The 72,089-nt window shown below is 42.4% G+C and overlaps 3 protein-coding genes across 3 annotated transcripts; 1 reads left to right on the plus strand and 2 right to left on the minus strand.

Moving 5' to 3' along the window:
- Positions 1 to 4,108: 4,108 nt before the first annotated feature.
- Positions 4,109 to 10,651, minus strand: LOC120054777 (dual specificity mitogen-activated protein kinase kinase 2). The gene is made up of 11 exons (XM_039002397.1): positions 10,033 to 10,651; positions 9,553 to 9,763; positions 9,174 to 9,320; positions 8,752 to 8,829; positions 8,009 to 8,060; positions 7,055 to 7,179; positions 6,630 to 6,849; positions 6,384 to 6,448; positions 6,206 to 6,267; positions 5,819 to 5,864; positions 4,109 to 5,434 (listed from the first exon to the last, which is right to left on the minus strand). Exons 1-11 carry the CDS (start codon positions 10,119 to 10,121, stop codon positions 5,324 to 5,326), a joined length of 1,206 nt encoding a protein of 401 aa, XP_038858325.1. The 5' UTR covers positions 10,122 to 10,651; the 3' UTR covers positions 4,109 to 5,323.
- Positions 10,652 to 10,941: 290 nt separating this feature from the next.
- On the minus strand, positions 10,942 to 41,090 carry LOC120054778 (E3 SUMO-protein ligase PIAS4-A). Its single transcript, XM_039002398.1, has 11 exons — positions 40,981 to 41,090; positions 33,921 to 34,299; positions 32,047 to 32,131; positions 31,900 to 31,941; positions 27,277 to 27,367; positions 27,031 to 27,159; positions 26,664 to 26,769; positions 26,487 to 26,560; positions 26,131 to 26,291; positions 16,949 to 17,094; positions 10,942 to 14,808 (listed from the first exon to the last, which is right to left on the minus strand). Exons 1-11 carry the CDS (start codon positions 41,005 to 41,007, stop codon positions 14,561 to 14,563), a joined length of 1,488 nt encoding a protein of 495 aa, XP_038858326.1. The 5' UTR covers positions 41,008 to 41,090; the 3' UTR covers positions 10,942 to 14,560.
- A 14,803-nt stretch (positions 41,091 to 55,893) lies between these two features.
- On the plus strand, positions 55,894 to 57,642 carry foxq2 (forkhead box Q2). The gene is made up of 3 exons (XM_039003116.1): positions 55,894 to 56,077; positions 56,117 to 56,328; positions 57,286 to 57,642. The coding sequence occupies exons 1-3, from the start codon at positions 55,894 to 55,896 to the stop codon at positions 57,640 to 57,642; spliced, it is 753 nt and encodes a 250-aa protein (XP_038859044.1).
- Positions 57,643 to 72,089: the final 14,447 nt, after the last annotated feature.

The raw sequence follows: 72,089 nt of genomic DNA on the forward strand, positions 1-72,089 counted from the left end.
TCAACATGCTCACCGCCAAATTGATGGGTGGTGTCTAAGGCCTACCCACAGCCACTGAAGTCCCCTACAATTCCCCTTGAGTCTATTGTGAGTAGCATGGAGTGTCCCAACTTAACCTCTTAGTGGAATTTACTCGGGCTGAAAGTACAGCCTTCTGCAATTGGCACTCAGGAGTGGCACGAGTAACATAATGACATCAACACTGACATTTGACAGAAAGAATAATGTTTCAAACTCTGCATCTGAAAGCTAACCAAACACTTCCCTGAGTCTGGGCGTCTGACAATAAAATACTCCCATCCCTCTCTCGCTGTACCCGCACGCTTCAAAACAAGTCCAACAAGTATGTGTTGCCAGGAATACACATCTGTGAATTAGAAAAATAAGTTACGCTCCTTTAACGTCTTTTGACAAACCACCAACGTACAGACAGATACCGTAGACTAAATGATGTTGTGACACAAATCACACAGTGCCATAGGGGCTACTTGAGGCAAGAGGGATGTAGAGAACGACAAAAAGGGTGTGGGCAGCCGTGGAGAAGAACTGAAAGTTAATAAACGAATAAAGGAGTTCCCGAGGGCAGAGGGTAAAGTTTCCAGTTGCTCAAGATTCCATGTGCTATGATTGTGTTATGGCAGCTCGTTTACTACACCTTACTAACGAGGTGAAATTGTCCACAAGAGGTGTCACATTTTCTTCTATCCAGTCACAGTCGAGCATTGGGGGTAAGGATATATAAAGGATCTGCAGTTGGCTCATTTATTCCTAGTTTCATATATTAATAACAATAACTAACATTACACACAATAACAACAATTCAGATGATTAGATTAACAACTGTACTAATTTTAAATCAAACCAGTAAGTAAAGGGTTAAAAGGGCACAGTGTGTATAGCCAAAACTTTAAGACAACAGTTTCTCTAAACATGATGTGCTCAACCTGCTCTGAGCAGTGCCCCATTTGCCATCTATTTTTTTTATGCAAGTGGGTCAGGAACTCTGAACTCTACCAAGCCCCATCTCCCTCGCTCTCTTACACACGCAGGTCCTGGTATTTATTCCCTAAGCTCTCCCCTCTTTCACTCTCCTCAGTGTCAGGAGAGAGTGCAGTTTGAGCTCTTACCAGCTGGGCAGAAGCGTGTCCCTTCCCCAGGCCCTATCCGGCTCTCCTGCCTGCTCTCCTGTCTTCGTGTCTGAGCAGGGCCCTGCCTGGTGCCTCAGTACTGGAGCTTTGCAGACAGGAAACTTCCGAGTGGCCCTAGTCATACAGGCAAGCCCTTGCCTGATCCCAAACAAGCAGACACCTACCACCCCCCTCTATTTTCAGCCCACTGCTCCGCTCTGGCATCTCTTCCCCTTCGGTGATTGGCTTGACAGCTGCTCACTCACCACACCTCCTTGCTGGGATAGGCTGGTAGGTGTTCCCTTTCCTGTATGGCCAAGGGCAAGGCACTCTGGGATGTGGAGTCCTTAAATGCTATTTGACCTGCTTCACAGCCCCTGCTGCGAACTACGAGTCCCAGCTTTCCGTCCCTCACCACCCCCACTTCTCCAAGCCTGTTCCAACGTAAGCACTCAGGGCAGAATTATACACTTCAGTATGTTGCTAGCAGAATGCCAGGTATTAAAAGTACAGACCAGCCATCAAACAGGGTTGTGCTGCACACGAAAAAGGGTCTCGACCAAAACTGTCTAAGCCACAGCCAAACACTGGGGTAGCATTCTGTGACAACCCCTCTGTCTATGTTTTAAACCCACTTCAAGACTCCTGACCTAAATTAAGACATTCTTATTCTGATAAATTCCAAACCAGTAGGAAAGAATGAACAATGCAAGTGGGTCAGGAACTTTTCCCTCCAAGCATGATTTCTTAGTGAATGACACCATCCCAAAAAGTAATTCGCTTGTCATCGTACCTTGTCCTATAAAATTAGTTTTGGTTCCTCCTTCCTCTTCTTCAGAACCCACCCCCCCGAACGCCCCCATCCTCCTCCCCTAAGTTCTTCCACCTGCCCGTAAAGTTAATGCCTCAAACACGGCAAATAAAACAATCATAGCAAGCACAAAAGGTAAAAGCAGGAATCAGAGAAGTAGTTTAGCAGGAATAAAAACAGAACCCATTTCACCCCCCCGCCAAGTATATCTCTGTCCCCTTCCCTCATTCTCCTCTCCTCCTATGCTTGCTCCCTCTTGTCGACAGGCCCTGGGTGGACAGTGGGGGGTATGCGGGGGTGCCTTTAGCTCACCTGCGATGGCCGTGATGGTGCTTGTTGTGGGTTAGCTCAGCCCTCCTCCTCTCTGGAGCTCTCTCTCTCTCTCTAACTGTCGTGCTGCTCAAAGCCCCATATGCGCTAACCAAGCAGCAGCAGATCAACTCAATTCCCTTCCTGGTTTCTGGAGGGCAAAGAGGTCCCTCCCTTTCTCTTGCTCTCCCTCCCTCTCTCTTAAAGAAACAGCATTCCCCTCGATGTTTCTCTTCCTCTCCTCTCTGGGGGAGCAAAGTAAAAGAGATATTCACCTGCGATCAAGAGTGGACATTCATCATATCGATCACATAAAAAATGACAAATGAGTACTTGACTTCATCCTCTTGCTTTTGAAAGTATATGTTGATACAGTTGTAAACAGCATTCAGATTAATTGGTTATGATCTGATTATAGTTGTTACTCGTCTTTTCTCTTCTCTCCTACTGTATCTCTCTCTCGTGCCTTGAGATGAGTCGCACCCACCCATCCCATAGCCTGAGGTCCTAGTGTCCCACCCCAAAAACAAGCCTTGGCACATTCCAGGACACAGGGGCTGCCAGCAACCCCCTCGACACCCATACCTTCATCTCTCCCCCTTCTCACGTTGTTCAGCAACACCTTTACCACATGCCTCACCTCTTCATTCACACCAAGCCCACTTTTACCAATGTTTCTTCAGCGGCGTGTAAGACACCAGTCAAAATCAATCAGCTTTATAACGCTTATAAGACCTCATTTTGACTGATTTCTAACACGCCTACGCACTTTACATTTTCTACACTGTACACCTGGACCGCCACGCTGCAGTGGACTGGGGTGGAGATCTTCCATACTCTAAACGATCTTTAACAGGCCTACAAACAGAGTAGGAATGCATGTATCATATATGTAGTGAAACGGCTTACCTTGGTGTAATGTGATGAAACAGCTAGCCATGAAAGGTGTCTCTTCGGTCTGACTGGAAGCTGATGCACCCCACTGTGTGGCATGGCTTGGCACTGTGGGGAGAACTAGGCTAGGCATGCTCTGACAGCATGGGGAGAGGCAGTAACACACACCCAGCCTAGAGGGCAGTGTTAGCACTTCAGTAGGTACCAGAGGTAGTTCACGATCAGAAAAAACAGATACTATAAAAACATTTTAACTGCAGGATCATTTCGGTTGATCAGGATCTATGCTATACATGTTCCACACTTTTTAGAAAAAAATTTCACGGCAAAAAAAACATTGTTTCAATAAACAAATAAATACAATTCTACTTTGCTTAAAAAGACAGCTAAAATACATAATTATTTCAGATTTGTATGAAAACTAACAAACCATCAAACTGGTTAATTTTAACTTCTGGTAGCTCTCCAGAGGATGTCAGCCATGTTTATTACAAGTCTCAGTCCAATATAAACTAGTTCTCCCTCCACCAGACACCCACCAACTACTCTGCTTTTGTAATTTGTGGCTGAGCCATGGTTTTGATTTAATTCAGGCCCAAGGCGAGAGAAACTTCAGTCAAACTATACTGAAGAACAATGCTGAGATAAATATCCTAGAAGAGGTTGGTTTTAATAGAAGTATCCAAAGCAGTTATCTGGGTGAAAGCTATTGTAATAGTACGTAGATCGACTTGGGAAATATGTAGACATGCCGCATAGATCTGCCTTAGAGGATGTGTAGCATGTTTTAACCTGAGTAAAGTACATCCTCTGGCACTTGTTACCTCCAGTCTTTCTTCGGTAAGCCTCAGGTAGGGTCCTCGGAGTGCTTGCTACACGTCTCTTCTAAAGGAACGCTCCTGCAAGAGGGCAACGCCATTCAGTTCTCCCAATAACTAACCACAAAATCCTCCAACATAAAAACAAATTGCCATATACATTCAAAGTTTTATTTTTACATTAACCGTATCCAACACATTTTCTTAAAATAAAATGACATCTCTTCCACTTCCCCCTAAACGAGTCAAAAACATGTTTTTCTTAAGACTGCTAAATAGTACGTGCGTACTGTTTATATAGCTTTATACACATACAGGCGACAATGCATCCACTTTGTTACCAACAAATGCAAGTCTGTTGAGAATGATCAAATCAGCCAGAAGCAGAGAATACATACAGTACATGGGCTCTTATAGTCGACAGGCTAATACATGTTACAACCACCGCCTGCTCAAAGCCAGTCACCACGCTGGGGCTTCACAAAGAAAACGCTTGAGTGTAGGTTACACTTACTCACGCAAAGCAAAACAGTGGAGCAGAACCGAAAAACACTCTGGGGAATAAATTGAGTAGACTGGCAAAAATCGGAACCGTTCAGAGCATCTGTAGTCACGGTTTGAGCGATTCTAACTTGACACTTGAGTTTCAGGCAGTTGATACAAATACAAGTAAAAAAAAATAATAAAAAAAAATGACCTCTGGTGTCTGGAAAATATATGGTAAATCATTCCATTTTGTAAAATGAGCACATTTGATGTTCATTTTACAGTGTTTAATGACCATTAAAATCAAATCAAAATGTCAACATTGAAAGTACTCCTCTCTCAAAAATGTACTGGTCATGAATGTACAAAACTAAGTACTTTGCTCAGGCATGATATCCAAAACATTAGTAGTCACGATGAGAACCTTCTTTGGTTTGCAGTCCTCCTGTACCTTCAAAGCACTTAACTTGATTTCTGTCATGGACACTTTCATTGTCAAAGATAGCTCCTCTACAGCCTACACCAATATGCTGTTGCACAAACCATGAACATAATACAGAACTTATCAATACAAGTGGTAAGTTGATATCAATGGCAATTCATGAAATGATAAACTGGCAGTCCTTCCATACTTTGTACCTTATCTTTAATATGATAGGAGAAAATAGCATGTGTGTGACTCTACCATGACACTGGTATGGGAAACCTGTGGTCATACAATGAGTAAATGGGCCCTGTTGATGATAAGTATACTTAAGAGCCGAAACCTCTTAAGAGCAAGACGAAAGGGGAGCCAAAGTGTGTGTGTGTGTGTGTGTGAGAGAGAGACAGTGAGGCACTGGGGATCCTCGTGTGGGAAGCAGCTGGCGTTGGGTTTCTCATTCAGTGCCACGGGTGGGGGTGCTGGGTTGGTTGAGGCCCATTGTTTTACACATCCAGCCAGCAAAGTCCACCTCCTCCACCTCAGCACGCTTGATAAACGTGTGGTTCTAAACAATAACAAACAGTAAACGCAAGTTAGTAAACGCATCAATATTAGTCCATGGCTGATATTGAAAGGGCATGTACAGTAGGGAACATAGCCAATTTGCAAACTACAAAATCTGTTTACAAACCTCAATAATAATAAATATAGTATAATACGTCATCTAGGAGGCGCTTTGATTCAAAGCGACTTAGTCATTTATGGATGCATACGGGTGGTCCCGCGAATATAACCAAATTATCCTGACGTTGCAAGCGCTGTGCTCTACCAACTGAGCTAGAGGAAGATGAGCTACAGAGGACCAATGAACAATCAGAGCTGAACTGTCCAACTACATAGATGCACTTCAAATAACAGTCAACAGCGATAACAGTTAATAGCTACTCACCATCAGCATCTTCAGGTCAGCTCGCTCTGCTGGATTCTTGATCAGACTATTAACACAAACAGAAACATTTGATAATCTCCATGACTCCAGAGAAATCATTAGACCCCCCCCCCCCCCCCCCCAAAGAAGAATAGAAAGGAAAGCCTTGATTAAGCTGCACAAGAAATTTCATTCTGCTGACGTGGCCATCATTCTCAAGGGATGAGAAAATTACCTTTAAAATGTACGTTTGCTCCACATTGCTCTACGCTGTGCCTATTGCCTACAATAATTGACAAGACGTGTGTTGAGTCCACACACAGCCAAAAAACAGAAAAGTCATGGTAAAACAACAAAAGGTGCTGAGGTAATGGGCACTATTCTTATATGATGAATGCTTGGGCTCACCATTTTGTCACAAACTCGTTGAAATCGTTGGTGAAGACACCAAGTGGCAGCCTGGGAGGAGGCTGGGAATGAGTAAAAAGGTGTGTAAGACAAATGTTATTTCAAAATCCCCAGAGCACACAGACAATGAGAATTGGTAATAAGGAGAATAATATGTGGAGTCAGCAGTTCATCTGACCTCATTGACAATGTAGTCCAGCAACTCAAATATCGCCATGGCTGGTCGACTGTCCATCCCATGTCCTGAGGAAGAGGAGAATATGGAGAGATATTTAGATATCATAAATAAAATACTTAAATTTTTTATTCTTTTTGATTCCAGTTACTTTTTTATTGAGAAGCAAAGGGAAATCTGTTTGAAAAGCACTAATATCGTCTATATTGTATTATGTGTGAGGAGGAGGGGATTCAGGTCAGTTCTCACCGCTGACTGGTCGCCCTCCTGGTGGTCTGGGGAGGCGGTTGGAGATGGTGTGTGGCTCCCCCTCGGCTCCGTCCTGTACGGGCCGGCCAAAGATGGCCTCCAGCTCCTTGGCATCAGGCGGGGGGATGGGGTAGCGGCCGATGGCCAGCTCCACCAGGGACAGGCCCATGCTCCACACGTCCGACTGCACAGAGTAGTGTGTGCCCTGCAGTCTCTCCGGCTGTTGAGGAACACACACGTACGTCACACCAAGGCAGAGCTGGCCAAGTGGGCGGGCGTCTCTGTGCACTGCACCCTCCAGGTGTCTGAGGGGAGGGGGCAGGGCTGGCAGAGCCTGCCTCCGTGCCACACGGCCCTCTACTGGGCACGGCCTCAGCTCTTGGCAGGGCATCCTGGGCAGGGAGGGAGAAGGAGAGCTGACTCACCGACATGTAGGAGCGCGTTCCCACGAAGGAGTTGGCCATGGAGTCGATGAGTTGGCCACTCACGCCGAAGTCACACAGCTTGATCTCCCCGCGCGAGTTCACCAGGATGTTGGAGGGCTTGACGTCTGCGTGGCAGAGCAGGGAGGACAGGTGAGGTCCCAGAGAGAGAGAGGGCTGAGGTCCCAGAGAGAAAGAAGGCCGAGGTCCCAGACCCAGCAGCACCAGCTGCCCCTTCCCCACGTCCCTGTCCAAGCCCCTCTACCATGCCAGACACCTCAACACTGACACATTTCACAAAGCTACTCTGTGGTAGCTAGAGCTGAACACTAATTACAGTTGAGACCATACAAACAAGCCAAATCCTCCTCAATCCCCCTAGTCACAAAGTCTGGAAAATTGAAACTGAATAATGGGGTTGTAGACCTGACATCCATCCTCTGTGGTGACCCCCTCCCACTTCAGAGGAGACACAGGGGCGAGTATGAGAGAGGGAGACAGGGGCGAGAATGAGAGGGAGAGACGGAGGGGGCTGCAGGGCGCGGCTGCCATGTAATCACATCTGAGAGCCTGTAATTACCGCCTGGGCTCCCGGACAGCTCTGCCTCAGCCCTGCCACAACACACCACAGCCCAAAACACTGTACCATGGACCTCAGCTCCAGAACAACACTATACCACGACACACCAGAGCCCACCCATCGGCTCCACATACAACCACCACACACCAGGGCCATCAATTCGAAACACTGTAAACCATCACCCTCAGCTCCAGAACACTATTATACACCAAACGTTAAACATTACATCCCCTCAACTCAAGATACACCCAAACACACTATTTTACTATGTCCAAATAAAACACTACATCCATGGTCTTAAATCATATCGTTTATGTGCACAAAAACACAGTACAATCTATATGGAAAACAATAGTCCATATGGGGAGCTGTCTTACCTCTGTGCATGATCTGGTGCTTCTCCCGCAGATAGGCAAGTCCTCGGAGTACCTTTAAGAGTGATATGCAAACATTTTATTTAACACAACATACTTTGACAGCGTATCATCCACACTTCCTGGACCTGAAATCCTACACAAAGACCAGCTCTGAGATGTTTTACCCTGCCTGGGTCCATAGTTACATCCATACAAGATATCACACCAAAACACGCACTGACGCCCACAGTGTTAATGGTGAGAACAGTGAGAAGGCCTTGCATGTTGAGCTTCCTGTGACTCATGATTATCACAATGACAGGAGAAAAAGCAGTCCATTGAGAAACAAAAAAAAACTCCTTAACCACAAGGGAAAGGAACAGAGTGCACTTGATCACAGTTGTGACAAACTGCCAAGTTGCGTTTAGATCAACAATATCAAATCAAATATTATTTGTCACACGCACCAAATACTACAGGTGTAGGTAGACCTTACAGTGAAATGCTTACTTACAAGCCATTAACCAACAATACAAGCCCTTAACCAACAATACAGCTAAGAAAATACCTAAAAAAGTGAGATAAGTAACAAATAATTAAAGAGCATTTTATATTATATAATATATATATATATTTTTTTTAACTCATCTAGTCATAATAAACTTACCTTGGGTATTTATGAAAAAAATACCAAATGAATGCAAACACCAACAATTAAGCACAAACAATTAATTGAAATCTTAATTAAGTTGAGTAACACTTACTGCTATGCTGACTTTGCCCAAGATCTCCTCAGGGATTCTCCTGGCTTCCTTCAGCACCTGATCCAGAGAGCCTCCATCCTGTACCCAACAGGCAACGGTTTAATGTCTGTACATTGTACGCATTTTGTAATGCACAATTGCTCCAGGTGCATGACATGACTAATATATCATAACCACTGCAACATTTTAACTTGTTAAAACAAAGTTACAACTGGTTTGTTAGTGTTACGCCACAGGTCCTTTAATAAGCACCATTGCAGTCTCAAAACAACAAACAAATATTCCTACTCCCGGCCAAAACTCAAATTCACACATCAGCTTTTTTGCCACTGACCCCCAATGTCTTCCGATATTCCAGCACAATGCTAGTCCTACGACTGATCCACCCCCTCAACTCAAACCGGTCTCTATCAGAAGCTCACCATGTGCTCCATGCAGATACTGATCTCTCCGTCGCTGTAGAAGGCCCCATAGAAGCCCACGATGTAGGGAGAGTTGCACTCATGCAGCACCTGCAGCTCTCTGATGATCTGGTTCCTGATGGCAGGCTTAATCTCCAGGTGGATGAGCTGAGGGGGAGGGGATCAGATGATAACAACATAAGAATAATCAAGTGCTCATCTAGAATAACAGTTTGAGCCATAAACCAGAATTAAAACAGACTTGTTTGTGTGGACCTGGTTTCCTTCAACGGCTATATGTCTCAGCCTAGAAGCCTGGCACCTAAGGATAGTAGTGTAGCGTGGATCTACAACTGAGTTAAGGGAGAAATATCAAAAATTGATACAAGGGTAGACTCACCTTTCGGGCCATGACCAGTCTGGAGGGTTTGTGGCGGACCTTGTTGACCACTCCACCGTTGCCAGCGCCCAGCTCACATATGGGGTGGAAATCATCATCTTTCAGCTCGCCCACTTGGGCTTTCTGGGTGAGGAAAGCCTCCAGACGTTTCCTCTGCTGTTCGTCCAAATCTAGCTCTCCTAGCTTCTTTTGTAAGGCCTCCAGATTGGCTCTGAGAAGTGGAGATGCATTGAGGGAGCTTGCCATAGATCAATATTAAACAAACATACTTTCAATCCTGGTCCTGGGGACATATGGGTGCACATGGATACGACTAATCACTGAGCCCATGATTGGTTTGAATCAGGCGAGTTAGGCTAGTGTTATATAGGTAAGTGTTCGACTGGAACAAAATTGTGCATCTAGTCCCCAGAACCATAATTTACCGGATATCAGTACAGTACACAATAGACATGCTCTCGGCCCTCCCGAGTTACTCACTCGGACGCAGCATCGATGGTTGTGGAGATGGACTGCCCCTCTCCAATGGGCGTGATATTTAGGGGAACGGGTCTTCTCTTCGGAGCCATATCGAAATATTTTACAGTGCCCTGGACGACTTTCCGAAGCAAATCAGTACAATGAACTGATAATTCAAAGTTGTTCTAAAACAGCAACAGGGGTAAATGTTGCTGGCTGTTAGTGGCTTAGCCAGTTACTTACTTTGCGAGCATGACAGATAGATGTTTGTAAGGACAAATCACACGTCACCATCAGGTCAGGTGCATTTGACTATTTTAGATATCTAACGAGCAAGGTATATATATTTTTTAAACTAGCTATAATAGTACACTAGATTTGTACACATTACTGTTCCTTTCGCTTCTTGTCCAGCTAGCACCACCTCCCCTACGGAAATCGTGTACTGCGTTCCTCAAATCAGAGCGGCCCTCGCCACAAGGACAACGGCTGTGGTTGACAGGACTGACTGGTCACTGACCGAGGATTGTTAGCGTTCGAAGGTTAAAGGGATACACTTCCCCTGTATGGAGCCGGGGTGGGAAGCTTGGTTGCAGGCTGCGGAGACGGAATTCGGTGTTTCAGTACAGGAAGCAGCAACATGGGGAATCTTCCAAAAATCGCGAGTCTGAGCCATCATGCCATGGCAATTGAACTATCGCGGGATTTTAAAACAGCCATGTTTAATGGTAGCGACCTCCATTGGCACATTGTAGAAATTACTATCAAGCAGATTTCTACAACTAGGTCTAGCTACTCAACTACTACGTAAATTACTCTCCTAAATTTACAAACATCACTTTAAGAGGTTTGACTTGATTAATGTTTAATTTTAGTATTTAAACTTGAAGGAAATCTACCCATGGGGAAAAACTGGCAAAAGTAATTTGATCATGATTTCTGTTTTGAATAACTTTATTTTTCCAGAAGGAACTTGTTACTTTTCAAGCTAACATGACTTAGCAGACAATTCGATAAAAAAAGAAAAAAAAAGGTTTAATTAATTCCACAAGTCAATAACAGGTGTTAGAATATGATTTTGAATTGTACAGTTCTTTTTGAAAAGGAGACAAATGTGTCCCTGAGGCCCCAGCATCAGGTAAAGGATGTCACACCAATCTACACCTCAACTATCTGGTTGTCACTAGTTCCCACAGCCAAAGTCAAATGGCTATACAGTAAAAACTCATGAAAACAAACATTTGCTTTTTGGTCTTAAGGTTAGGCATAAGGTTAAAGTCAGATTTTAATAAGTTAAATTGTAGAAATAGGCGATGATTAGCCATAATTGACTTTGTGGCTGTGGTAACTAGTGACGACCCAACCACCTCTTACCCCTAAAGTGGCATCAGTTCCAATACTGGTATTTGTGATTTTATTGTGTCTGACTTTTGTAACAACTGGAGGCGATTCGAAGCTTAATAAAATATTTTAATTGTATTGTCTTTTAATATGAAGATATAAAAGACAAACAAAACATTTACATAATGGATTGCAAGCCCTGCCCATGCTACCTTAAGCATTGTTATAATAAGGAATGCCACCATCAAGACCTGATCCACCATTTGCTTAAAACCCACTCTGGACCCTAACCCAGGTTTCACCATCTGGCTCAGTTCCTCAGAAACAACCTGTACTTCAACTCTCTCTCGCAATATGAAAAAGCTTGAGGAAATCTATCTGCGCAGTGATGTTCTACACTTATAAATTAAAACAACGTGATTCAAATCTGTGGAGTAATTTGTTGGATAGATTGGCTTAGTTGAAGATGAAATTCTGCTAGACGTAATAAGATGTTGCTTAAAATACATGAATCATACAACTATGGTCATATTCAGGGACACCGCTACAGTTTGGGGTTCTTTGACAGAAAGTGCCATCAAACAATGCGGGTTACCTATAATTGTTTCAGAACTCACCTAAATCGGTATAACATCCGCAAGCTAGAAATGTCATGAGTACTGCAGAAAAGTGGAAGACAAGATCCCATACGTTTCCCCAGTCAATACCATCTCATTATTAGATTAGGTATACTACTACATCTTCCACAAAATGGCTTACTCATACAGTACTGAGTGTCTATGCAAGTCTGAATTCAGGATGATCACAAAATGTCAATATGCTTACGCTATAGTCAAATGCATGTATTACCAATACCATTTGAGAGATTCTAGGAATTTACAACAGACTCTGTTCTATAAAATCCTGAAAGTAGACAAATGCCATAAACAGCACAAATTTAAAAAATGGGGACTATCGCTGGGGTGAGGAATCTAATGACCAGGAACGAAAATATTAAAACGTTTGTAAGTCTCAGCAACCGTTGTAACCCAAAAGATGAACAATGTTTACTACAATTTAAACTGTGCCTGTGGAAAAAGCTAATCTGAAGCAGTCATTACTGATGTCTTGTTTAAACTACCTGTAGAGAAGACATTCATCTAGGGCCTATGCAATAATAAAGGCTAATTTGAGTGTAATATCGTTGAACTGGGAAGAGGCAGAATGTGTTATTGGTTAGAACTCAGTTTACTCAGATGGAAAGGGACATGTCTAACGATGGCAGTGAGCCTGGATCATTCAGTTTGCCACGTATTCATTCACAAAAAAAGTTCCAGCTTCGTAAGTATTCTGCTACCCCTTACTGGGAACTTGTGCACAGTACAAAGCCATATATAAAATGGCTCTGGTACAGCACTCGATTGCCACATATGTACAATTTAATACACACTGCCTTTCAAATAAAACAAAGTTGTGACGCAATCAATTATCAATAAATACTATACTTTAGACAAAGACAATTAAGTCAAAAGGATGTTGACACTCACAAATTGATATCATTCCACATCTGGAGATACATCCCTCCTTAAGTCCCCCACTCTGTAAAATAAAAAAAAACAGTAAATAATGACAAATCGTCTTAATGTATTTTCTTACTGGGACTTCCTGTGTAGACCAGGTCAAATAGCCAAACAACTGTGGGCTCCAGCCTCCACCAATCTAAACTCAAAACAAAAAAAGGCACCCAAATCTGACCTTGCAAATAATTGACACAAATCTGCTTTGGCACAATTGCCTCAACATGGTTTTGACCAGTTTTGTGTAGATACTAATATTTGTGACATTCTTTAGTCAAGTGCCTTGTTCAATAAAAAAAATTATCAACAAATTTAAGAAACTGAAAGAAAAACAAATCTGGTTCAAAACACTGAAGCGCTCATGATTTAAGGGGAAGAAGGTTGAATGCAGCAGTGTTTAGTCTCAGACTATCCAACTGTTAAACTGACAATAAATGGGCAGGTGAAAATAATCCATGCTGTATTAGTTTCCTTGATCAATCTGAACAACACTGGCAACACAGAACATTGGGCAGAATCTGAAAAGATTATGTTCCAAAACCTCAAATGATAACTGCTGGTCTCTGCTTACGCGCCACTATGACAATTGCTTGTCATACTGTGTAGCTATTCAGACACCAACTGAAATCATATATTTCAATGCAGTGGGGAGTACTTACAAGAACTTCTCAAAGATACAGCACCCCTGGGTCATATTCAGCACAAAACAAAAACACTCAAACGGAGTGAAACAGGGAAGTACTCGTTTTCCATTACAAACCATAAAATAAAAAGAAACATGTTGCTATTGTGCCCTAATGAACACGACCCTGCTTCCCATAACCTATTCCCTATTTGGGCCGTACAAGTTGTATAAAATGTTTAATGGATTTCTTTATTCTTTTAAGTGACGCGAGCGAAAAAAAAAAAAAAAAAAAGTAGACCCTCTTGTTAAAATACTATAGCCACCATAGTTCAGGTGCTACTCTCTCTGGTCAAGCAAGTTCGCTATGTATGACTGAGGTAGGTTGTCATCATCTAAGGACAAAATTAAATGGGGGAAGTATCAAACCAATAATTTTTAGGGATTTTCTGACTTAAACAATTTGAAATACTAAGAGCCCATTTTCTTTGTCTTCATTGTCTGAATGAATTAGAAAGAAAGTTGGGGTGTTCAATTTCATCATATTCCAGAAAAATCTAGTCTGTGGCTCAAGTCACAAATTCTTCATATAGGTTATCTTGACCTCTTACTACTGAACAACGATGATGCTCCATATCTCCTATTGCCTCCGATCACAAAAAGTGGCGAAACACCAAATGCTTGTGGCTTTGAGAGCCTTAAATTCAAGTCAAATACAAAGTACAAGGAGATGGAGGGGGAATAGTTTGAGAGGAGGTTACCATTTTAAATTGTCTCTAAGGAGGCAGGATACAGAATGCTGGGAGGGGTGAGCCACAAGTGTTAGGGAGTTGTTGTTTCCAGTGGTGTATAGATGAAGCCTAACCACTCCAGAGGTTGACAGTGCATGTATGAGAGTGTGCCTGTGTGTGGATAAACGCCAGAGAAGTGGGGGCAGGTGGGCGGGCAGGGGATGCAGTAGGGACTAATGATTTCCTGTCCTCCAATCAAGCCCAACCCTCTCTCTCAGTTTGTGGGGTCAGTCCGCCAGTCAGTAGGCAGTGACCAGGTCCTTGTCATAGTCGTATCGGCCCCTCTTGGGGGCGGGGCTGTCCTGGCTGTCCTCAGTGTCGTCGCTGTCTCCTCTAGCCCCTCCCCCCTCCTCCTCCTCCTCAGAGTCCAGAGTCAGATCTACCACCACTCCTCCGCCCGTTCCCCCCGCCGTGGACCCTGCTCCTGACTTCCCTGTCTGGCTGGTGCTGCTGTGGGCTGGAGAGTGGCCGTTCGCCTCAGGAACACCTGGGAGGGGGATGGTGGGGACAAGTGAACACTATTACAAACCAATGCTATAAAAAAATATATCTAAAATAAATGACCTACAAAGCATGGCGTCTAAATTACAGAGCATTATTAAAGTATTCAGAAACCCTTGACTTTTTCCACTTAAAAGTTACACCCTTATTCTAAATAGTCCCCCCCCCCCATCAATCTACACACAATATCCATAATGACGAAGCAAAAACAGGTTTAGAAATTGAAATATCAAAAATAAAAACGGAAATATCCTTCAGGTGCCTTTTGGCAAATTCCAAGCGGGCTGTCATGTGCCTCTGAGGAGTGACTTCCGTCTGGCCACTCTACCATAAATGCCTGATTGGTAGAGTGCTGCAGAGATGGGAGAACCTTCCATAAGGACAACAATCTCCACAGAGGAATTCTAGGTCGACCATTGGGTTCTTGGTCACCTCCCTGACCAAGGCCCTTCTCCCCGATTGCTCAGTTTGGCCGGGCGGCCAGCTCTAGGAAGAGTCTTGGTGGTTCCAAACTTCTTCCATCTAAGAATGATGGAGTCCACTGTATTCTTGGGGACCTTCAATACTGCAGAATTGTTTTGGTACCCTTCCCCAGATCTGTGCCTCGACACAATCCTGTCTCGGCGCTCTACGGACAATTCCTTCAACCTCATGGCTTGGTTTTTGCTCTGACATGCACTGTCAACTGTGGGACCTTATATAGACAGGTGTGTGCCTTTCCAAATCATGTCCAATCAATTGAATTTACCACAGGTGGACTCCAATCAAGTTGTAGAAACATCAAGGATGATCAATGGAAACAGGATGGACCTGAGCTCAAGTTTGAGTCTCATAGCAAAGGGTCTGAATGCTTATGTAAATAGGGTATTTTTTATTTCTTATACATTTGCACTTTGTCATTATAGGGTATTGTGTGTAGTTTGCTGAAGATTATTATGTTTATTTAATCCATTTTAGAATAAGGCTGTAACAAAATGTGGGAAAAGTCAAGGGGTCTGAATACTTTCCGAAAGCACTAAGTATTAAAATCAGTCTGCAAGAGCTAAAATGGAAATATTTGACATTAGGGCTGGGCAGAATACCATATTTTACTATATACACCGGTATTGATGCACGGACCGGTTTGGGTTCTTACTTTACCTTCTATAACGGTATTTCAATGTTTGGTTTGTTAAATGTGATACGCCACCAGTTTTTATAGTTTACTCCATTTCCTACTTGAGTCGTTTCTCACCCTACTCCTGCTGCACGTACACACCAAGCCCTTCCCAGCCACTCGAGACACGTTTTTGCTCGACCACAGTCACGAGCACTTGCTGCATGGTCAGATGTTGGTGACAACGATACGGCATTACACTTCGCTTCTTAAAATATAAATCCACAAGCGTTCTATAATTACAAACTGATAATGTATCGTACTGTCTGCAAATAGCTAGTTTGTCTTTTCTTCGTCTTTTCAGTGTCAGAGCAAACGTAGCTAACTAAAACAAACGGATAGCAGTGCTGGTGTAGGCCTAGATCAGCATTTTTGTGCAACAGTATCTAGCTACATGAAGTAAGAGAAACCATGTAAAGTAACATCTAAATTAGGGTCTCCTGGGAAACACTGAGCCTAACTTGGTTACTACCCTGTCAAAATAATTCCTCCCTGGCTTTATCATTTCATTTGTTGTCATTTCAAACACTGTATTCAAAGTACTGCCCACTATAACATTAGAATAATTATTTTATGGCCATGATTCCAACAGTTCACTCAAGTGTTTTGATCTAAATTGCAAAGTCAAATCGCAATATTAGGGCTTGATTTTTTTGCCAATATCATGCAGCCCTACGTGGCACAGTGTGGAAATGATAACAAATGAGTGCAGGCAATGTAGAAATTGATGAAAATGCAGACATTGTTGGCGGTTGAAGTTAAATTGAACAGTATAAAACAAATCAGAATGGAGAAAGACCCATTGAAATCACTTAGAATGTATGTGTTGCCCCCCTAGGGTCATGGACTACTCAAATAATATTTAGAACTTTTATAATTCAAAAACAAAATGCAGACATACCTTTTTTTCCTACAAATATTGTGATGATATTTTGCCCATACCACCCAGCCCCATTTGACATGCACTTACATATATCCACTACAGGGTAGTCAGGAGTGTTGCTCCGTTCCCTCTCCCTCTCCTTCTCATCTCGAATGGGTCTCCATGAACCGTCAGTCAGATATTCAATCTCCTCAATATCCTCATGGGTCTCCTTTAAGATTTCAGATGCCAGCCTGGACACACGGAGACAAAGAGTCAGTCAAATAAGTACATATCATATCAGGACACACAAGCAGGGATTGGATGTGTCCCATAACACACAACTCTCAAATATTAGATATACATTTTAAGGAAGTTTGTGAAAATAAGCTATATATAGTTTCTATTTGTACTGGACATTGACTCAACAAATCAAAAGCAACAGTATCAAAAGAGATGCTCTATTGATTGTTTCCTCGTGGCAGAGTCTGCACAGGGCTGACTGTTCAATGCCCCATATATTGAGCATTACTTTGTGGCGAGAAATGTATATAATAGTTTAAATTGAAAAGAACGGATTGATGAGTCAAATACATTTTAAAAATCTGATAAACCCGATGCCATGGTATTGGGACATCAAATCGGTTCCTAACTATCTTGAATTTGATGCAGTATAGTTGTCAAACCTGTCGACTTTAAGTGGTACTGATACATTTTGCGATTTATACTAGTCATTTTTAGCCATGCAAGTTTTTTGATTGGCGGCAGACAAACATTCATTCTTTTCTCTTTTGAGTAAATGCCTCTTCCATGTTTGTGGCAGAGCTGATTATACTTTTGTATTAAGTATACATCTCCATACCTGAGGCGTACAGCAACTCCCCAGCCCACAGCAGCACCAGCTAGAAGGGGAAGTCAGCAGGGTCCACGGCATGGGGGACGGGATTGATTGTGTCTAAATGATGCATGTCTATGGTGTATGTATTATGTAGGAACGTGAGCTGAGCCATAAGGGAGCCTAGGCATTTACCACCCTACTACCAGATTAGGGGGGGGGGGGGGGGGGAATGTAGCATATGTTTTTGTCCTCCCACTTTGGTTCTAGAATTTTTGCAGATTGTGTTTTAGCTACTAATGTATCAATATTTATCATTCCCAAAAATGACCTATGACCTAGCCAATGAAGACATAGCACAACTTTGGATTTCACCCCCCAATATCAAATGTTTTTTACAGTTTGGAAGTTTACAGAAAACTTCTCTTCTCTTGCTTCAGTAATTTGCAGTGCGCCTTGCAAAAGTGATTGCTGTCTTCAATATGAAATTATCAACTTTACCCTGTATATATAAAAATGACCATATAAACAGATTCTCTATAAACTATCAAACCTATTGCTGAACCTGAACCATCAAAATAAAATATATTGTAAGCCCTGTTTAGCAGCTATAGGCAGATGAGTTGTGTCTCCAGTATCTTACCGGAATAAAAGTAAAACACATTTTCAACAGCGGATAGATAACATTAACCTAGCAAATTACACAGGTTGTTACTCAACTAATAAAGCCTAATATCATGCAAGCCATTTTAGCATTTGAATGCTGAAGGTACCGCGCAGATGTGCTAGATCAGGAACAGGCTACCTACCGCACGTTGGTCAGTGTGCAAAGCTGGGCACAGTGCTCAGTTTGACTAGGCCTGGGGTTGTTCGGCATGCAAAATGACTTAAAGATCAATGACTGTCTACACAGTTGAATGGAGTTTGACACTGAATGAGCGAGGACGCATCAGTTGTCACAAAAGAGGAAGTATTTTCAGAAAGTAGAAATAATATGACATGAGCAAATCATTTTTTTGTGAACCGGCGATTCATAACGTTTGAATAGATCAGATTATTTTATTTGTTTTATTGGTTTGGGTCCGCGGATCGATGCACTTGTATCTTAACTTTCTCTAAATATAAAAACCCCCGTTTAGGTGACCTGCATGGTTCTGGTACTAGTTCCGTTGTGACACCGTAGATCGAAATGGCTTTCATTGAGCGGTAGCTCTGATTCTCACGGACACAGGAGTATATCTCATCCGCCTATGTGAAGTAGGATGTAAAATTTAATACCACTTGAAGCTGGGATGTCCCTCTTACCATTTAATTTGCTCTTCTGACTGTCCAACTCCTTGCTGAACCCTACGTCACATCGTAGCACAGCAGGAGAGTGGTTTCATCCCTCTAGCACATTCGATTTATAGCCAACTTTATCAAATGTAGAATTAATCGATTTTAAACAAAAACACTGTCATAGACGGACAAGATCAATATGAGATGAAAGGAGAGTTCCTAACGAGTTCAGGTACCCAAGCTAGAGCTATGTGTGACGTTCACAGCGATAGGGCCAGACATTTTGATCATGGGAGACCTTTAGAAAAGATATACCTTCTAACACTAAACATACAAATATAAATAAGTATGTTACAGTTATAAGGAAGGTGAACTCTTATAATTAGGTCGTTTTATAAATTTGATTATATTTAGAAAGCACAAGTCGTTTCAAGCCTTAATCAGTTGTTAAAAATGAAATATTTGATGTATTTCCTATTCATCACATTTGTACTGTGTACTTGAGCTTGTCCTCAAATGACTACACTACACTATTTTTACCAGAAAGGTGAGATTTTAACCTTTCTTGGAGTATGCAGCATTACTAGTTATAGTTTATGGCCTTCTAAATAATTACCTTTGGGTATTACGTAGATTACATTTAACCAGTTAAATGTTTGAAATCGGGGACCAATGCGCATTGGTGATATTACATTAAAAAAATATATATAATTTTAACCAGCGTTGTAAACATTGTAATTAGGATAAAACTTCAATTTAAATACATTGACTTAAGTGTTTTCCATTAGCGCCGGCTAATCAGTGGGTTACATTTTCTACTTCATATTAATTAGGCTACATTTCATTTAAAAGTTTAATTCGCTAATCCGTCGAGCCCTTCCGCTGGAATGAATGATATGCATCTTCTAGCCATCTATTGATAGGATAGGCGCCTGTCAGTCACATAGCTAACGATGACAAAGAAACGCAGCAGAGAGGAAGAGGCGAAGCGAGAGATTTCACTCTCGCCAAAATCTTTCCAAAATAAGCCCAATGTGTTTCTATTAGCTTTATTTTGGACCTAAACTTGTCGCCTGCCTTCGGGACAACGACTCCCATTGCTTGGGCAGAGAAATGAGTATCTCGTCATTATATACAGAGCTCTGGTTGCCAAAGTGAGTGACTCATTTTGTCAGTCAGTGTAGCCTACCAAATTGCATCGGTGAGTGTCGTTCATTTGGCAATCTAATTTGCATAGGCTACTGGTAGGCCTAGGCTTTAGTGGTGATTAGCTGCCGATAAATTATGAAAACATTTGACGAAGATGGTGAATCACTGCAGGAACAGAGCCTCATTCTGGTTCAAATATGATAATTAGCACACTCACGGAATCCAGGCATTAAAACGGAATTCGAGAATATATATATATATTATTTTTTTAGCAGGGATTCAACTAAATGTAGTATTAAATTACATTTGCCCAAGTTTATCATAATACATGAACAGAATGCATTGCACTCAAAGTATTTGAGACTCCTTGACTTCTTCCACATTTTGTTACAGCCTCATTCTAAAATGGATTAAATTGTTTTTCCCCCTTATCAATCTACACACAATACCCCATAATGACAAAGCAAAAAACTTTTGTTGTTGAAATGTTTCAACATAACATTTACATAAATATTCAGACCCTTTATTCAGTATTTTGTTGAAGCACCTTTGGAAGCGATTACAGCCTGGAGTCTTCTTGGGTATGCAACTACAAGCTTGGCACACCTGTATTTGGGGAGTTTCTCCCATTCTTCTATGCAGATCCTCTCAAGAGCTGTCAGGTTGGATGGTGAGCGTTGCTGCACAGCTATTTTCAGGTCTCTCCAGAGATGTTGGATAGGGTTCAAGTCCGGGCTCTGGCTGGGCCATTCAAGGACATTCAGAGACTTGTCCCGAAGCCACTCCTGAACTGTCTCGGCTGTGTGCTTAGGGTCGTTGTCCTGTTGGAAGGTGAACCTTCCCCCCAGTCTAAGGTTCTGAGCACTTGAGTATGTTCATTGAGGATCTCGCTATACTTTGTGCCGTTCATCTTTCCCTCGATCCTGACTAGTCTCTCAGTCCCTGCCGCTGACACACATCCCCACAGCATGATGCTGCCACCACCATGCTTCACCATAGGGATGGTGCCAGGTTTCATCCAGATGTGACGCTTGGCATTCAGGCCAAAGAGTTCAATCTTGGTTTCATCAGACCAGAGAATCTTGTTTCTCATGGTCTGATCAAATCTTATTTGTCACATGCTCTGAATACAAAGGGTGTAGACCTTACCGTGAAATGCTTACTTACAAGCCCTTAACCAACAATGCAGTTTTTGTACATGTAGGTAGGGGTAAAGTGATAAACAGTGAGTAGCAGCAGTGTAAAAACAATGTAAATAGTCCGGTGGCCATTTGATTAATTGTTCAGCATTATGGCTTGGGGGTAGAAGCTGTTAAGGATCGCTTGCCGTGTAGTAGCAGAGTGAACAGTCTATGACTTGGGTGACTCGTGTCTGACAATTTTTGGGCCTTCCTCTGACACCGCCTAGTATATAGGTCCTGGATTGCAGGAAGCTTGGCCCCATTGATGTACTGGGCTGTTCGCACTACCCCCTGCAACTGGTTAGGATACTCTCGATGGTGTAGCTGTAGAACTTTGAGGATCTGGGGAGGTGTTGCCATGCCCTCTTCACTACGGTCTTGGTGTGTTTGGACCATGATAGTGTGTTGGTGATGTGGACACCAAGGAACTTGAAGCTCTCAACCCGCTCAACTACTGCCCGGTCGATGTGAATGGGGCATGTTCAGTCCTCTTTAAAAAGGTCTTGCTTACGAGAAGGTAATCACAGTCGTCTAGAACAGCTGGTGCTCTCATGCATGCTTAACTTCTCTAGGGTAGGGGGCAGCATTCGGAATTTTGGATGAAAAGCATGCCCAAATTAAACTGCCTACTTCTCGGGCACAGAACATATGATATGCATATAACTGGTTGATTTGGATAGAAAACACTCTAAAGTTTCCAAAACTGTTAAAATAGTGTCTGAGTATAACGGCAGGCGAAAACCTGAGAAAAATCCAGTCGGGAAGTAGTTTTTTTTTTGGTTTTGTAGTTTTCTATTCAATGCCATTACAGTATATATTGACTTAGGACTCAAATTGCAGTTCTTATGCCTTCCACTAGATTTCAACAGTCTTTAGAAATTTTTTCAGGCTTGTATTCTGAAAAATTAGGAAGTAAGAGCAGTCTGAATGAGTGGACCCTAAAGTGTCACAGAGCTTTTTCATGCGCCCGACCTTTTATATTGACGACGTTATAGTCCGGTTTAAATATTATTGATTATTTAGGCTAAAAACAACCTGAGGATTGAATATAAACATCGTTTGACATTTTTCAATTAACTTTACAGATACAATTTTGATTTTTTTGTCTGCGTTTGAGCCTGTGGATTACTGAAGAAAACGCGAACACAACTGAGGTTTTTGGATATAAAGAGACTTTATCGAACAAAAGGAACATTTATTGAGTAAATGAATGTCTGCTGAGTGCAACCATATGAAGATCATCAAAGGTAAAAGATTAATTTTATCTCTATTTCTGACTTGTGTAACTCTTCTACTTGGCTGGTTACTGTTTGTAATGATTTGTCTGCTGGGCTAGGTTCTCAAATAATCGCAAGGTATGCTTTCGCCGTAAAGCATTTTTAAAATCTGACATCGTGGTTGGATTCACAAGAAGTTAATCTTTAAACCTATGTAAAATATGTTTTGTTTTCTGAATTTTTATAATGAGTATTTCTGTATTTGAATTTAGCGCCCAGCAGTTTCACTGGCTGTTGAAGAGGTGGGACGCTAACGTCTCACGTACCCAAGAGATGTTAAGTGTTGCATGCCTCGAAGTGAGCATAAAAAAGGCATTTAGAGTGGTAGGCTGGCGTCACTGGGCAGCTCGCGGCTGGGTTTCCCTTTGTAGTCCGTAATGGTTTGCAAGCCCTGCCACATCCGTCGAGTGTCAGAGCCAGTGTAGTAGGATTCAAATCTTAGTCCTGTATTGACGCTGTGCCTGTTTGATGGTTATTTTGAGGGCATAGCAGGATTTCTTATAAGTTTCCGGATTAGTATCCCGCTCCTTGAAAGCGACAGCTCTAGCCTTTAGCTGGGTGCGAATGTTGCCTGCAATCTATGGCTTCTGGTTAGGATATGTACGCACTGTCACTATGGGTACGACGTTGTCGATGCACTTATTGATGAAGCCAGTGACTGAGGTGGTATACTCCTCTATGCCATTAGATGAATCACAGAACATATTCCATTCTGTGCTAGCAAAACAGTCCTGTAGCGTAGCAGCCGCGTCATCTGACCACTTCCATATTGAGCGAGTCACTGCTACTTCCTCCTTTTGCTTGTAAGCAGGAATCAGGAGAATATAATTATGGTCAAATTTGCCAAATGGAGGGTGAGATTTGTATGCATCTCGGTGTGTGGAGTAAAGGTGGCCTAGAGTTTTTTTTCTTCTTCCCCCCTCTGGTTCCACATGACATGCTGGTAGAAATTAGGTTAAACAGATTTAAGTTTGCCCCCATTACAGTTCCCAGCCACTAGGAGCACCGCTTCTGGATGAGCATTTTCTTGTTTGCTTATAGCCTTATAAAGCCCATTGAGTGCAGTCTTAGTGCCAGCATTGCTTTGTGGTGGTAAATAGACTGCTAAGAATAATATAAACTCTTGGTAGATAGTCTGGTCTACAGCTTATCATGAGGTACTCTAACTCAGGCAAGCAATACCTCGAGAATTCTTTAATATTAGATGACATCGCACACCAGCGGTTATTGACAAACAGACATCCCTACCCCTCGTCTTACCAGACTTAGCTGTTCTGTCCTGCCGATGCACGGAAAACCCAGCCAACTGTATATTATCTGTGTCGTCGTTCAGCCACGACTCAGTGAAACATAAGATTACAGTTAATGTCCAGTTGGTAGGATAATCTCTAACGAAGATCAGCCAGTTTATTTACCAGTGATTGCATGTTGGCCAATAGAACGAATGGTAGAGGCCACTCGCCGACAAATTCTCACAAGGCACCCCGATCTCCTCCCCCTGTATTTCTGTCTTTTCTTGACGCGAATTACGGATTTGGGCCTGGTCTCGAGGAAGCAGTATATCCTTCATATCAGCTGCATCAGACAATTAAATAAATGAATATTTGCCAAGTTCGAGGTGAGTAATTGCTGTTCTGATATCCAGAAGCTCTTTTCGGTCATAAGAGATGGTAGAAGCAACATTACATACAAAATAAGTTACAATGCGAATAAAAACTAAATTGCATAGTCGGTTAGGAGCCCGTAAAACTGCAGCCATCACCTCCGGCGCCATTATCAGAGTGAGCCGGAGCCATTATCTGATAGTCCTTTAGTTGCCTTTTGGCAAACTCCAAGCGGGCTGTCATGTGTATTTTACTGAGGACTGGTTTCCTTCTGGCCACTCTACCATAAAGGCCTGATTAGTGGAGTGCTGCAGAGATGGTTGTCCTTCTTGAAGGTTCTATCTCCACAGAGGAACTCTGGAGCTCTGTTTGAGTGACCATCAGGTTCTTGGTCACCACCCTGACCAAGGCCCTTCTCCCCCAATTGCTCAGTTGGGCCGGGCGACATCAAACATCAAGGATGATCAATGGAAACAGGATGCACCGGAGTTCAATTTCGAGTCTCAAAGCAAAGGGTCTGAATGCTTACAGTACCAGTCAAAAGTTGACACACCTACTCATTCAAGGGTTTTTCTTTATTTTGACTATTTTCTACATTGTAGAATAGTGAAGAAAAACTACGAACACACACATGGAATCATGTAGTAACCAAAAAAAGTGTTTAAAACAAAATATATTTTTATATTTGAGATTCTTCAAAGTAGCCACCCTTTGCCTTGACAGCTTTGTACACTCTTGGCCTTTTCTCAACCAGCTTCACCTGGAATTCTTTTCCAACAGTCTTGAAGGAGTTCCCACATATGCCGAGTACTTGATGGCTGTTTTTCCTTCACTCTGCAGTCCAACTCATCCCAAACCATCTCAATTGGGTTGAGGTCAGGTGATTGCCGGTCCTCATCATAGAGCTTGATGATTTTTGCGACTGCACTTGAAGAAACGTTCAAAGTTCTTGAAATGTTCCGGATTGACTGACCTTCATTTCTTAAAGAAAAGATGGACTGTCGTTTCTCTTTGCTTATTTGAGCTGTTCTTACTATAATATGGACTTGGTATTTAACCAACTAGGGCTATCTTCTATATACCACCCCTACCATGTCAAAACACAACTGAATGGCTCTAACGCATTAAGGAAATAAATTCAACAAATTAACTTTTAACAAGGCACACCTGTTATTTGAAATACATTCTAGGTGACTGCGTTATGAAGTTGGTTGAGAGAATGCAAAGCTGTCATAAAGGCAAAGGGTGGCTACTATCTCAAATATAAAATATATTTTGATTTGTTTAACACTTTTTTGGTTACTACATGACTCCATGTGTTATTTTATAGTTGATGTTTTCACTATTATTCTACAATGTAGAAAATAGTAAAAATAAAGAAAAACCATTGAATGTATAGGTGTGTCCAAACTTTTTAGTGGTATTGTATGTAAATAAGGTATGTTATTTTATTTTTAATACATTTGCAAACATTTCTGAAAACCTGTTTCCGCTTTGTCATTATGGGGTATTGTGTGTAGATTGAAAAAATGTAATTCATACAGTTTGTATCTTTTAGAGACTCCATCCGTAATATAGTACGCTTACCATAGTTGGGTTTTAGTCCAGAGAAACTGGAGAAATTATCTAGGTCCTCAATAAGGCTCTTCAAGGTTGGACTCAAGATAACTTAGCGTGCATTGATACTTTTGTCTCTAAATCATACATTTTTAGCCCCATAATATCCTTAATGAAAATGAATTGAGACCGACTTATTGAAACTGCAATAGCCTTATTGGGACAATAGCCTTATTGAAAATGTAGTCCAGTGTAGGTAGGCCATTGCAAGTTTTAGGAGTCAAAGAAATTGCTCCAAAAAATTCTAACCCATGCAAAGACCCGTAAAAGGAAGAGTGGTTCTCAAATTCCTGGAGTGAGTAGTAGTGGTGCTGTTGGTAAGTGACAAGTCTCAGCATGCCTTACTTACCCATCGATGGTGAGCAGCTCAAAGGGAGCCTGTTTGTCACACACAGGGCAGGTCCACGTGGGCTTCTTTTCATTCATTTGCAGGAAGTAGATGGCATCGAAACACTGCAAGTGGGCACAGGTGAGCACCCGACACGGCACTCCTATCCGCATCTTCACTAGCTGAGAGGAGGAAGAGGAAAGGGAGGTATGTTATTAGCATTAGGCTGTAGACAAATGGTGGGTGGTAGCCTGTTCCTCGTGTTGTGGTTTTCTTTGTTTTGGTCAGTAACAACTGAAAGGTTTGAGACTTGCTCTTTAATAAGAAATTAAAGCATGACTGGGTGGATATGGCTTGTGGTGAGTGCAGATCCTCACAGGACAGATGAGGGACACCCGTAGCCCTGTGGTGGCGATCTCGTTCTCTGGATCAAAGCGTAGCTTGTCCTGGACTGGACACAGCAGAAAGAAACTAGTTCAACGTCACACAGCACAGGTGTAAAAATTACTAAAATGCAATAAAGCATGAAAGACAAAAATGCTGAGGCCACTTACTGCGTTCACGACAGCGTTCTGCACTCTCCACTGAGCAGTGTTTAAGTTGGCTGAAGAGCTCTGCTGATGTGAAGACCCGCACTAAATACACTGCAACCGAGTAGCGCTGCACACAGGACAAGAGGACATGAGTGAGCACTGAACAGAATGAACACACTGGAAATAGCAGCAGATATGATCTGAAGCTGTCAACATTTAGACAGCTGCCAAAAACAACCAAACCATTTCAAATACTTGTCATGGAAATTAATCAAAACAGCTTGCAATTACATTGCGTACATCACAGAGTTTACTTTAGATGTGCAAAAGGTGTCGCCTCTTGGCAAGGTTCTAAAATAACAGTGTAAAGTTTCAACCAGAGACTGACCTTGCCGAAGTTGCCCCATGTGACAGTGGCCCGGTTGGTGGCAGTGGAGAGGTGTAACCAGGGTGTGATGTTGACTGGGCGACAGGGACGACGCGGTTCCACACCTGGCTTATTAGACGGGTAGTAACCCTGTACAGAACAAATATAGACATGTTTAGCAACAAAGATATAGGCATTTTCTTCTGATTTGTTGGTTGGTTGGTTTGTTTGCCTGAGGGCATGGGATTCCCCAGCTTGACTACTTACTGGTACATGACAGTAGGACTGGTTGACTTTGACAGCAATATTGGGAGGGTACTGATCTTCCTGGACACCGATGGAGTCTGTATAACAGATTCTGTAAAGGATCATAGCAACAGCACAGGAGGTTATCAATGGTTATCAGTGTTAGATGGCAACATATGTAATCCTCTTAAACACAGACATTCTCAATGAATGGTTGTGGTGGTCAGATTTGTCATTCAATACACACACAAAATGTACACTGTTTTGTTGGGACTTGATAAAGTACACAGTAGAGGAAACTTTCCAAATGTTGACAGAACAAACTACAATAGACGGGTGAATAATTTTTCTAATCTGTGAAATAGACCATGTGACAAATGCAGTAGAAATGCTTTGATGCACATCTTTTGATAGAATAACCATGTTGCAGTCAAGAAATGCTACACTATATATACACACAAAGGTATGTGGACACCCCTTCAAATGAGTGGATTTGGCAATTTCAGCCAAAATTGTTGCTGACAAGTGAATATGGCAGAGTAGCCACACAAGCCTAAGATCACTATGCACAATGCCAAGCATTGGCTGGAGTGGTCTAAAGCTCAACCACCATTGGTTTCTAGAGCAGTGGAAACGCGTTCTCTGGAGTGATGAATCACACTTCACCATCTGGCAGTCCGATGGACGAATCTGGGTTTGGTGGATGCCAGGAGAACGCTACCTGCCCCAATGCAACTGTAAAGTTTGGTGGAGTAATAATGGTCTGGGGCTGTTTTTCATGGTTCGGGCTAGGCCCCTTAGTTCCAGTGAAGGGAAATCTTAATGCTACAGCATACAATTACATTCTAGACGATTCGGCGTGTCCAACTTTGTGGCAATGCCCTCATGCACAAAGCGAGGTCCATACAGAAATGGCTTGTCAAGATCGGTGTGGAAGAACTTGACTGGCATGCACAGAGCCCTGACCTCAACCCCATTGAACACCTTTGGGATGAATTTGGAACGCCGATTGCGAGCCAGGCCTAATCGCCCAACCTCACTAATGCTCATGGCTGAATGGAACAAGTCCCCGCAGCAATTTTCCAACATCTAGTGGAAAGCCTTCCCAGAAGAGTGAAGGCTGTTATAGCAGCAAAGGGGGGAGCAACTCCATATTAATGCCCATGATTTTGGAATGAGATGTTGGAAAAGCATTCACAGTGCAGTGTATTAGGCTAAATATTTATAAAGCTATGATGAACTTCACAGAATGGTGAAAGTGCACGAGCTTGATGCTCTAGAGTGGCGCAGCAGTCTAAAACACTGCATCTCAGTGCTTGAGGCGTCACTAGAGGTGTACCGATAATGATTATTGGAGGACCAAAAAAGCAATTACAACAATACTGAATTACCTTAATATAATACATCAATAAAATCAATTTAGCCTCAAATAAATAATGAAACATGTTCAATTTGGTTTAAATAATGCAAAAACAAAGTGTTGGAGAAGAAAGTAAGTGCAATATGTGCCATGTAAAAAAGCTAACGTTTAAGTTCCTTGCTCAGAACATGAGAACATATGAAAAGCTGGTGGTTCCTTTTAACATGAGTCTTCAATATTCCCAGGTAAGAAGTTTTAGGTTGTAGTTATTATAGGAATTATAGGACTATTTCTCTATATACCATTTGTATTTCATATACCTTTGACTATTGGATGTTCTTATAGGCACTTTAGTATTGCCAGTGTAACAGTATAGCTTCCGTCCCTCTCCTCACCCCTACCTGGGCTCGAACCTGGAACACGTCGACAACAGCCACCCTCGAAGCATCGTTACCCATCGCTCCACAAAAGCCGCGGCCCTTGCAGAGCAAGGGGAACAACTACTCCAAGTCTCAGAGCGAGTGACGTCACCGATTGAAACGCTATTAGCGCGCACCCCGCTAACTAGCTAGCCATTTCACATCGGTTACACCAGCCTAATCTCGGGAGTTGATAGGCTTGAAGTCATAAACAGTTCAATGCTTGAAGCATTGCGAAGAGCTGCTGGCAAACTGTGACGGCCCTAATTCCCCATTAAATAGTCAGCATCAGCTGCGCAAAGGTGAAGTGTGATTGAGACATGAATGAGGATGTGTACTACCTTCAGTTCATGAAGCTTCGCTATTCCGTTTGTTTTGTTGCCTTACAGTGTGTTTTGTAGCCTTAAAGCGAGTTTACCCAGGATTGGATCCACTCTGTGCGTCTGTGGACTACAACTCTGTTGGTTTTCGTGGCCTTTTCTCCGCTGGAGATCTGTTGGCGGATTGTATGACTGACTACAACTTTTTGTACACGGTATTTCATTTGTTTGGGGTGAAGTATACTGTGATTTATGTAGTTGTGAGGATGTATTATTCTTTGATTAGTCTTTGATACGCTTTATAGTTATGTTGCAAAATAAGTGTTATTTTGAGTGTATGAATATACTGGGTTTACGCTACGGACAAACGTTGCGTGACTAAGGTCACTGAACTTATTTACCGGGCTGGACTCTTTTTATGCCCGAGGTACAGGACATTTCTAAATGAATATAAGTGCATTAATTGTTATATTGTTGTGTGTGTGTGTGATCATTTATGTTGTTAATACAACCACGCAAAAGAATACACTTGTTTGAAGTTCTTTCCAATGTTTTAAGGGGTTTATGAAAAGTATATTTCCATCCTGACTTTTACATAAGTCCTTTGTATTGGTGTGACTTGACGGACCAGATGGGACTCATTCCCTCCCAAACTAAAAGGAGAAACCAATGCTTTCTCTGGTAGGCACAACCTACCTGGCACCCCTATAAATAACCTCAAGTCAAAACCGTTACATAAAAAACGCACGAAAGTGCTGTTTGAATGAATACTTACGAGCCTGCTGCTGCCTACCATCGCTCATTCAGACTGCTCTATCAAATCATAGACTTAATTATAACATAATAACACACAGAAATACGAGCCTTTGGTTATTGATATGGTCGAATCCGGTAACTATCATTTTGAAAACAAAACGTTTATTCTTTCAGTGAAATACGGAACCGTTCCGTATTTTATCTAACGGGTGGCATCCCTAAGTCTAAATATTGCTGTTACATTGTACAACCTTCAATGTTATGTCATAATTATGTACAATTCTGGCAAATTAATTACGGTCTTTGTTAGGAATAAATGGACTTCACACATTTCGCAACGAGCCAGGCGGCCCAAACTGCTGCATATACCCTGACTGCTTGCACAGAACGACAGAAAAGTGACACAATTTCCCTAATTATAAGAAATTCATGTTAGCAGGCAATTTTAACTAAATATGCAGGTTTAAAAATATATACTTGTGTATTGATTTTAAAGAAAGGCATTGATGTTTATGGTTAGGTTTGGTGCAACGACAGTGCTAAATCATCACCCGTTTGGCGAAGTACGTTGTGATTCGATGAGAAATTAACAGGCACCGCATCGATTATATGCAACGCAGGACACGCTAGATAAACTAGTAATATCAACCATGTGTAGTTAACTAGTGATTATGTTAAGATTGATTGTTTTTTTATAAGATAAGTTTAATGCTAGCTAGCAACTTACCTTGGCTTCTTGCTGCCCTCGAGTAACAGGTAGTCAGCCTGCCATGCAGGCTCCTCGTGGAGTGCAATGTAAGGCAGGTGGTTAGAGCGTTGGACTAGTAACCAGAAGGTTGCAAAAACGAATCCCCAAGCTGACAAGGTAAAAATCTGTCAGTCTGCCCCTGAACAAGGCAGTTAACCCACCGTTCCTAGGCCTTCATTGAAAATAAGAATGTGTTCTTACCTGACTAGCCTAGTTAAATAAAGGTACACTATTTTTTAATTTTTTTAAATGCTCCTTTCCAATAAAGAGGGCCTTAAATGTTATGCTGTTGGCATGATGATTGACTGTTAATTGACAAATAAAAAAATTAAAACTCACTGTTCCATAATCTCATAATGAAGCCTACCCTCTGTGCTGTATCTGCAAGCTGTTGGCTAGAGCGCATGTGCCAAGACCAAAGTGGGCACACTTGCTGTGTATTGCAGACTTTTGTGCCAAAACCATCTAAAGTGTTAAAAATGGGATGGAAACACATCATACTTCTGTTTTTTATTCTCTAAATGAACTTACAGCGTAATTACGCACAGCTTTTAACCCAATTTTTTTGGGGGGGGGTTATAATTGTCCTGCTACACATTTGTATAAATGTGTAATGAAAATGTGTTCTTGCATATTCCAACTCCCACTGAGACACGCGTAGGGAATGGGATCATGCCACAGTCGCCATTGTCCACCGCCCCTGGAACAATTGGGGTTAAGTACATTGCTCAAGGGCACAGCAACAGATTTTTCACCTTGTGGGCTCTGGGATTCAAACCAGCGACCTTTCAGTGACTGGTCCAACGCTCTAATCTCAAGGCTACCAAGAAGACAATTTGATGGAAAACCCCTACTGCAGGTAAAATGTGCATATTTTTTGTTTGAATGTTAGAATATTCACCTGAATATCAGTGAACAAATTGATGGAAGCCTAGCTACTGATCTAGAAAAGGCTTCAACTGTATGTACCGGAAATTACCTATGCAATTGTGGGATTAGTGTGCTGTTATGTGTAGAACAGTTGAACTCTTGTAAACTCACCTAAGAACCACCTGGATTGCCTTCATTCCTGGTCGAAGCTCACTAAAACAACAAGGGAGGGAATGTTATGGTACCCCTCAGTGTCCATTCAAAGTCACAAGCAGTAGAATAAACACAGTTAACTTTGAATAAAAGTGTTATGCTCACGTTGCGTTTCTGACTTGGTCCGCTTGGCTCTGTGTTAATTCAAATATGCATTGACTGTCCTGCAGTTTCTCACTGTTCTGGGCAACTACAAGGACAGATGCAGAAGAAAAAACATACATACACATACCACAACTTCCCTATGCTTCGCAATGTCCAAAATGTCCTTAGCACTTAATTGTAATGTCATGTTTCTGTCATTAATATACAGTGTCATCAGAATGTATTCAGACCCCTTAACTTTCTCAACCTTTTGTTAGGTTACAGACATTTTCTCTCATCAATCTACACATAATACCGATAAGGACAAAGCAAATACAGTATTTTAGAAATGTTTGCCAATTTATAAAAAATGTCAAGTGTAAATATTACATTTACATAAGTATTCAGACCCTTTACTCAGTATTTTGTTGAAGCACCTTTGGCAACGATTACAGCCTCGAGACTTCTTGGTTATGACGCTACAAGCTTGGCACACCTGTATTTGGGGAGTTTCTCCCATTCTTCTCTGCAAATCCTCTCAAACTCTGTCAGGTTGGATGGAGAGTGTTGCTGCACAGCTATTTTCAGGTCTCTCCAGAGATGTTCGATCGGGTTCAAGTCCAGGCTCTGGCTGGGCCACTCAAGGACATTCAGAGACTTGTCACAAAGCCACTCCTGCGTTGACTTGGCTGTGTGCTTAAGGTCGTTGTCCTGTTTGCAAGGTGAACCTTCGCCCCAGTCTGAGGTCCTGAGTGCTCTGGAGCAGGTTCATTGAGGATCTCTGTACTTTGCTCTGTTCATCTTTCCCTCGATCCTGACTAGTCTCCCAGTCCCTGACAAACATCCCCACAGTATGATGCTGCCACCACCATGCTTCACCGTAGAGATGGTGGCAGGTTTCCTCTAGAAGTGACGCTTCACATTTAGGCCAAAGAGTTCAATCTTGGTTTCATCAGACCAGAGAATCTTGTTTCTCATGGTGTGAGAGTCTTCAGGTGCCTTCTGGCAAACTCCAAGTGGGCTGTCATATGTCTTTTACTGAGGAGTGTCCCCTGTCTGGCCACTACCATAAAGGCCTTATTAGTTGAGTGCTGCAGAGATGAGAGAAACTTCCATAAGGACAACCATCTCCACAGAGGAACTCTAGAGCTCTGTCAGAGTGACCATCGGGTTCTTGGTCACCTCCCTGACCAAGGCCCTTCTCCCCCGATTGCTCAGTTTGGCCGGGTGGCTAGCTCTAGGAAGAATCTGGTGGTTCCAAACTTCTTCCATTTAAGAATGATGGCCACTGTGTTCTCAGGGACCTTCAATACCTCAGAATTGTTTTGGTACCCTTCCCCAGATCTGTGCCTCAACACAATCCTGTTCGATTGGGTTCCTTCGACCTCATGTCTTGGTTTTTGCTCTGCTATGCACTGTCAACTGTGGGACATTATATAGCCAGGTGTGTGCCTTTCCAGATCATGTCCAATCAATTGAATTTACCACAGGTGGGCTCCAATCAAGTTGTAGAAACATCTCAAGGATGAACAATGGAAACAGGATGCACCTGAGCTCAATTGAGTCTCATAGCAGTGTCTGAATACATATGTAAATAAAAAAGGTATGTTTTTCATTTTTAATACATTTGCAACAACTTCTAAACCTGTTTTCACTTGTCATTATGGGGTATTGTGTGTAGATTGCTGGGGATTTTGTATGTATTTAACACATTTTAGAATAAGGCTGTAACATAACAAAATGTGGGAAAAGTCATGGGGTCTGAATACTTTCCAAAGGCGTGCCAGTTTTTTTTTTACTGACCATAAGAGCTGACCAGGAACTTTTTGGCCTCTTTTTACAAGAACTTGACTAGACCGAAAGCTCTCTACATCTCACTGACAAAAATCACTCACTTAGCTCTGTTGGCGGCAACAGAGTCTCCAGAGTTTGGTAGAAGGGCAGCGACACCAGCTTGACCTCAGCCGCAGGTGTGGAGGACAGCTTGGGGATGCCATTGAGGTAGTCTGCGCCCTGAGTGCCTGTGGGGGACGAGCTGAGGGAGGAGTAGGCCACCGGAACCCCCTCCGGGCGCCGAGCAGCCAGCCAACCCGACGCCTTGGGGAAGCGTGACTCGTACAGCTGCCGCACGTTCTTCAGCAGCTCTGGGCTGTACTCTGTCTGCACCAGCCTCAGCGCCCGTCCCACCAGGTCATGCTTTAGACCGCTCTTACTGCGGCCCATGGAGGCCAGCAGCGTCTGCAGGTCAGATACCCGGAAACTCTTCACCATGTTCTGAAGGGAAGACACAAAGGAGAGAGTGATAGGAAGAGGGGAAGTTTTGGATTACCATCTGGATTCCTTGAGCTAGGCAAGTGCCAATAACTTAAAAAGGTAGCCTACACTAGTTACTCAACCCTGCACGTTAAGAGGCTGCTGCCCTATATACATGAAATCACTGATCACTTTAATAATGTTTTACTCATTTCATATGTACAGTTGAAGTTGGAAGTTTACATACACGTTAGCCAAATACATTTAAACTCAGTTTCACAATTCCTGACATTTAATCATAGTAAATATTTCCTGATTTAGCCAACTGCAGTAAAAGGTTAAAGAAGGATTTTTAAGCCTTGAGACATGGATTGTGTATGTGGCCATTCAGAGGGTGAATGGGCAAGACAATATTTAAGTGCCTTTGAATGGGGTATGGTAGTAGATGTTAGGCGCTGGACTGGCTTAATGCAGGGGTTTACCGGGGCTGAAGCCCCTGGGCCCAGGAGGCAGCAAAAATATATATAAATAAAGGAACTATATCCAGTATATATGTACAGTATATATTACACACACACATATATATATATATATATATATATATATATAGATTTGAAGTCGGAAATTTACATAAACTGAGTTTAAATGCATTTGGGCCAGGTGTTTCACAATTCCTGACATTTAATCCTAGTACAAATTCCCTATCTTAGGTCAGTTAGGATCACCACCTTATTTTAAGAATGTGAAATGTCAGAATAATAGTGAGAATTATTTATTTTAGCTTTTATTTCTTTCATCACATTCCCAGTGGGTCAGAAGTTTACATACACTCAAATAGTATTTGGTAGCATTGCCTTTAAATTGTTTAACTTGGGTCAAACATTTTGGGTAGCCTTCCACAAGCTTCCCACAATAAGTTGGGTGAATTTTGGCCCATTCCTCCTGACAGAGCTGGTGTAACGAAGTCAGGTCTGTAGGCCTCCTGGCTCAAACAAGCTTTTTCAGTTCTGCCCACACATTTTCTATAGGATTGAGGTCAAGGCTTTGTGATGGCCACTCCAATACCTTGACTTTGTTGTCCTTAAGCCATTTTGCCACAACTTTGGAAGTATGCTTAGGGTTATTGTCTTGAGATGTTGCTTCAATATATCCACAATTTTCTTTCCTCATGATGCCATCTATTTTGTGAAGTGCACCAGGCCCTCCTGCAGCAAAGCACCCCCACAACATGATGCTGCCACCCCCATGCTTCAGGGTTGGGATGGTGTTCTTCGGCTTGCAAGCATCCCCCTTTTTCCCTCCAAACATAACGATGGTCATTATGGCCAAATAGTTCTATTTGTTTCAGACTAGAGGACATTTCTCCAAAACGTAAGATTTTTGTCCCCATGTGCAGTTGCAAACCGTAGGCTGGCTTTTTTTTTTTAATGGCGGTTTTTGAACAGTGGCTTCTTCCTTGCTGAGCGGCCTTTCAGGTTGTCGATATTGGACTCGTTTTACTGTGGATATAGATACTTTTGTACCCGTTTTCTCCAGCATCTTCACAAGGCCCTTTGCTGTTGTACTGGGATTGATTTGCATTTTTAGCACCAAAGTACGTTCATCCCTAGGAGACAACGCATCTCCTTCCTGAGCAGTATGACAGTTGCGTGGTCCCATGGTGTTGATACTTGCGTACTATTGTTTGTACAGATGAACGTGGTACCTTCAGGTGTTTGGAAATTGCTCCCAAGGATGAACCAGAATTGTGGAGGTCTCCAATTTTTTTCTAAGGTATTGGCTGATTTCTTTTGATTTTCCCATGATGTCAAGCAAAGAGGCACTGAGTTTGAAGGTAGGCATTGAAATACATCCACAGGTACACCTCCAATTGACTCAAATGATGTCAATTCGCCTATCAGAAGCTTCTAAAGCCATGACAATTTTCTGGAATTTTCCAAGCTGTTTAAAGGCACAGTCAACTTAGCGTATGTAAACTTGTGACCCACTGGAATTGTGATAGTGAATTATAAGTGAAATAATCTGTCTGTAAACACGAGCATTTCGCTATACCCGCAATAACATTAGCTAAATATGTGTATTTGACCAATAACATTTGATTTGAAGTGCTGTGCACAGACTTATCTATATAATTACCTGGTATAAAAGAACTTAAACACTCAGCATGTCAACTCAAATGATTTAAATTGGAATACACTACATGACCAAAAGTATGTAGACACCTGCTCGTCAAACATCTCATTCCAAAATCATGGGCATTAATATGGAGTTGGTCCCCCCCTTTGCTGCTATAAACAGCCTCCACTCTTCTGGGAAGGCTTTCCACTAGATGTTGGAACATTGCTGCTGCAGGCACTTGATTCCATTAAGCCACAAGAGCATTAGTGAGGTTGTGCGATTAGGCCTGGTTCACAGTCGGCATTCCAATTCATACCAAAGGTGTTCGATGGGGTTGAGGTCAGGGTTCTGTGCAGGCCAGTCAAATTCTTCCACACCGATCGACAATCCATTTCTGTATGGACCTCACTTTGTGCATGGGGGCATTGTCATGCTGAAATAGGAAAGGGCCTTCCCCAAAACTGTTGCCACAAGGTTGGAAGCACAGAATTATCTAGAATGTCATTGTACGCCGTAGAGTTAAGATTTCCCTTCACTGGAACTAAGGGGCCTAGCCTGATCACACCAGAGAACATGTTTCCACTGCTCCAGAGTCCAATGGCGGCGAGCTTTACACCACTCCAGCCGACGCTTGGCATTGCACATGTTGATCTTAGGCTTGTGTGCAGCTGCTCGGCCATGGAAACCCATTTCATTAAGCTCCCGACGAACAGTTCTTGTGCAGACGTTTCTTCCAGAGGCAAACAAGGACTGACAATTTTTACGCTCTACAGCACTCGGTGGTCCCGTTCTGTGAGCTTGTGTGGCCTACCACTTCGCGGCTGAGCCGTTGTTGCTTCTAGACGTTTCCACTTCACAATGACACCCATCAGTTGACCGGGGAGAAATTTTACATACTGACTTGTTGGAAAGTGTGCCATTCTAATGCAAATGTTTGTCTATAGAGATTGCATGGCTGTGTGCTTGATTTTATACACCTGGCACCAATGGGTGTGCCTGAAATAATAGCTGAATCCACTCATTTGAAGGTGTCCACACACTATATTTACACAAAAGTATCTGTGCACTTGCTTCAAGTAATATTTTCCTCCCTCCCCTCTAGAATTCAGTAGCATGACCTATGAGCCCCTTCTGTTCCTAACACCATGCATAGAATATTTTTCCTGCAAACAAAACCTAGACTGGTCCCTCCTTTAAGTAGTGTAGGACACAACACCATCGGTGCATTTGAAGACCCAGCAATGCATGTAGCTAGCTAGTCACTATCTACACTGAAGTGTTGGTCCCATGTTTCATGAGCTGAAATAAAAGATCCCAGAAGTGTTCCATACACAGAAAATACTTATTTCTCTCAAATTTTGTGCACATCTCTGTTAGTGAGCATTTCTCCTTTGCCAAGATAATCCATCCACCTGACAGGTGTGCATATCAAGAAGCTGATTAAACAGCATGATTACACAGGTGCACCTTGTCCTGGGGACAATTAAAGGCCAATAAAAATATGCAGTTTTGTCAAACACCACAGATGTCTCATGTTGAGGGAGCATGCAATTGGAATGTCCACCAGAGCTGTTGCCAGAGAATTGAATGTTTATTTCTCGGGGAGAAAAAAAATAAACCCGCACACTGCTCTTGACAGCATCAGTGCTCTTTAATAAGCTAGCTTTTGTGATTTTTTTCAATCTTTTTTTTAATTAGCACCCTTATGTAGACATAGCTTTACCCACATCCATTCCATGCATCAAATGTGGTTCGAGTCGAGGGAAAATAAGTAAGTGTTACCAAATATAACATTGTGAATTTCATAAATATTCTAATAAAAGGGTGTACATAAAACATATTAAACATGTCTGTAAAACCACAATGAGGACATCAACCCACCAAGCAAGTTTTCATAAATCATTGGTTACAGCACAATAAAAAGAGTAATCTGAAATGGGAGCATTCATTCATGTTCAAAACGGTTCCCAATAAGTGACATTAATACGTGCTCCACCACCCATGTTATCTACATGATTAAATGTACATGTGGATTGTGTTATGTAGGTAAAACCTCTCGTTCTCTCAAACAGAGAATTTGTGAACATATAAGTTAAAAACCAGGACAAACGACAGGGATTATCCAGTCTCAGTAGATTTTAAATGACCAAAAATATGACATTACTACCTTTAGATTTTGTGGCATTGAGAAAGTCAAGATATCAGACAGGGGAGGTGACATAAATAATACTCTGAGCAAAAGAGAATGTTTTGGGATTTTCACCCTCCAGACATAATTTCCAAGGTGTCTTAATGATGAAATGCCAATGTATGTTACGTTGTAAATTTGATAAATTAATGCCCACATTTCAGATTACTCTGACGTCACACTATTTTAATATTTATCAAATGCATTGTTATTTTTGGTAACGCTTACTTATTTCCCCTCAACTCTAACCCCATTTGATGCATGGAACGGATGTGGGTGGAGCCATGTCTACATTATTTTTTATTTTATTTTTTTAACTCAAAAGCTCTGACGAAGGCCTTGAGGCCGATACGTAAAGCCTATTAAAGAGAAGTGATACTATCAAGAGAAATGTGCGGGTTTCTTATTTTTTCACTCATCTTATTCAACTGTTACCATGCACCTTAAAAAAAAAAAGACAGCTCAGATGTGCGAGTGCCCTTTGAATTTTGAATGTTCTTTTCTCTATCATAAATCGCATCCAATGGTGGTACATCTAACCTGGGTTGCTCCTCTTTTCAGTTCGCTGCAGCTAGCGGCTTGGACGAGCTGCAAAAAAAACCACTCAAACTCCACCGTCTTATCTCCATCTCTTCATTCAAAGACTCAATCATGGACACTTACTAACTGTTGTGGCTGCTTCGCGTGATGTATTGTTGTCTCTACCTTCTTGCCCTTTGTGCTGTTGTCTGTGCCCAATAATGTTTGTACCATGTTTTGTGCTGCTGCCATGTTGTTATGTGTTGCTACCATGCTAGGTTGTTGTCTTAGGTCTCTCTCTTTATGTAGTGTTGTGTGACTTGCCTAGTTAAATAGAAGGTTAAATAAAAAATAACCAGCCTCACAACCACATGTAACCACGCCAGCCCAGAACCTCCACATCTGGCTTCTTCACCTGCAGGATCATCTAAGACACGCCACCAGACAGCTGATGAAACTGTGGGTTTGCACAACTGAAGAATTTCGGCACAAATTGTCAGAAACAGTCTCAGGAAAGCTCATCTCCGTGCTTGTCGTCCTCACCTGGGTCTTGACATGACTGAATTTTGGTGTTGTAACAGAGTGGGCAAACGCTCACCTTCGACGGCCACTGGCACGCTGGAGAAGTATTCACTTCACGGATGAATCCAAGGTTCAACTGTACTGGACAGATGGCAGACAGAGTGTATGGCATCGTGTGGGTGAGCGGTTTTCTGATGGACACTCTGTTCACAATGTTGACATGGTGGCGGTGGAGTTATGGTATGGGCTGGCATAAGACAGACAACGAACAATTGCGTTTTATCAATGGCTATTTGAATCCACAGAGATACCCTGATGAGATCCTGAGGCCCATTGTCGTGCAATTCATCTGCCGCCATCACCTCGTTTCAGCACGAAATGCACAGCCCCATGTCGCAACGATCTGTACACAATTCCCTGAAACTGAAAAATGTACCAGAATTTCGATGGCCTGCATACTCACCAGACATGTCACCCATTGTGCATGTTTGGAATGCTCTGTGTGTCAGCGTGTTCCAGTTCCCGACAATATCCAGCAACTTCGCAGAGCCATTGAAGAGTAGTGGGACAACTTTCCACAGCCTGAACAACTATATGTGAAGATGTGTCGCTCTGTATGAGGCAAATGGTTGTCACACCAGACACTGACAGGTTCTGATCCACGACCCTACCTTTTTTTTAAGGTATCTGTGACTGACAGATTAATCTGTATTCCCAGTCATGTGAAATCCATTGATTAGGATTTATTAATTGATTTCAATTGACTGATTTCCTATATGAACTGTAACTCAGTCAAATATTTGTTGCGTCTATATTTTTGTTCAGTGTAGTTAGAAAAGTCTTGCAAACTAATTACATCAGTCAATTCAGGTTCATTTCTACAACTCGTGTATCAGGCTTATAGCGTGTAGAGGTGGACAGCGGCATTGACAATTGCCTTGTCTGACAAGAAGCTAGGCTAGTGGGTAAGCTAACGTTAACTCCACTTGCTTTGTTGTTATCCCAACAGTGAAAATACGTCCATTTGACAAGTCAAAGTGCCAGTGGATGGACCGAATGTGTAATGCAATCTCCCGCTTAAACATTGAATGATACAATTTCGCACTGACTCCCTGCTGGAGAGTGTTTTTATGGCCTCATCATTCATTTTCCATGTCCCTGCTAGCTAACGTTAGCTAGACGCACTTAGCGACGAAGAGAAACCAGTTTCAATATAGCTACCAATTAATCAACCATCACTAAATTAAACACTTTTATACAGTATTCATGGGAAACATTTACAGTTTCCCATACTAACCGGCCATCTCCCACGCAGGCCCTTTCCTATCAAACCGGTCGAGCGGATCTCTGCTTACCATCGCTTCCACCAGTTCGCCCGCCATCTTTGTACAGCAGCCCCGCGAGAGGCAGAGCCGAAAGGTAGTCCTTCACCAGTGAGAAGCAGACGGGTCGCTCGCTGCTCGACGCTTCTCTGCTTCCAATCACAGCGCAACCACACTACGAGCTTCAAGGAGTACGTTGAAAGTAGGCGTGTCATCATTGTTTTAAAGTGACAGTACAACTTTTTTTAAACACTCAGAGACAGGCCTCCCATCTATGTAAGGCCTCACTTATAAGAAAACATAACCAGCCACTAAGTAGCTGAACGCTTGAGTTTGCTGAGTTTTATACTATCGAATCAAAGAGCATATGCATTGTGAAAATAATTCAAATTCAAAACAAGAGGAACGCATGACCTGTTAAATGGGGAGGAGCGCATGGCCCAATCAACTCCTGTCCGAGTGAAATATTCCGCTTCGGGAAATGCAACGAACCATTGGATATCGAATAAACTCTTTATCTATTTTGAACAATAATCTAAATATTCACAGGGAGCCAAGTCAAAATGCAGTACACAGATGTAGTGCACTGAAGTCACATTGGAAGAGAGGTTATACATGCTTCAAGATTTTAAAATGCAGTCCAATGAATAAGAGCAGTCCTGTGTTAATTATTTTCTCTTGATTTCACACCCTCCCCTGGAAATCCATTTCTGGATTTCCAAACTTCTTGATTTGTGCTGAAGAACAGAGATCGTAAACCAAAACCATTTATGTTTAAAATCAAATGAAAGGATAATATAAACTCTAATATATAATCTTTGCATGATTTGACTTTCACCTCAAGTTTGCATATTAACTGTGATAAGTAACAGATAATTGGAACAATATATATTGTCCCAGCTCTGCTCTATGTTGGCCTACTTTAATACCATTCCTGTGTGCTTTATCATAAGTTGTTTGCTTGCACACATACAAATTTGAGCAAAAATTATATTCACAGGACAGTCAGTGTCTTACAAAACTTCCAGTTCTGTAAAATATCAGCTCCATATTATAATCAAACAGTGTTGGCTTAAGGTTGACAGGCTACTACATGATGTTGGTATTGTAAATTAAAATAGAGGTGTATGTTCTCTTGACAATGACATAATTATCTTCAGTATTTTTTTATTATGGAATCATTTCTATTTAATTATACATTTTACCACATGTCTCATTCAGGCTACTTGGATGGTGTAGGCAGGCTGTAGTAGTAGTTCTTTAATTTGGACAGACGAGGGCAATATAGTCCACCGGGGGTTCATTCCTCTCATTCTTGAACAGCCCCAATTCGTCTGGACATGGACTCTACAAGGTGTCGAAAGTGTTCCACAGGGAAGCTGGTCCATGTTGACTCCAATGCTTCCCACTGTTGTGTCAAGTTGGCTGGATGTCCTTTGGCACTCACGTGAAACTGTTGAGTGTGAAAAGCTCTGCAGCGTTTTTTATTTCACCTTTATTTAGCCAGGTAGGCAAGTTGAGAACAAGTTCTCATTTACAACTGCGACCTGGTCAAGAACAAAGCAAAGCAGTTCGACACATACAACAACACAGAGTTACACATGGAATAAACAAAACATACAGTCAATAATACAGTTGAAGAAAATCTATATACAGTGTGTGCAAATGAGGTAAGAAAAGGGAGGTAAGGCAATAAATAGGCCATGGTGGTGAAGTAATTACAATATACCAATTAGACACTAGAGTGATTGATGTGCAGAAGATGAATGTGCTAGTAGAGATACAGGGGTGCAAAGGAGCAAGATAAATAAATAAATACAGTATGGGGATGAGGTAGTTGGATGGGCTATTTACAGATGGGCTATGTACAGGTGCAGTGATCTGTGAGCTGCTCAGACAGCTTGTCCTTAAAGCTAGTGAGGGAGGTAAGAGTCTCCAGCTTCAGTGATTTTTGCAATTCATTCCAGTCATTGGCAGCAGAGAACTGGAAGGAAAGGCGTCCAAAGGAGGAATTGGCTTTGGGGGTGACTAGAGAGATATACCTGCTGGAGCGCGTGCTACGGGTGGGTGCTGCTATGGTGACCAGTGAGCTGAGATAAGGCGGGGCCTTTACCTATCAGAGACTTGTAGATGACCTGAAGCCAGTGGGTTTGGCGACGAGTGTGAAGCGAGGGCCAGCCAACGAGAGCGTACAGGTCGCAGGGGTGGGTAGTTTATGGGGCTTTGGTGACAAAACGGATGGCACTGTGATAGACTGCATCCAATTTGTTGAGTAGAGTGTTGGGGGCTATTTTGTAAATGACATCGCCGAAATCGAGTATCGGTAGGATGGTCAGTTCTTGACACAAACCAGTGAGCCAGGCACCTACTACCATATCCAGTTCAAAGGCACTTAAATGTTTTGTCTTGCCCATTTCGACTTTGAACGCCACACATACACAATCCATGTCTCAATTGTCTCAAGGCTTAAAAATAATTATTTAAATACTGATTGAAGTGGATTTGACAAGTGACATCAATAAGGGATCATAGCTTTCACCTGGATTCACCAGGTCAGTCTATTTAATGGAAAGAGCAGGTGTTCTTAATGTTTTGTATACTCAGTGTAAACATTATACACATCATTGGTGTACAACGGTTTGCATGCCCCACCTTGTTCTATTACAGTAACTACAACCAGAGAGACAGAGGCGAGAGGGTCGACTCCGCTCCAAATCTGTCCTAGTTAAAATAAGCGCTAAGCAGACCGAGGGAGAGTTTTTGTATGGGGGGATAGAGAGTGTCAAATTTGGTGAAGATAAAAGGGAATTGCTATTTTGATAGATTAGACGTATTTGATCAAATAGAAGTTTCATAATGCTTAAGTTGTTACAAGTGTACTGATCTGTGCATGTGACATTCCTGAATCTTTGAGATTATTTTTTTTTATCGGAATTGGGCCTGTTGTTCACTGTTATGTCTCGAAGATTTCATAACCACATCTTTAATCAATTCAACAATGACGAGACGGGAGACAGGAAACAGGAATTCAGTTCAACCATTTGTCTGGAACGTGCTCAACTCAACAAACAGTACCAGTCAAAAGTTTGGACACACCTACTCATTCAAGGGTTTTTCTATATTTTTTTTATATTTTCTACATTGTAGAATAATAGTGAAGACATCAAAACTATGAAATAACGCATATGGAATCATCTAGTAATCAAAAAGTGTTAAACAAATCAAAAATTCTTTTAGATTTGAGATGCTTCAAAGTAGCCAGCCACCCTTTGCCTTGATGACGGCTTTGCACACCCTTGGCATTCTCTCAACCAGCTTCATGACGCAGTCACCTGGAATGCATTTAAATTAACAGGTGTGCCTTGTTAAAAGTTTATTTGTGGAATTTGTTTCTTCTTAATGCATTTGAGCCAATCAGTTGTGTTGTGACAAGGTAGGGGTGGTATATAGAAGATAGCCCTATTTGGAAAAAGACCAAGTCCACATTATGGCAAGAACAACTCAAATAAGCAAAGAGAAACCACAGTCCTCCATTATTTTAAGACATGAAGGTCAGTCAATCTGGAACATTTCAAGAACTTTGCAAGTTTCTTCAAGTGCAGTCGTGAAAACCATCAAGCACTATGATGAAAGGACCGCCACATAAGCATTTCGCTACACTCACAATAACATCTGCTAACCATGTGTATGTGACCAATAAAATTTGATTTGATTTGAAAGGAAGACAGACAGAGTTACCTCTGCTGCAGAGGATAACTTCATTAGAGTTACCAGCCTCAGAAATCGGCAATTAACTACACCTCAGATTGCACCTCACAGAGTTCAAGTAACAGACACATCTCAACATCAATTGTTCAGAGGAGATTGCGTGAATTAGGCCTTCATAGTCGAATTGCTGCAAGGAAACCACTACTAAAAGACATCAATAACAAGAAGAGACTTTCCTGGGCCAAGAAACACGAGCAATGGACATTAGACAGTGGAAATCTGTCCTTTGGTCTGATGAGTCCAAATCGGGTTCCCACCATAAAGCATGGAGGAGGAGGTGTGATGGTGTGGGATTGCTTGCTGATGACACTGTCAGTGATTTATTTAGGATTCAAGGCACACTTAACCAGCATGGATACCATAGTATTCTTCAGTGATATGCCATCCCAACTGGTTTGCACTTAGTGGGACTATCATTTCTTTTTCAACAGGACAATGACCCAACACACCTCCAAGCTGTGTAAGGGCTATTTGACCAAGGAGAGTGATGGAGTGCTGCATCAGATGACTTGGCCTCCACAATCACCTGACCTTAATAAATCTTCTTCAGGATCAGTGTTCCGTCTGCGGGACGGTTGAGCTAATGTAGGCTAATGTGATTAGCATGAGGTTGTAAGAAAGAAAAAAAATTCCCATGACATAGACATATCTGATATGGGCAGAAAGCTTAAATTCGTGTTAATCTAACTGCACTATCCAATTTACAGTAGCTATTAGAGTGAAAGAATACCATGCTATTTTTTGAGGAGAGTGCACAATTATGAACTTGAAAATGTATGAATAAACCAATTAGGCACATTTGGGCAGAATTGATACAACATTTTGAATAGATACGCAAGATCTCGCTGGATCACTCTAAAACGTTGCACATACAGGGCTGCCATCTAGTAGCCAAAGTCTAAATTGCGCCTGGGCTAGAATAATTAATTATGCCCTTTCTCTTACATTTCAAAGATGATTGTACAAAATAAATACAAAAAAGGTAGTTTTTTTCTTTGTATTATCTTTTACCAGATCTAATGTGTTATATTATCCTACATTCCTTTCACATTTCCACAAACTTTAAAGTGTTTCCTTTCAAATGTTATCAAGAATATGCATATCCTTGCTTCAGGGCCTGAGCTACAGGCAGTTAGATTTGGGTATGTCATTTTAGGCGAAAATTGAGGTGGATCCTTAACCCAATTGAGATGGTTTGTAAATGCAGAGTGGACCGCAGAGTGAAGAAAAAGCAGCCAACAAGTGCTCATCATATGTGGGAACTCCTTCAAGACTGTTGGAAAAGCATTCTTCATTAAACTGGTTGAGAGAATGCCAAGAGTGTGCAAAGCTGTCATCGAGGCAAAGGGTGGCTTTGAATAATCTGAAATATCAAATATATTTAGATTTGTTTAACACTTTTTTGGTTACTACATGATTCCATATGTGTTATTTCATAGTTTTGATGTCTTCACTATTATTCTACGATGTAGAAAATAGTACAAATAAAGAAAAACCCTTGAATGAGTAGTAGTGTCCAAACTTTTGGCTGGTACAGTAATTTAGCTAACAAAAGTCTCAACAAAATGAAACAAAATACTTGTTGCATAGGCTATTTCAAGAACTGGTTCAGATGATTAAATAGGCCTACAATAATAATAATAATAATAACAATTTACAATAATAATAATGACTACACATTTTCTAATAAATACAAAAATAAATAAATGAAAGTTAGAAAATTGCATCAAATCTGAATAACGATTTACACACAGTCCATTTGGCCACAACAACGTTCTTTTCATCTTTGTTTACTAAAATATTAAAACTTTTCCCAGAGGACATTCCCCTTGTCGGCTTCTTTTCACTATACTTTTTACTATACTGTTTCTTTACTAACTTTCATCACTTAGATGAAAGTAGCCGAGGCCAAGGCTAATTTTACTCGCTCTCTCTCTTCTCAGCAGCAGGCGCACGGGAGGTAGCAGCCAGAACCAGTTTCAGCTGAACACAAGCTATACGTTTTATTAAGTTGCAATTGGCTGTCACAGATAACGAGCTCACATAGTTCTCATCACACAAACACTAAATTAACAGAGGACAGGTCCAATCGTTTCCAGTCGGTAAATCAATTTTAATTGCACATACCCGAGACCGTGGAAATTATATCAGACCTGACCAGGTCCGAGACAAAAGTATGAATTCATGGCCCAGACCTGTTCGGGTCCCGGTTCGGATCTCGGAATTGTGTGTCTGTTGAAACCGTGAAAACCTCTAGTGCCTGCCTATCTTTCATACGGTAATGACAGTCAACGTGACTCTTAACAACAATGTCTTTAGACTGTGGCGTTGACACAGCTGCAGGCATGTGAGTAGCCTGTGTCACAGTCTTGTTTGGGTACGGCTCAGTCAGTGTCCTGAGAAAGTGACTGTGAGCCTCAACTGTAGGTCAGTGTTTCCCAGTCCTGGTCCTTGAGTACCCCCAACAGTACACGTTTGTATTGTAACCCTGGACAAGCACACCTGATTCAACTTGTCAACTACTCATCAAATCAAATCAAATAAATGTTATTAATCAGATGTGCCAAATACGACAGGTGTAGACCTTACATTGAAATGCTTACTTACAAGCCCTTTACCAACAATGTAGTTTTAAGAAAAATAAGTGTTAAGTAAAAAAGATATATATAATAAAATAAATATTACAAAAAAATAAAATAATAATAATTAAAGAGCAGCAGTAAAATAATAGTAGCGAGGCTATATACAGGGAGGACCGGTACAGAGTCAATGTGTGAGGGCACAGGTTAGTTGAGGTCATTGAGGTAATATGTACATGTAGGTAGAGTTAAAGTGACTATGCATAGATAATAAACAGAGAGTAACAGCAGCGTAAAGGGGGGGGGGGGGGGGGGGGGGAGGCAATGCAATAAGTCTGGGTAGCCATTTGATCAGCTGTTCAGGAGTCTTACGGCTTGGGGGTAGAAGCTGTCAAAAAGCCTTTTGGTCCTAGACTTGACGCTCCGGTACCGCTTGCCGTGCGGTAGCAGAGAGAACAGTCTATGACTATGGCAACTGGAGTCTTTGACAATTTTTAGGGCCTTCCTCTGACACTGCCTTGTATAGAGGTCCGGGATGGGAGGAAGCTTGGCCCCAGTGATGTATTGGGCCGTACACACTACCCTCTGCAGTGCCTTGCGGTTGGAGGCCGGGCAGTTGCCATACCAGGCAATGATGCAACCAATCAGGATGCTCTCGATGGTACAGAGGTAGAACTTTTTGAGTATCTGAGGACCCATGCCAAATCTTTTTAGTCTCCTGAGGGGGAATAGGTTTTGTCGTGCCCTCTTCACAACTGTCTTGGTGTGTTTGGAACGTGGCCAATTTGTGGGACACTATCTGCGGTCCGTTGTCGCTAACAAGTTGGAGTGGCGATCCAAACCGATGAAACACTTCTCCCAGCTTCTCGATGGTCTTCTCTGCAGAAATAGACTTCATGATGGCTATGAGCATCCACTACTACAAGAAACATTCTTTCTTCGAATGGACTTGTGAAGTCGACGTGTATGCGTTGCCACGCCTCCTCCAGCCAATCCCACTAATGAAGAGGTGCAAGTTGAGGTACGTTGTGAACCTTCTAACATGAGGAGCATGTTCTTGCTTTCTCCTCAATGCTTCCATCCAATCCTGGCTGCTCGCTTTGTGAGATCTCCTTCATGTGAATCATTCCACATTGACCTGAGTGTAGCTGTTGCAACACTGGTTTCCTCAGCGAAGACAGAATGGTAACACAATGCAAAGCCCACCTTTGCATTGTGCTTGCATCAAGTGACGGAATGCCAGTATTCGGTCCAAAGATGCTCGTTAGCGGACGATGATCTGTAAGAAGGGTGAACTTCTTCCCGTACAGATACTGGTGAAACTTACACACTCCAAAAACGATGCCTAGGGCTTCTCATTCTATCTGTGCGTAATTACTTTCTGCTTTTTTCAATGTCCTCAATGCGAAAGGGACTAAAGGCATGACTAAAGTTCAGGAGTAAAAATTTGCTTAACAAGTCACATAAGCTGCATGGACTCACTCTGTGTACAATAATAGTGTTTAAAACAATATTTTTTTAATGACTACCTCATCTCTGTACTCCACACATACAATTATATGTAAGGTCCCTCAGCCGAGCAGTGAATTTCAAACATAGATTCAACCACAAAAAACAGAGAGGTTTTCCACTGTGTCGCAAAGAAGGGCACCTATTGGTAGATGGGTAAAAAAAAGCAGACGTTACAAAATCTCTTTGAGGATGGTGAAGTTATTAATTACACTTCGATGGTGTACCAATACACCCAGTCATACAAAGATACAGGTGTCCTTCCTAACTCATTTGCCAGAGAGGAAGGAAACCGCTCAGGGATTTAACCATGAGGTCAATGGTGACTTTAAAACAGTTACAGAGTTGTGGTAGGAGAAAACTGAGGATGGATCAACAAAACTGTAGTTACTACACAATACTAACCTAATAGATGTAGTTTATCACGGGGCTGTAGTGGAGCAGGTTGAGAGCTTCAAGTTCCTTGGTGTCCACATCAACAACAAACTAGAATGGTCCAAACACACCAAGACAGTCGTGAAGAGGGCACGACAAAGCCTATTCCCCCTCAGGAAACCTAAAAGATTTGGCATGGGTCCTCAGATCCTCAAAAGGTTCTACAGCTGCAACATCGAGAGCATCCTGACTGGTTGCATCACTGCCTGGTACGGCAACTGCTCGGCCTCTGACCGCAAGGCACTACAGAGGGTAGTGTGTACGGCCCAGTACATCACTGGGGCTAAGCTGCCTGCCATCCAGGACCTCTACACCAGGCGGTGTCAGAGGAAGGCCCTAAGAATTGTCAAAGACCCCAGCCACCCCAGTCATAGACTGTTCTCTCTACTATCGCATGGCAAGCGGTACTGGAGTGCAGAGTCTAGGACAAAAAGGCTTTTCAACAGTCTTTACCCCCAAGCCATAAGACTCCAGAACCGGTAATCAAATGGCTACCCAGACTATTTGCATTGTGTGCCCCCCCAACCCCTCTTTTTACGCTGCTGCTACTCTCTGTTTATCATATATGCATAGCCACTTTAACTATACATTCATGTACATACTACCTCAATTGGGCCGACCAACCAGTGCTCCCGCACATTGGCTAACCGGGCTATCTGCATTGTGTCCCACCCACCACCCACTAACCCCTCTTTTATGCTACTGCTACTCTCTGTTCATCATATATGCATAGTCACTTTAACCATATCTACATGTACATACTACCTCAATCAGCCTGACTAACCGGTGTCTGTATGTAGCCTCGCTACTTTTATAGCCTCGCTACTGTATATAGCCTGTCTTTTTACTGTTGTTTTATTTCTTTACCGACCTATTGTTCACCTAATACCTTTTTTGCACTATTGGTTAAAGCCTGTAAGTAAGCATTTCACTGTAAGGTCTACCTGTTGTATTCTGCGCACTTGACAAATAAACGTCGATTTGATTTGATTTGATTATCACGGTGCCATCCGTTTTGTCACCAAAGCCCCATATACTACCCACCACTGTGACCTGTATGCTCTCGTTGGCTGGGCCTCGCTTCATATTCGTCGCCAAACCCACTGGCTCCAGGTCATATATAAGTCTTTGCTAGGTAAAGCCCCGCCTTATCTCAGCTCACTGGTCACCATAGTAACACCTACCCGTAGGACGCAATCCAGCAGGTATATTTCACTGGTCACCCCCAAAGCCAACTCCTCTTTGGCCGCCTTTCCTTCCAGTTCTCTGTTGCCAATGACTGGAACGAATTGCAAAAATCACTGAAGCTGGAGACTTATATCTCCCTCACTAACTTTAAGCATCAGCTGTCAGAGCAGCTTACCAATCACTGCACCTGTACACAGCACATCTGTAAATAGCCTACCCAACTACCTCATTCCACAAATTGTTGTTTATTTTTGCTCTTTTGCACCCCAGTATCTCTACTTGCACATCATCATCTGCACATCTATCACTCCAGTGTTAATGCTAAATTGTAATTATTTCGCCACTATGGACTATTTATTGCCTTACTTCCCTAATCTTACTTAGATTTTTCTATTGTGTTTTTGACTGTACGTTTGTTCATCCCATGTGTAACTCTGTGTTGTTGTTTTTGTCGCACTGCTTTGCTTTATCTTGGCCAGGTCGCAGTCTCAACCGGCCTACCTGGTTAAAAAAAGGTGAAATATATATATATTTTTTAATTGACACGGAGTGAAAAGAAGGAGGCCTGTATAGAATAAAATTATTACAAAACATGCATCCTGTTTGCAACAAGGCACTAAAGTAATACTGCAAAAAAAGTGGTAAAGCAAAATCCTGAATACAAAGTGTTATGTTAAGGAAAAATCCAATACAACATATTTGTCACAATACAGAGGCGGATGCAAGATGCAAGCAACGATGGTTTAATGAAATAGTTTACAGCATCAACAGGACAGACAGAATATACTCAGACGGAATCCAACCCAGGGCCTAGGGCGCATCCTCTGATGATAGCGTGCTGAGAAATCCAAGGGAGTGTGTCCGGCTGGGTAGGAAGGAGCACAGCAGATAATCCCCACAAGGGGCGGCGAGAGAATGAGCACTGACACACGACACAACCTCAGGGAAGAAACAACGATCTGACAACAAGAAACACAGGTTACAGAACATATAAAGGGGAAGATAATTAATTCCAGCTGGCGCAGACAATCAGGCCAAGATTGGGAACCACGCCCACACAAACACAGGAGAGAGAGAGAGAGAGAGAGAGAGAGAGAGAGAGAGAGAGAGAGAGAGCGAAAGAGAGAGAGAAAAGAGAGAGTGAGGCAGTGGATTCATGAACCGTGACAATACCCCCCCCCTAGGAACGCCTCTTGGCGTTCCCAGACAAATTTACCTGTCGATTGAAATCATCGATAAGGGAGTGATCCAGAATGTCCCTAGCGGGTACCCAACTTCTCTCCTCCGGACCGTAACCCTCCCAGTCTACCAGGTACTGGAATCCGCGTCCCCTCCTTCTCGAGTTCAAAATCCGATTGACAGAAAAGGTGGTCTCCCCATCAACAAGTCGTGGCGGCGGGGGAACCGGGACCGGCGGGTTAATGCGTGCCTGAAACACCGGTTTTATCTTGGACACATGGAAGGTAGGATGAATTCTCCTATACGCCGGAGGAAGCTTGAGCCGGACCGCCACCGGACTAATGATCCTGGTGACCTTGAATGGGCGTTCGGAATGGTCAAAAATGCGAGAAAGGGAATCGGGTTTGACGTTCTTGGAACCCGGGCGATACGAGAGAGAGAAGTCAAAACGTCCGAAAAAGAGTGCCCACCGCGCCTGCCTGGAGTTGAGTCTCTTGGCTGTTCTGATATATTCCAAATTCTTGTGATCGGTCCAAACTATAAAAGGTACCCCCGAACCCTCTAACCAATGGCGCCACTCCTCCAATGCTAACTTTACTGCCAACAACTCTCTGTTGCCAATGTCGTAGTTGCGTTCCGCAGGTGATAACCGATGGGAAAGGAACGCGCAAGGGTGCATCTTGTTGTCAGAAGCGGCACGTTGGGAAAGTACCGCACCTACCCCCACCTCTGAAGCGTCCACCTCCACCACGAACTGACGCGAGGGATCGGGAGCTATGAGGATGGGGGCCGAAACAAAGCGGCTCTTGAGTTTGACGAATGCAGCCTCGGCTGTATCGGTCCACCTGAACGTCACTCTGGGGGAGGTTAAGGCGGTAAGGGAAGCGACTATCTGGCTAAAGTTGCGAACAAAACGCCGGTAGAAATTGGCGAATCCCAGAAACCTCTGTAGGGCCTTACGGGAATCTGGGCTTGGCCACTCCACCACAGCCTTAATCTTGTCAGGATCCATGCGAATACCTTCAGTCGAGACGATGTAACCTAGGAATGGAACGGATTGTGCATGAAAAATGCATTTCTCCGCCTTGACAAAAAGTCCATTCTCCAACAACCTCTGGAGCACTCGTCTGACGTGCTGACCATGTTCCTGGAGAGAAGAAGAAAAAATCAGTATGTCATCCAGGTAAACATATATGAACTGATCAATCATATCTCTCAGCACGTCATTGACGAGTGCCTGGAAAACCGCTGGGGAGTTGGATAGCCCGAAAGGCATGACCAAATATTCGAAATGCCCTCTGGGGGTGTTAAACGCTGTTTTCCATTCGTCCCCCCTCCTTATGCGAACCAAATGATAAGCATTACGTAAATCCAACTTAGTGAACACAGATGCTCCCTGTAACCTTTCAAAGGCTGAGGACATCAACGGTAAGGGATAGGTATTCTTCACTGTGATGTTATTCAACCCACGGTAATCAATGCAAGGACGCAGAGATCCATCCTTCTTCCCCACAAAGAAGAACCCCGCCCCCGCTGGAGAAGAGGAAGGACGAATGAATCCAGATGTCAGAGAATCAGAGATGTATCTCTCCATAGCCTCCCTCTCAGGAACAGAGAGAGAATATAACTTACCCTTAGGCGGAGACTCACCTGGCAATAATTCTATTGCACAGTCATAGGGACGATGCGGAGGAAGAGAAGCAGCACGGGACTTACTGAACACCTCCTTCAGGTCGAGGTATTCAACGGGCACGTTAGACAAATCCACTGCCTCCTCTAGAAACACAGAATCAGAGACAGATGAACAAGCCGACACTAAACAGGACTCAAGACACTTGTTACTCCACATGGATATAGAGTTCTGACCCCAGTCAACTCTGGGGTTGTGTTGGGTGAGCCAAGGGTGGCCGAGAACTAATGGTGCCAGAGGTGAGTCCATGAGTAGAAATGATAATGTCTCAGTGTGATTGCCGGAAGTGATGAGTGTGATAGGTTCAGTGGTGTGAGAAATGTTGGGGAGTTCTTGACCATTGAGAGCGTTGACGGATATCTTGTGCGTGAGTGAGGTGATAGGAATCTGGAGCTTGTGAGCGAGCTTGAAGTCCATGAAATTACCCTCTGCTCCTGAGTCCAGTAAGGCTTGGGTGTCGTGCGTGTGGGTGGCCCATCTTAGTCTTACCGGGAGGAGGGTGGATGATGAGGTCTTCTCTGTTGTGACACCACCCGATAGTAGCCTCATACTTACTACCGGGCTTGATCTTTTACCGGGCAGGAGTGGATAAAGTGGTCCGCTCTACCACAGTAGAGACAGAGTCCTTGGGATCTCCGTCTCTCCCTCTCCTCCCGAGAGAGGCGAGCTCTTCCCCGCTGCATGAGTTCGTGAGCGAAGTCTGAACTGGCCGTGTTCCCGCCGCTGGCATGCCAGTCCTCCGTGTTGTTATACGGTCTGTTAGGGCATGCTCGGCGGCCAATACGACTCAGACGAGCGTCGACCCTCAAGGCTAATTCCACTAGTCCATTTAAACTCCTGGGAAGATCCAGAACATAAATCTCCTTCTGAACCCGGTCCTCCAGCCCATGCAGGAACATGTCCCACTGCGCCTCCTCGTTCCACTGACACCCTGCAGCCAGAGTGCGGAATTGAATGGAATATTCCGATATTCCAGTGGATTCATGAACCGTGACAATATTACTGAGTACCACTCTCCATACTTTCAAGTATAAGGATGGCTGCATCATCTTATGGGTATGCATGTAATTGATAAGGACTGTGGAGTTTTTCAGGATGAAAAATAAATGGAATGAAGCTAAGGACAGGCAAAATCCTAGAGGAAAACCTGGTTCAGTATGCTTTCCACCAGACACTGGGAGATTAATTCACCTTTCAGCAGGACAATAACCTGAAACACAAAGCCAAATCGAAACTGGAGTTGCTTACCAAGAAGACAGTGAATGTTCCTGAGTGGCCGAGTTACAGTTTTGACTTAAATCTACTTGAAAATCTATTCCAAGATCTGAAAATGGTTGTCTATTAATGACCAACAACCAATTTGAAAGATCTTGAAGAATTTTGAAAAGAATAATGGGCAAATGTTGCACAATCCACATCTGGAAAGTTATTAGAGACTTACACAGAAAGACTCAAAACTGTAACTGCTACCAAAGGAGTTTCTACAAAGTATTAACTCAGGGGTGTGAATATGTAAATAACATATTTATTTATTTCATTTTTCTAAAAACATGTTTTCACTTTGTCATTATGAATACATTTTCATCCATTTTGAATTCAGGCTGTAAGACAACAAAATGTGGAATAAGTCAAGGGGTATGAATACTTTCTGAAGACACTGTATTTGTAGAATATTTTAACTCTGGAAAGGGTACTATGTGTCAACATGCTGACATATCTAAGCCTTTATACTTAGGCATGAACGAATCCACATCTTTTCACATAGCCGCGGGAATTAGGGGTGCTGATGGTGCTGCAGCACCCCCAGAAAAAATATAAATAATACAGGCCAGCACCCATAATAGCACATAATTTATGATAAAGGTATTACTGTTTTATAACAGAATCTCTTACAGTAACTCTGATAATGTGCACTATACGGAGCATCCTCTGTCCAAACCCATTTAAGTAGGGATAATGCTGTTTAAATGCCTTTTGGTGCTGCTGAAGCACCCTCTGAACACCATGTCCTACTAAATCAGTGTTTAATCTCCCGTAATTACAAAGATTTGCTGTGGTTTAATAAAATTAATCCGCCTTGATTAGACCCCCTACCTGTGCTTCTCCTGTCTCTATTGCCCCTCACTGTGAGGGATACATTTACGGACGTTTAAATAGTGGTACCATCACAACTCTGATCTAGTATTCACAAAATACATTTGAGCAAGGAAATAACCCTGCATAAATTATTTTTTTCTTCATTTTTTTCTTCTTCTATCAGATCAATGTGGTATAACACGTTTGATTGTCCTTAAGCTATACAGGCTTTGGCATCACATTGAGTTGAGTTACCAAACAATCAGGGTAAATTGGGACTATCCCATTTAATTGTCCTAACTTGATCTTGTGACCAAAGAGACTGCAGTCATTAACTTACTTAGCCCAAAGGACATTGAAGAGAGGCATCTTACTTGATGCACAGCAGTGTCATAGACCATTACTGGGAAACTGAGAAACAAAAACATCTGTGAAGAATCTGAGGATTGCCTATTGTGGTGGAAATAGGTCATCTACATTTAAAGTGTTTTAAGCAACTGCCTTAAAAGTCCAATAAGGCCCATGGAGGACAGAAGCAGCTGCAACACTGGCCGGGAGCGCTTGGGACTACGCTTCACCATAGACTACCTGCTGTACAACAAGGACAGTAAGAGCATGAGAGAGGAGGCAAAGAGTCCCCCAGCAGAGCAGACCCCTCATAGTCCAGTGGAGGAGCGGAGTCCTGACATCCTCTCAGAGAGGGAAAGTATCGAACTTGGGAGCCCTGAGAAGGGGCCAGAAGGAGACGAGGGGTCAGAGGAGGAGGAGGAAGAGGAGGAAGGGGTCAAAGTGGAAGAAGATCAAGAGGCGACCACTACAGACAGTCCACGGGACAAGCCCACCCAGTCCTACATTGCCCTTATCTCTATGGCCATACTTGCTTCAGAGGAGAAGAAGCTGTTGTTGTGTGACATCTATCACTGGATCATGGATAGCTACCCCTACTTCAAGAACAAGGTATGTCCAAGTGATTCAATTCAGGGTTCATTCCAAGTTGAATATTTGTCTGAACTAGGGTTGGGATCAGTTTAATTTAAATTCAGGAGATACATTCCAATTCCAATTCAAGAATTGAAAAAAGTGCCATTTATTTTCAAAGCAGATTGTTTTTGATTCTTGAAATTCAATTTCAATTCACTTCAAACACGGACTGAATTGAATTGGAATTGACATTGCCAACTCCCTGTATTGGCAATAGTCTGTAATTCTAATCAATTTAACTAGATTACATTAGATACTCATAAGAAAAACCTTTGCAAAGCTGTTTGATCAAGAAATGACTAGTGCGTGGAAAGTTTCCAAAACCTAAAGTACTATTCTGGGACATTACGCACATCCTCCACTGTAGTCAAAAGACAGCATCTTAAAATAAAGAGCGTGAAAAAAGTATATCTGGCGTTTTCTCTTTTCACTATATTTCCATTGTGAACTGTTGAAAAAGGGTGCTCTGGCACGGTAATGGGTAGAATTACTGCATGCATGAACCTGGCTCAGCTGATTCTGTTGTTGCATGGAAGGTTTAACTGAGTAACCTAAAGGCTGTAGGTAATTCTGTTGATAGCTGCAACGGGTTAAGAACTAAAACTAGGTCTTTAACAGGTGTAACAACAGGTTTACCTCATGGAATTAGGGGAATTAAACAAGGTGAACGTGGTGGTTTCGTCTGTCAAACGTCACTATGGCCCTTTTACATGGCCTGGCACCAATGAAATAAATGCAAGGGAAAATTGTTAATATTCTCTGTACAATGTATACGATGGATTCAGGCATGGGGGAATACCATTTTTGGTTTCTAATAATTGAGTACAAGGATGATGTTGGATTATTTCTGTTCCAGGGCCACATACAACACTTAATTCATGAATCACCTTTATTCTTCATGTCTCATATGTAAACATTATTGTTGTCCTATAGGATAAGAACTGGAGGAACAGCGTCAGACACAACCTGTCCCTGAACGAATGCTTTGTGAAGGCTGGTCGGAGTGACAATGGTAAAGGCCATTTCTGGGCCATCCACCCCGCTAACTTCCAAGACTTCTCCAATGGGGACTACCATCGCCGCCGAGCTCGGCGCAGGATCCGCAGGTTGACAGGACAGCTCCCGTATGCCCTGCACGCACCCTATTACCCCCTCAACAGGCCCAGGGGGGTGCCGTGCTGGTGCTGCCCCCTAGCCCACCCTCTGTCCTGCCTCTCAGCCAGGATGTATTGGAGCTGGGCTAGCCAGTATGCCAGACGACACCCATCCCTCCACGCTCCGGTTCAATAGCACCACATAGAATTGGATGCATGTTTGATGTTGAACTACTCTTTGTATGACAGGTGGCTGAGAGAGATGTATTGAGTATGATTGTGAAATCTGTGGCTGGCTGGCACAAATACGAGTACCAAAGCACCAAAGTACTATATTGCACTATTTATTGTTTGAAACGTGATACACCAGATTTGTACTGTAATATTATGTATATTGTATTTGATGAGTACTGTATATGAAGAAATGGAATTGTAAATATATTGATGAACATATTGCATTATTTGATATATCTTCAACAATTTCAAATAAACTAAACAAAAAAACCTAACCAACCAATGTGTCAATGATTTCTGTCAAACATGAGAAAATGCTTACACAGAATGAGAATATTTTAAATCTATAAATAAAGCACTTTACAGCAAGGGTTGGAACTGGTTGACCAAAAACAGGAAACTAACAAAATGATTTGAAGAACAGAACACTCACCGAAAAAAAGTGATCTATACTGTTCTGGAACAGAACCGTTATTTTAAAAGCATGGGAACCGGTTAATAACATTCCGGGCATTTTTTCCAGTCCCACACAACAAACAAAGTGCCAACAAAGCCCCTATGTAAAACCTTCACTCTGTTACTCAGAAACGTATTCCAGCGTCTGCCTGACAACTAGAAATCTTTGCTAGTAGGTGTGCGTGTGTGTGTAGGCTACCTGCCCCTCCCCTCTGAAACATAGGTTACTGAAGCCTACTGACAACGGTACAAGCGTAATTCAGAAATTAGGGAGAGATGTTAAATTAGAGAAGAATAGGTTGACTTTTTCAATGCTAGTTAAGGATGCTATAGTTATCACGTTTCACATTGGATTTATTAACTACAAAAAGGTAAGATGTGTTTTTATTTCTAGTGCCGCTCTGCGCAAACAAGCTAGCTAGCTAACGCTTGCTCTGGTCCACCTTTAAACCAACTCGGAAGTTGAAAGACATTTGAAGTTCCTCTGTAGAAGCCGCTCCTCCGTAGGTATAATTCTGTGGGCCTAATTCAGGTAACAAGATGCCCAGCGCTTCAAGGGAAGCTTCCTCCATCCTCTCTCGCTCTCTCCTCACCCTCAACATTTCAGTTGCATCTCGTGCCCTACACTGTGACTGGTAGCACAGTGTGTGTGTTTGTCTTTCATTGTGATTAAACTATGCTGTTACGGCAAAATACAATTTGCTCTTAACGACTTTCGTGTACAGATTCAATCGCTTACCCACTCTACAGCAAGCTGCTCTATCCGCACTGATTGGTGAAGAAATTTAATTTCGAGCTAAATGTAAAGAAAACAAACAGAAAGGAACGATAAACACTGGTTCAGAACTTTATTTCGCTGGTCGGAACAGTGGAATGAAACAAAAAAAATTATGGTTCTGTTCAGAATGAAACGATTGGAAAATATTTTTGGTTCCAACCCCTGCTTTACAGTAATTTATATGTACAGAATATTGTACCGTACAGATGACTGTACTGACATATTACTGTACAGATGACTGTTCTGAGAAGATATTTGGTACTCCAGGTGGTACAGTTCATTAACTGTGCATGTGCATGCTTGAATACGTGCATGCTAGCTTCTACCTTTGTGTGTCTGTGTGTATTTTTGTGGTTGTGTGTTCCTGTGTGTTCCAATGTGTGGTTGTGTGTGAATTCAGGGTGTTAAAAGTGAGCCCACTCCTGAAGCCCGGCCTAGTTTAGATGCTAATTAGTCAGAGATGCTGGGATGCCAAATCTTGTGCCCTAAGAGACTAAAGCAGGCTTCCCAAAGTCGACTCAGGGGATAAGCACCCGGATAATCCCAGAGATCCCAAGGAGTTTCGAAAAATAGGAAGCTTATCACACAGTGTAATCTGTTACCGTTCCTGTGGTGAGGAGACACTGCAGGAGGTGAGGTGAGGGGGAAGGGAGGGTAGGGAAGGGAAGGGGGAGGGAGGTAAAGGGAAGGAGGTGGCAGAAGGGTCGGGGGAGTGGGTGGCGCGGAGAAGTGAATGTGCAGGTGTGAGCGTGTAAAGGGGACCATTGTCAAAGTCTTCACTGGCAACAACAAGTAAAAGATATAAAGGGACGAGTCCAATCAGAAACAACAGTTCAACTGGAAATGTGAAAGGTATATTATACAGTATACAATAATACTGATCTTTATACCGGTCTGAGAATGTATAGAGAACTGGCTCCATATTTCTTTATCAAAGGGCAAAACGTGTTAAAATATGCAGTAGCATGGTCAGATAATTATATCTGGAGAATACAACAAGATTATCATAAAAAAAGAAAAGTCAATCATCAGCTGTCAGTTATTCCATCGATAGGAAATTCAGATGTAATTTCCAGAGGTTGGCATTTAAATTCACAATACTTGAGCATGTTTTTTTTGTTGAGTGGATTAGGTCAGAGATCGACTTTTTATACTGCTTGTTTATGTCAATTCATGTGCGGTTTTTGTCTACCAATTATTGAATATTTGGATAAGGCAATACATCTGAAAGGTAGATTAGAGTACATTCTAAAAAGAAAAGAGAATGTATTTATTTATGGGAAAAGACAAAAATACAGTAGACTAACATGTCAGAACCCCATTTTCTTCTCTGTTTATTAGAGCGATGACAAATCCATCTAATTAATTTTTGTTCACCAAATCTCTCTGTTCATTGTGGACAAGCTAATTGGACCACTAATTTGTTTAATTCCCATGAATTGCACTCCGCATTAAATCCTCTTCAATTCGCAAGCTTTAGGGCTTTAATTCTGTTGCATATGTTTTCTGCATGCTGGCAGGAAACAAGGCTTTGAACAGGTTGCATCCATCACACAAACACACACACACACTGTAAAGGGGTAACCATTAATTTGACAGTAATATACTGGCAGCTTGGTGGCAAGTACAATTCTGTATTTAATATTAAAGTACACCTACTGTAATATAAATATGGTATCAAAGCAAGTACTGTGACTGTATTGTATTGACTGTATTGTATTGACTGTATTATACTGTAAAAGTAAATGCAACCGTAATCGGAATGAATGAATGAATGGATGAATGACATTTACTGAGGGGAGAGGCTTGTGTTTCACAGTATTTTTTTGAAATTATATGGGATTGGTGCAAGCAGGTTGGCTGTTACACTCCAAAAATGAGGGGTTCAACAAGCGTTCTTCTAAGATCCTCAAAAGTCTTAGAAGAACCTTAGGGTTCTTGGCACTGAAAATTCCCCCAAAAAGGTTATTCAAAAGGTTATTTGAGGATCCATTAAAAGGGGTTCTTTGAAGAACTTATAGGGGTTCCCCCACAGTTTCAATTTGAAGAACCCCTAAAGGATACTCCAGGAACCTTTTATTTTTAGAATGTAGGTAAAGTGCTTACGCATTACAGCATATTAATGAATATTTGGTGTTTTATATCACTTGCACTTTTAGAGGCCTTAACAAATGGTTTCCAAACAGGCAGCGACTAAAGGAGAAACAGACCAAAAAGATATGGAAAAATGCTTAACCATTTAAGGTTTAAGACTAGCTCCCACTCCAATCTGTCCCCTATACAATTTAAATTGATGGGGCACTGTAACCACATAGGAGTTAATTTGCTAAAGCATTCTCACTGCAACAAATATAGTCTCTTACAAGGCACACCTCAAAATATGTCAATACGCCAGAAACAACAATACCATGCACCCACTAGTGGTCAAAATTATTTGGGCAGTCTGGTACGGTACTGTATTCTGTGGGTGGAATTACAGTATCATTCAAAATACAGCAGTTTTCCCACAATGTATTATAATTTACAGTATGATGCAGTAAAACGTTTCAGAGTTTTTTTTTACTGTTAATAATACTTAAAATTACTGTATAAATTACACTTTTCCATTACAGCGCACGCACGCACGCACACACACACACACACACACACACACACACACACACACACACACACACACACACACACACACACACACACACACACACACACACACACACACACACACACACACACACAGTTGCCAAAAATGTGTCATGGTGTAAGCACTCCTTGTCGAGTGTAATGTATAAAATGAACAATGGGAAAACTACTGGGCTACTGTATGGTGATCCACTTTTAATTTTTTAAAATCTCTACACAAAACACAAGTTGACAAGTTGTTAGAGTGTTAGTAATGATGTACACCCAAATTGAGGGTGAATGCAATGTTGCATTCAAGCATTTCTCTCATTATCATTCTTTCAGCTGTTTCGTAATTCATTGTGGCACACAACTAGATGCTATACATGTTAGGAATATGTGAACGTCCATCAACATCAGATTTTTCAGTTTACCAAAGAATGTCCCCATTCAACGCATTATGGCCACAAGTTATGTGTTTAAGTTGACCAAGGCTATCAGTGTAGCCACAGCTTGTAGGGCCATGGCAGAGGGAGGCGTGTTAGGTTGTGTGCTTTATCTTCTTAATCTAATAGGGTAGGCGGAAGGGTGCATGGCCCTGGGATTACTGTCCAAGATTTGCCCCTGATTAACAAATCTGAGAGTGAGGTAAGAAGATGAGTCCTGCTGTGATGATGATGAAGACTTATGGCCATGTTATGGCTACATTATAGCATTCCAAAGCTGCTTTTATTGCTCTGTTGTAGTGTCTCTTGGATTGATTATGGATTAACAAGAGACATTATTGATGAATGTTGACAAAACATTGGTTGATGTCTGACTCCACAGAGCGTCAAAAAGGACATTCAAACTGTGGATGTGACTGATAAGACAGGAAGCACAACTTCACCACCAAAAAATATAAACATATGCTTTTAATAAACATGTCAAAACTGTTAGATTATTTGAATTAGTCAACATTTACATTACCCAAATTTAGTCACGGTTTAACTTGGCTGAATTGTGCACGACCTATAGAACGAATTCTACACAGAATTACGCAATTTTGAGGACTCTTGAATAGTTATAGACCAAAAATGACTTCAGCCTCTTGTATTACAAACGTTCAAAAGAAAATGATATGGCAGATGTGCCTGCAAGAACGTGGAGTTTTGGAAAAGGTCGAAACAACGTTTTGTAAAGCTGTTGAATAGATAGAAACAGGTAGATTAGACGTCAGCATTATGCTGAACCTCTATCTCTATGGTGTAGGAATAATAGCTCCGGCTGCCTGAGCATCAAAGGCCCCATAATAGTCAATCGATCATCATGAATGCAAGGCGCTATTCTACACATTACTGTTAACAATAATTTGCTTCCCAGTGCACCGTTGCCATCTTTGAAGCAATGTTTTATTGCCTTTCTTTTCATCTGCATCTGTCATCCCTGAGGTACACTGTTTGATCTCTCCCAACAACCCTCCCTCTCTCCCCGAGGTCGCGTTGACCTGTTGATTGGCAGCTGGGCTCAGACATATGGTAGGACGAGGCATCGACCGGCGCTCCCGGGAGACTGAGGCAGACCGAATTATTTCTTTCTGCGGGAGGAGCAGTGAGGAGAGCGGAGACGGTGAAGGGCCAATTGTGCCGCGCTGCGTAAAGAGCAATACGGTATTTCGCCTCTAGATGACGCAAGATGCCAGTAAACCTCAACATTGTTTTGATCATTTGGAACAAATATTTCAGTGGGCCTCATATTCATCACACTTAGGCTATATTGAAATCCTACATGCACAGTATTTAGACTTGCATGTCATTTTCTGAGTATAAAATATAAGTGACATAACAAGACATCTTAGTAAGACAAGGAAAACAATACTTCACAGAACAAGATACAAATGTCCAATTTGTCAGATGAGAATCTCAAGAGATCAGCCCTTTCTCTCTGGGAGAGTATCAGATTGCTTGAGAGTGTCACTCCCAATCCTCATTTGTTTGGAAATAGATCATGATAATGGTCACTTACTAGATGCCTTGTGTCTACTTTTCCTACTGTAAGCCTAAGCGATACAACTCTCTGCTAGTCCAATGTGTGCCATATGGGCAGCTGAAATCTCTAAAAGCAGCACAGATGTGATGGAGCCCCTGGTTGGGGGAGATGGTAGATGTTAGAGCAGTCCAGTGCCCTTTCCCTTTCTTCCTCCCCAGGGACAGGGTTGCTATGGTGATGGTTCTCCAGCCAGGCCAGCAGTGATCCTCTTGTTGGTGACCCTTAACCTTTAGGCCATGGCCAGGGTCAAGAGGTTAGTGGTGGCCGGAGGGCAATGAGAGCGCTTCCATGATTGGCACTCTGACATGCTCACTGCCCCCTCATCTGCAGTCGTCACCTTTCTCCCAGATTTCAACTCCAATTGGCATTTATAATGGGAACATCTGCTGAATAACATTCCATGTTTTAACATGTTTGTTTCTGTAGGTATTCAGAATACGGGCTCAATAGTGTACAATTTGCATTTGGTTCTATACATCCTCATACATATATTGCACATACTGTATGAACAACGATGCACATACTGTATGTATTCTGTGAGTGTATTGATAGGCTAATACCAATAGTAATGCACAATATTCAGCTCTAAACCATGTAAGATGACATGATGAATATGACAGCAATAATGATCATCAGTATTCCCCACAGCCCCCTGTAATCCACTGTACGTGTGGATGTTTATAGACCAATGTGTGAATGTATGGATGGGGGGATGGGTTATGCACTAGCATACTCGCAGGGAATAATTACAGAATCCTGGGTACTAAAAGTCATATGACCCAGGCCTTCTGCTCCCAAATAATTTATCCCCCGGCTGATAGCTCGTCAATATCAATTTATTAATTTAACAGCTCTGGACTGATAAAAGGTACAGCACACGGTTAGCCTGCTGAAGCAGGGAATAAGGACAATTTTTACAGTGAGGCTAGAGGATGGAGGGAGGTTAGAGGTGTGAAGAGAAAGATAGCCGAGGGAGAGAGAGACTGGGGATGTGGAGTGATCAATGATGATGTGGAGAGAGTGATGGAGATTTGTGATGTAAAAGTGGGATATCATCGCTCATGATACAAGGCTATTGAGCAAAGCATATGAAAATGAATATGGTTATTATCACGAGATTAAGGATAAAGATGAAAGAAGACCATCATTTCATGACATTCAATGACATTAAAATGTCTGGAAGGTCCAAGTATGATACTTAAAGACACATCCTCTTTAGGTAAAACAGAATGATAATAATACTTCCCCAAAAATATATAAACATTGACCCTGACCCTCTTGACCTCTGTGCACTCACTTTGAATCCAAATAAAAAAAGAGTAATAAATATGCATCTGGCAAAGTGCATGTACATTCTCCTAGCTAGCACCCCTTCACCCTGCTAGCCAAACTAGTCCCCGAGCCATTACATAACATCCCTGAAGGAGGCTAAAAGGTATTTTAACAAGACCCACTGCTCGGTGACCTTTCACCTTCCTCCACTGACCGTCACCCCCTGACCCCACTTACACTGGCCAGTGACAGTACTGACACCCCTCTCTCTTCCGTTGGGCAGCTGTACAGGAGAAGGAGCGGCAGGGTAGCCTAGTGGTTAGAGCGTTGGACTAGTAACCGAAAGGTTGCAAGTTCAAATCCCCGAGCTGACAAGGTACAAATCTGTCGTTCTGCCCCTGAACAGGCAGTTAACCCACTGTTCCTAGGCTGTCATTGAAAAATAAGAATTTGTTCTTAACTGACTTGCCTAGTTAAATATAAAAAGGTAAATTTGTAAGTCGCTCTGGATAAGAGCGTCTGCTAAATGACTTAAATGTAAATGTAAGGACACATTTGAATAAACAAATTTGCATTGTTTCTGGGGTAATACAGATGGATGCTGTTTTTCACTTCATCACTGGCCCTTCAATCCATCTTTTTATCATCCATCCATCTATCTGTCCATCTATTCATCCATCCATTTGCACGATAAATGAATAATAAGAGTGAAGGTGACAGGCATGCAGAGAATGGTCACGGGAGCTGAAAGTCATTATACTTAATTTTCATCTTTTATAATCTATATTTTTACAGAACGAATCAGCGTCTCCTAATTTTCTTTGATCTTTTTTGAATTCATTACAATGTAATATCCCGGGGGGTTCTGATACAATACAGGGCCTTCGGAAAGTATTCAGACCTCTTTACTTTTTCCACATTTTGTTACGTTACAGCTTTATTCTAAAATGCATTAAAATGTACTCCTCATCAATATACACAAAGTACCCCATAATGACAAAGCAAAAACAGGTTTCTAGAAATGTTAGCAATTTTTTTTTTTATAACAACTGAAATATCACATTTACATAAGTATTCAGACCCTTTACTCAGTATTTTGTTGAAGGACCTTTGGCAGCGATTACAGCCTTGAGTCTTCTTTGGTATGACGCTACAAGCTTGGCACACCTGTATTTGGGGAGTTTATCCTATTCTTCTCTGCACATCCTCTCAAGCTCTGTCAGGTTTGATGGGGAGCATTGCTGCACAGTTATTTTCAGGTCTCTCCAGAGATGTTCGATTGGGTTCAAGTCCGGTCTCTGGCTGGGCCACTCAAGAACATTCAGAGACTTGTCCCAAAGGCACTCCTGCGTTGTCTTGGCTGTGTGCTTAGGGTCGTTGTCCTGTTGGAAGGTAAACCTTCGCCACAATCTGAGGTCCTGAGCACTCTGGAGCAGGTTTTCATCAAGAATCTCTCTGTACTTTGCTCTGTTCATCTTTGCCTTGATCCTGACTAGTCTCCCAGTCCCTGCTGCTGAAAAACAACATCCCCACAGCATGATGCTGCATCCCTAAGGTGAAGCATGGTGGCAGGTTTCCTCCAGATGTGACACTTGGCATTCAGGCCAAATAATTAAATCTTGGATTCATCAGACCAGAGAATCTTGTTTCTCATGGTCTGAGAGTCTTTAGGTGACTTTTGGGAAACTCCAAGCGGGCTGTCATGTGCCTTTTACTGAGGAGTGGCTTCCGTCTGGCCAGTCTACCATAAAGGCCTGATTGGTGGAGTGCTGCAGAGATGGTTGTCCTTCTGGAAGGTTCTCCCATCTCCACAGAGGAACTCTAGAGCTCTGTCAGAGTGACCATTGGGTTCTTGGTCACCTCCCTGACCAAGGCCCTTCTCCCACGATTTCTCAGTTTGGCCAGGCGGTCAGGTCTAGGAAGAGTCTTGGTGGTTCCAAAGTTCTTCCATTTAAGAATGATGGAGGCCACTGTGTTCTTGGGGGCCTTCAATGCTGCAGACATTTGTTGGTACCCTTCCCCAGATCTGTGCCTCGACACAATCCTGTCTCGGAGCTCTACAGACAATTCCTTCGACCTCATTGCTTGGTTTTTGCTCTGACATGCACTGTCAACTGTGGGACCTTATATAGACAGGTGTGTGCCTTTCCAAATCATGTCCAATCAACTGAATTTACCTCAGGTGAACTCCAATCAAGTTGTAGAAACATCTCAAGGATAATCAATGGTAACAGGATGCACCTGAGCTCAATTTCGAGTCTCATAGCAAAGAGTCTTAAGGTATTTCTATTTTTTAAATTTGCAAACATTTCTAAAAACCTGTTTTCACTTGTCATTATGGGGTATTGTGTGTAGATTGATGAGATTTTTATTTATTTAATCCATTTTAGAATAAGGCTGTAACGTAACAAAATGTGGAAAAAGGCAAGGGGTCTGGATACTTTCTGAAGGCCCTGTACAGTTCATACCATGCACATGCTTTACTGTTCTGAACACTGTCTTACGCTAACAACCCCTGTAGTGGACTCTCAGCCTTTGGAGAGGGTACGTTGTACGGGGGTGGCAAGTGTCAATGGAGAGGCCGTGTCAGTGTGATAGATGATAGACTGGGGTTAAGAGGTGTCAACGCACAGTGAGAGGGCTTGAGGACACTTCAACTGAGCTGCCTGACACTCTCCAGGCCTCTCCTCTGATTAACTCACTAAAGACAGCCATTCAGACACACACTCCACACACATACTCAGAGCCGCTCTCTCTCTCTCTCTCTCTCTCTCTCTCTCTCTCTCTCTCTCTCTCTCTCTCTCTCTCTCTCTCTCTTTCTCTCAGTTCACACACTCACACACATCCTCTTGTGAGAGTCGAACACATCACACTGCAGTGGGTTGCCTGTGTGTGTGGCTGACATACAGGAGGTGAGGGTGTGTTCACAGAGGCCCTCTGAAAGGTTCTTACAGACCACAATGGATTTCTCTCACATCCAATGTGAGGTATATGTCCAGTGGAGTGCGAAATACAATACGCTCAATTCTACAGGGCTTTTCTCCTGTCAGACTGTGTCGAGCAACATAAAACGTCTCGAACGCACACACACACACACACACACACTCTTTTCCTCTGTTGCTCACGCTCATACATACAGAAGAAAATAATGCACTTTAAAAGTGCTTCAAACTCATTTAACTTATTTTAGTTTTTGTTGGTCACTAGAATATTTGAAAGTAAGTAAGACTCTTTACCAATAAGTTGTACCATTCCAATCATTTGGCCAATAAATGTACCTAAGTTGTGTGAAACTGGGCCCTCTTATATGTCCCTTTGCATTTCCTAAACGCTCACTTTGAATATCTCTTGCGTCATTTGGGGTCTATTGCTTTCTTTTCAGGTTGCTGAGGAAACCACTCCTTATTTGTTCCTGCCATGACCTCTGACCTCAGACACGTGTGGTTGGACTCTGCTCTGAAAAGATGATGGTAGACCACTCTCTATGTGGTAGGCCTCTCTCCATGCTTCTACATCTGTATTGCTTTCTGTTTGGTGGTTTTAGGCTGGGTTTCTGTATAAGCTCTTTGTGACATCTGCTGATGTAAAAAAGGGCTTCATAAATACATTGATTTGATTCACCTTCTAGGTCGCCCTAAACAGCTGCTGAGGAGTGGGATGGAGGGAGATAAAGAGTGGTAGAGACGGAGTGGTAGATGGAGTAGGTAAGCGTCATAGAGAATGGTCCCTATATGCTTTTCTTGACCTACTCTCTCAAATGTTCTTTTATTAGCCCTGTCAGATTGTAATTTTCCCAACTGTAAACACACAGAACGGGCTTAATTAAGAATTTTTGAAAGGGGATACAGTAAAGTCCGGAAACATTAGGTAGATGCAACCGGGTGTCGTAAAGATTGATTAAGACAAAGAGGATGGAAGGTCAGGGAGAAACAGTTTGTGGAAGGAGGGGGGTCAGGAGTGGTATATGATACAATGGAGGCATATTCTTGTGTTGCTCCGGGCAGGGCTCAGAAATGGGTTTGGAAAGATAGGGAGAAACGATTTTTAATGCATTAACAGCCTGCTTGTGTAGGGCAATAACAAGGACAAGATCCGTGCTAAAATGTTTGACATCCTGCACAGAGATCAATGGATCCTGGCTCTGCGCATTAACAGGGCACACACACCTAGGCCCATGTATCCGCCTCGGATACCGGTCTAGATAACACACACACATGAACCCCAACCAGGGCAAGAAACATGTGGGCACACAAGTTTATTGTATGCAAACCTGAGGGCAAAATGGAAAAATAAGACTACATATATTTATAGGCCTTACCTGTGGATATGGATTTGGATAGACTGCTGAAATTATAATGGAGAATGAAGCTGGAAACCGATCAGTCTGAACCTTCACTGCATAAATAAGCAACCAGAAATAATAATAAGCACATCCATTGTTCCCTCTGGACCTTAAGGTTCCATTCAATACATTATTTACAGCTGCATTTTTACTGAGGTATGGGGCCTCTCTCTCAGGGAGACTTACTTATAGACCAGGGCTCTAACCACTTACCAATGCCTTACCAATGGCTCCCGTGGACCTGGGTTACCAGCTGGTCCTGTCCACCACAGCCAGTATACCCACTGAAACTGAGGAGGTAGCCTACATGCCCCCTCAATGTAATCCATTTGTATGGTAAAGATATACTCTTTCTTTCCACACAAAATTAATTGATCATCAGTGCCCCCTTTTTGGTGTGCCTCTGCTATCCACTCCTCCAGTGTCGGGTGTACGGTTATAGGACCTGGTCAATGTGTTCTGTGTGTGTGGAACTATTCCCTAAGTGTGTCTGTGTATCCCCTGGGGTTCCAGGCACTCTTGCACCCTGGACATCAGTACAAATCCCTAGACTATATGTGCTTGCAGTGCTTTAAAACACTGCTGGATGGATCTGAAAGCCTTTAAACAGAGATCCCCACACACAAGCTGCTGTGGCCTTAAAAGCCTGCATCGCTTTGTAGTAGATTCAGCTCAGATCCAAGAGACAACTTCTGGGAAACCCAGTCTGTCTGATCTCTGTTCAGACAGAGTGCATACTGGAAGGAGAGGCTTCAGCTCTGCCATTCTCCACTCGTTTCAAACAGACTATTTGTCATCTCTGAAATAGAGCATTTGAAAAGATTCAACCTGCAGCCAGCCCCCACCCCGACTCCCTCCTATTTTCACTCTCAATTCCCCTGACGATGGCCAGCTACGATCAATAGCCTATTGATCAGCTCTCTCCATTTCCATTACACACAAGTGCCAAAAGAGCCAGCCATTCACAGCACTAAAACATATTTGGTGAGCATTTGCCATTGTAAGGCCTGTCAAATGCTCTTTCATATCACAAAATGTATGTAGACAGTAGGCTATAATGGTACATATTTATACATGCATACATATTGTACATGTTCACTCCCTGTGCTGTTGGACAGTGCAATGGAGAAAAATTTAACCAACTTAGTGGGATTACTATTATGTTGTAATGTACAGTACCATGATGTTTCAACAGGCTAAAGTACAGCATACAAAAGGTGGGAGCATCACCAGACACAGACTAATCCTTTCCCCTTTTTTCCTGCTAGTTAATTTATCTCCCCCTCCCACTCTCCTTCTCTCTTTCTCCTCTCCCTCTCTATAGACAATGCTACGGGCAAAATCAATACTCTCCAGAAAAAAAGGCATATTTTTAGCCCCTTATTATATGAGCTGTAAGACGAAAACATGTTTGTGGGAAAGGCAGAAACAGCATGTCGGCTTATAAGGGAGAGGAGGAGAGTGAGGAGAGAGACAAAAGAAGGTGAAGAAGAGTGAGAGTGATGGTGAAGATGGAAGCGATAGTCTAATGGAGATGAATCAAACGAAGGTGGAGATAACAGGATGCGACTGTGAGAAAATGGCCGATGCCCCGAGCAGAGACTTTGGCTGCATGGGAGGAGGAGAGGGTGGGCTATCTGGGCGGAGCAAGCAGAAACGGTGACCATATGATACTTGATGATATTGTCAAATGTTTCCAGTAACTCGTGTGCTTTGTGATATCAATGGACTCAACAAACATATTAATTCCTATTAGATGTATCTGAATATTTTGTCAACTAGATATTGTTCTCTGACCATAGATAGCTTCTTATGCAGTCGTTTCCCACTCCAACTTTGCCAGTACTACACAGGGCACTCTGTAGCTCTGTGTATTTAGCGCTCACTCTATTCCATCCAGCTCAGTAACAATTCTCCTGCCAATGGCTTTCTGATTGACTCTCCCCTGGCCGTAGTAGGGTTAACCTCTATGCTGCTGTCTGTCAGTCTCCCTCCCACCTGCCTCCCTATTGGCCAGGGAGCCTCTGTTGATCAAACGATAAGTCCTCCAATTGGACAGATGAGCTCCAGGGGAAGGCAGGAATTGATTTATCGGTGGTATTAGGGGATCAATTAATCCCCATTGTGTGTGCCAGCACAGATAGTCGGCCGTGTCTTATTTGGTATGGCTTGTTTTCTGCTCAGCCAAGATAAGAGTCTGCCATCACTTCCTTCTATGAACAACAAATCAAACCGAATGGAATGGTGGGGTGACGGCATGCAGCAGGTCCTCCCCAAGGCAACCAATGCTTAGCTAGTCACAATAAAGAAAGCCCATCAATAACAAAGACTTCCACAGAGAACAAATGCTTCCCATTTCCAGGCTGAAATGTCAGTGACACTAGGATGGAAATGACATGTACATATATATCAAGCTTGAATATTTATTATGGTATTATGCGCAAATCAGAAATCAGCAAATCACATACGGCAAAGGATGATTCTCAGGAGATGTTTGATGAGTTAGGTGCTAATTTTTGGTTATATCAGATACTATATGACTGAAACTCATATGATCTTTCTGTCGCTATTACTCTCTCTGTCTCTGTCACACAGACACACAAACAGCACCACAATCATTACCAGCACACTGAAAGACAAACCGGGTTGGTGGGGGGAGTAAGTTAAATGTGGATGGGCAGAAAGAGAAAGACAGAAAAGGAGGAATGGGGTTCAGTGATGTGTTGACTACCTGGAGAGGAGGGTGAAAAGGATGGCTAAGGGGGAGTGGGATGGGAGTGAGCGCTAATTCCTACTTTTCAGTTTAAATAAAGATTGGAGCTGGATAAAAGCCATTAAGGGAGAAATCAGACAGGGCATGCTATGTAGGACAAGAGCTGACTGCAGGGAGGTGAGTGGAGAGATCAATACTCAG

Source organism: Salvelinus namaycush, chromosome 10, assembly GCF_016432855.1.
Source record: "Salvelinus namaycush isolate Seneca chromosome 10, SaNama_1.0, whole genome shotgun sequence".
In the NCBI taxonomy this organism is placed as follows: domain Eukaryota; kingdom Metazoa; phylum Chordata; class Actinopteri; order Salmoniformes; family Salmonidae; genus Salvelinus; species Salvelinus namaycush.

Excerpts from the sequence above, each read along its gene's own strand:
- LOC120054777 (XM_039002397.1), bottom strand. The coding sequence starts at position 10,121 with ATGGCTCCGAAGAGAAGACCCGTTCCCCTAAATATCACGCCCATTGGA. Across the intron at positions 9,764-10,032 it reads ACCATCGATGCTGCGTCCGA|AGCCAATCTGGAGGCCTTAC; the intron begins GTGAGTAACTCG and ends TCCACTTCTCAG. Across the intron at positions 6,449-6,629 it reads AGGAGGGCGACCAGTCAGCG|GACATGGGATGGACAGTCGA; the intron begins GTGAGAACTGAC and ends CCTCTTCCTCAG.
- LOC120054778 (XM_039002398.1), bottom strand. The coding sequence starts at position 41,007 with ATGGCGGGCGAACTGGTGGAAGCGATG. Across the intron at positions 26,292-26,486 it reads GGGTGTCCCTCATCTGTCCT|CTAGTGAAGATGCGGATAGG; the intron begins GTGAGGATCTGC and ends TCCTCCTCTCAG. Across the intron at positions 17,095-26,130 it reads GAGCTGCTCACCATCGATGG|GCTGGCATCTGAAATCTTAA; the intron begins GTAAGTAAGGCA and ends CCGTGTGTCCAG.
- foxq2 (XM_039003116.1), top strand. The coding sequence starts at position 55,894 with ATGGAGGACAGAAGCAGCTGCAACACTGGCCGGGAGCGCTTGGGACTA. Across the intron at positions 56,078-56,116 it reads CATCCTCTCAGAGAGGGAAA|ACGAGGGGTCAGAGGAGGAG; the intron begins GTATCGAACTTG and ends GGCCAGAAGGAG. Across the intron at positions 56,329-57,285 it reads ACCCCTACTTCAAGAACAAG|GATAAGAACTGGAGGAACAG; the intron begins GTATGTCCAAGT and ends GTTGTCCTATAG.